The sequence below is a fragment of the Bidens hawaiensis genome, unplaced genomic scaffold, assembly GCF_021521415.1.
Source record: "Bidens hawaiensis isolate Kalapana, Puna unplaced genomic scaffold, B.hawaiensis_p1.1 tig00058659_1, whole genome shotgun sequence".
NCBI lineage: Eukaryota > Viridiplantae > Streptophyta > Magnoliopsida > Asterales > Asteraceae > Bidens > Bidens hawaiensis.
In genome coordinates this window covers 3,538-75,626 of record NW_027500554.1, presented here as the reverse complement: position 1 = coordinate 75,626, position 72,089 = coordinate 3,538, and the positions used below count along the sequence as shown (strand labels likewise).

Here is a 72,089-nt window from a genome sequence, read left to right as displayed (position 1 = left end):
AGTCAAGCTGTTCGCGAGCTACTTGAGATCAGCCAGTGAAAAAAGCTTGATCTTAAACTAGTCTAAGCCTGAACTCGAGCTTAAATGTAAGCTCGTTAAATAAACAAGTCGGCTCGCGAGTCTAAACGAGCATACCATTTATATAATTTATATTATATATATATAAATAAAACGATAAATATGTAAAAACTAGTTAATAAATAGTAAACGAGCAGAGCATAGCCCGAGCAAAGCGGAGGCGAGCTCGAGCTCGAAAAACTATTCACGAGCCGAGCTCGAGCATTAGAATTTGAGATTGAAACTAAGTTAAACGAACCGATCTCAAGACTACTCGAGTTTGGGCTCAGCTCAACTCGACCTGGCCTGTTTGCACCCGCTATAATAATAAACATTTTTCTAGGTAAAATAGACCAAATAAACTATAAATGAATCTCCTATGCACTCGGAACATTTCTAGGTAAGATTCCAAAAACATGATCTAGTTTTTAATGCTCAATCAATAAATATGAATATGCCATTACACAATGGAAAGTTGTTTTAAAGTTTTCATCTTTATTTTGATCTTTATTTATAGTTTCTACCTTTTCTTCGCCGGCGCAAGTGATTAGAAGCTTTAAAAGTGAGAATAGTTTGAAGCTTTGCCCTAAAAACTTAATTTATGTAATAATGCTTTCTTTTCTTTTCTTTTTTTCCCTTGAAATTAATACCATGCCGTTTAAAAAATAAAAACTAAAAAATCTTAATAACATGATTTATTAGACTATATTTACTAATAAAAGATATATTAATAGTCTTGATTTATTAAGATAACTAGCTTTTTGAAAGTCCTTGGACCAGATCATAATACATGATCATACGTGTCGGAACGATATGAAAAGGATCATAAACTTTATGTTTACTATACGATGTTCAATGGCAGAAGCACTAAACAAAGGGATAAACACATGGAAACTCACATAAACATTCACCGATATTCATTAAATGTGTAAGTACAAGTGATTACAAAACTCTCCAAAAATCAGAAAATCTATCTCAAAGATAACATAATCACACATATTTATACACCATCCTATGGCCATATAAGTTTTAGCTGGCGTATAATACTTATACGCCGCGTATAAGTCTTATACGCTAGGTTAGACTTATACGCCCTTAACATTTTATCTAAAATGACAATTTCAGCCCTTGTACTATACAAATATGACATATTAAGCCCACAAGACCTAGAATTAGACATTAATCCTCTAACAAACCCCCATGGATATTGCTAGGTATTTTCAATCCATACCAAAAACTCTTTTCCGATATTCCATTTTCGCTTCTTTAAAGGGCGGCTTTGTTGATCGTTGTTGAGAAGTAGGACGAGAAACTCCAGTCGGCATGTATTGAAATCTGTTCCACGACGCCTGAGTAACTCGGTCCTGACGTTCAGCCTCCACTCTCTCCTGCTCTTCACTAACAACCCTCCAATTTGTCTCCCAAGCCCTTCCAGAATGAATCTTCTTATCAAAGCATAAATCCATAACTTTTTGGAACTGGTTGGCTTGCGACTTCACTTTCTTGTCATTACATTGTATCATGTTCGCATGTAATATCTCATTGTCTTTCAACGAACAGTTTACAAACCGCGTCGGATCATATACTCGAATAACATAGTATTGTTCTTTCCCACGATCCAAATATATGATCGCTTCACCAGTTAACGCTAGATAAGACCAACAAAAGAAGTAAGGATGAAAATCCTGTTCCATTGGGTACAACGGGATAACACGTAGCGAGTTTGGCCTTGAATATCTCAACGTTCTTATCAACTCACCTTCAGGATGCTTCCTTGATTTGTACTAAAGACTTTCGGAACCTAAGGCGCCCACTTCTTAAAACCACACTTTGCTTGGTTCACCAAAAACTCCCAAACATCTTTCACATGCCCTCTCTTCGGCTTGTGGAGCAAGTTATGATGCATGCAAATATCATAAACATCAAACCACGGCAACGAGTGTAACTCCATTAAACTATTGAAGTATTGTACTCCAAATAGTCTTCTAATTCCAATCTTCTGAATCTTACTCAAGTATGCGATACTTATGCACTTTCCCAAAGCAACATCTTGTTGAGTTTTCTGATAATATTTCACCGGGTTAAGATAAACTTGTTTTGGCTCATTCACACGATTTGGAAACCAATCCTTCTTGTCCACCATCCCATCTTTCTTTGGTTGTTCGAACGGACTCGGCTCCATCTCGATTTCTTCATCGAAAGCATCAAACTCTTTAGCTTCAGCAACATATTTAACAGATACAGGCTTATCTTCAAATTCCACATCTTATTAAGCCAATCTTCATTAATTTCAGGATCAGGCCCAATTACAAATTTTGTCCTTTAAAAAAAACCAAATTACGGTTCGTGTCCTTTCCTTGCAGGCGGTGTCCTTTAAACTTTTTTTTCCTACAAGTTTTGTCCTTTACGCTAACTGGGTTAGAAAAAGTCAGTTAAGTATGACATGTGCCAGACATGTGATGGGCATAATTGTAATTTTAGTGTATCTTTAAATTAAAAAAAAAAAAGAAAATGTTAAGTTTCCCCTCCTTTCTCTCTTCTTTCTCTCTAAGCCACCACCATCACCATGAACTCCGGCCACCATAAACTCCGGCCACCGCAAACGATCCCTATCACCCGAACCCGACCCATCCTTTTCCAAAACCCGTATCCCTATCACCTGAACCCGACCCATCCTTTTCCAAAACTCCGGCCACCATGAAGCCCAAACCCACAGCTACCGCCACACACCAACCTTTCTTAAATCGGCCACCGCCAGCCACCGTCACAAATTCCGGCCACCAGAAACAACCACACCACCATACCGCAACCACCACTACACAAAAGCCAACACCTGCAACTGCCACCATACCGCAACTCTCTCTCACTCTCTCTAGAGCAAACCTCCACCACCGTCCACTCCACCTGCCGCCACCATACCAGCACCATCCAACTATAACCACCTTCATTATCTGATTCTTATTCACCTTCATCAAATCCCCTTAATCCTATTCACCTTAATCAATTGCTTCATTTCAATTTCAACCTCTGTTACAAAAAAGGTGGGTTTGGGTTTCCCAACATATCCACAAATAGTTGATTCTTCTTCCTTGCCGGTCGGAAAAATGACCAACCCATTCATTTTCTTTCATCTAAAATCAACCAAACCTGTCAATCCTCTTATCCTGTCGTTTCTTCAGTCTCTCTAAACTCTGCTTCAATGGCATCATCTTCCACACTCTCTACGGTGACTCTACGCGCCTTCTCTTATCCTCCACGCGCCACCACCACCACTCAATGTCTTTCCCCCAAACAAACCCTAGAATTCGGCCCCAAACTCACCCACCGGTCCACATTCCTCCGTCCAGTCGCCGCCGTGGCAGAGGAGAAAGTCGTCCAGCTGGGCGATGACATCTCAAACCTAACCCTAGCTCAGGCACAGTCTCTGGTCGAGTACCTTCATGACAAGCTCGGAGTCACCGCCGCCTCATCGGCTTGTTTCCAGGAGATGGTGCCGGATGTGGTGGTGTTGGTGTGGAGAGAGAGAGAGAGAGAAGATGGGAAGAGAGAGAGAGAATCATTTTAATATATATTAGACAAATTACAGGCGAAAAGACAAAAATGCCCTCACATGCGCCTCACGTGAGGGTATTTAACTGACTTTTTCTAACCCAGTTAGCGTAAAGGACATAACTTGTAGGAAAAAAAAGTTTAAAGTACACCGCCTGCAAGGAAACTTAGAAAAGGACACGAACCGGTTTTTGGCTTTTTTTAAAGGACAAAATTTGTAATTCTGTCTTAATTTCAGGATCAGGAATATCCTTTTCAAAATCAGACGTTAAATCTTCAACCGAAACATCCAACATCTTTTCCAATTCCCACTTATCCACAGGAATCTCTCCCTCCTCCAAATCATCCACCATATTAGAAACTCGAAAGATAGAAGTAATTAAATCTTCTAATTCCTCCAAAGCCGTCTCGGCCGTTGCACTTTTAGATTCAGATTCATGTTGTGGTTTATCTTGTTTAACATCACCACCAACAGAATCAAACTTCTTCTCAGACTTTCGAGCAACCGCACCCGCACCTCCTTGATGTGTAACATCGTCATCTAAATCATCAGAATCGCCGAAATCTACCATTTCCTCATCTTCTTTCTATTCTTCCTCCTCTTCCTTAAGAAGTTGTTCAACAGTTTGTACTATCACAGGCTCAACCACAAAAGGTTCAATCACAGACTCAGTAACTTGTACATTAGCATGACTAGATCCCTCAGCTTGCATAGAAGCTTCAACAACATCATCAACAAAAATAGGACCTTCAATCTTAGACTTTCCCTTTTCAGCAGCCTTCCCACTATCATATTCGAATCGAAATAAACCTTCAGCAATACGAATATCACCTCCATATACTCTATCAAACAAAGTATCACTCGCTTCAGCTCGATCAACTTCAAAATTCAATCTTATTCCAAGCTTCTTCTCGATCATCACGAAATACTTCATATGCTCATACAACATATCATTAGCAAGCTTTCGTTTCACTCTCATTCAATCTCTTCTTGACATCCACATTATCAGCTCTAAGGCATTCATTCTATTCCACCAAGCTAATAATCTTTGCGTCTTGGCTTTCAACTTTATCTTTCAACATATCAAACTCAGCCCTCGTTGGTCCATCTAATTGTAATAGATGTCAGAAAAACTACCCAACGAAGGTTGTGATGCCTTAGGATCAACCATCTGAGAATCTTAACGCACAGGCTCATTAACAATAGGAGTTGTCTTCGAGAATTTCTGAGCCGTTGAATTTTCCATCAATTGATCAATAGCATCATCCAAATTCACCTCGAACATATGTGTCTTTAATGTTTCAGGACTCGTAGTAACCTCGGGAGTCTTCTCAACATTATCAACAAACTCATCTGGTTCATCAACCAATTGTAAACTCGATTTAGCCCTTTTCGCCATATGTTTCACCCTTTTCTTTTTGGGCTGGCTAGATACCAGAACATATGTCTCATCTTTATCGAATTTCTTCTTTGCCTCTTCTCCTTTTTCATATCCGTCAAAGCACGAGGATCAATCAGAATTTTCTTCAGAATCTCTCTATTAGATTCAGTTTCTTCATCATCAGCAACTTTATCAACAACAATAGAAGGTTCAACAACAACAGGTTGTTGTACAGGTGGTGTAACTTGTTCCACCTTAACAGCCCACTTTCGTTTCTTCTTGGCCTTTTGTGAACCTTCTACCTCTTCATTCTCAGCTTTCACAAACCATTTTCCACCAAGAGAAACATAACGTTGCATCCGAACATTCTTGTTCTATCTATCCGAATCACTATCCTCCTTCCTCCACTGATTGTTAGATGGTGCAACATAATCAGAATTAAGTAGATGACCAAATAAGGCTCAGAACTTAGGAATTTGATCCACAGTTTTATTCATGTAAGACTTAAGCTTAGCTCAACCGTTTTAGACTTGAGCTCGGACTCGATTAAGCTCGGCTCGATCGAGCTTTTTAACAAGCCGATCTCGAGTAACTCGACTCGTTTGCACCCCTACTTGTGAGTTGTAATGGTCACCAACCACTTGGTTATTCGGACATCATTTCAGGCCTATATGAATCGTATAGGCTCATCCTCTTGTCAATTTGTATCAGGCACGTGTCAGCTTGTTTTTATGTGTTTCGTATAGCCATATGCGACCGTATAGGTTTGTACAAATACTATGATTGTGTTTTGTGTATATAGCCTCCTTTTTTTAATTAGGGGATATTCTTTGGTAAAAAAACAAAAATGAGCTTTTAAGATTAAATATATAATATTAAATATATAATAGTATAAAGATATTTAAAATTAATTTTAAAGTAAAAAAAATCATAAGAATCGTATAAACAAAAAAAAAATTAAACATAACATATACAATAAGATGGTTGAATAATAGTTGTCGATAAGTCTTTTGACTCAATGACATTAGTGAATGTCTCTTTACCAAATGGTGAGAGGCAATCGGGTTTTTTCCGTATATATAACTTAAAAAGAAAATTTAAGTGAATCTTACTAGTAAGTCCGCCATTGCACACAAAGATAATATGATTACAACCAAATAGGCACCAAAGAAAAAACATCAAGGACAAGGTGGGGTTGATTATCAATGGGATGTGCATATTCCAACATACGATTTTAATCCACTAAATTAGTGGCCCATATCCTTTGATTACTACTAAACCAAAGTTGATAGTACCTTTTGCAACTTTTTTTCATTAATCAAGGTTTTTCATCATTTTCTTTGATATTTTATATCAGAACAATTATTATAATTTGTAAAAGAACCCATTGATTTGCAAAACATGAGTGTTTCTTGCTAAAGGTGTACCTAATCATGTTAACCAATAAGATAAAATAGATTAGTTATATATGTGGGACAAAACGGTTTAATTTGATTTGTACAAACCAAAAAAAGATGGGGTGTTAGGCATGAAGCTTAATATTATGTCATGATTAAGTGGGACCTGTGTTCCTTTGACTCTAAAACAACTGAAGCAATGATTGTTGAAAGTTAAATTTGAAACGAGTTAAAAGAAAGTTGAATGAGTTAAAGTGACGAGTTCAATTTAATTAATTGGGATTTAATTAATAGTCTGAAAGCTTAGATTAATCTTATTAGTTTTTGATTTTTTTTGCAAGTTTATCTAATCCCATGTTCATGTTCTTACTAAAGTAGACATTCAAGAATTTTAATAAACAAAAAATAGTCGATTTTGAAACATTTTTGTCAAAGTCATGATAAAATTGTCATAGTTTCAATTTCAAAGTCAATTTATTTTATCTTAAAAAAGAGAGAAAGAAATCCCATCTCACAATGTGTGTATTGCAACATGACACTAGAAACAATATATATGCCAGATCCAAGAAACCCAAATGGTTAACTAGCAAGAATGCTTGTGAAAAATAATTAATTTATAAGCGTATGCAGTATAAAAGATGGTGATAGATTTACGTTGGGGCGGACATAGTGTATTGGCATACTGGCATAGGGGTCAGTCGTCACAGTATAAGAAAAATAGTATTGTATATGCGTTAAAATCCCGATCGACGCCTTGAAAGTTTGGCACATATCCCATGAATTTATTTTCTGACTCTTGAGTTCATCACTTGCTTTACGTATATGTTTGTTTTAACATTGTATGCCAACTTGTGATTGTAGGATCTTGTCAACAAGCATATTTCGACCGGTTTGCCTTGCCACCAATTGATATCTGTTGGAAATATGATTTATTATTCCTTTTATTATTCTTTCAATTTGTATCCAAAATTTTGTGCTTATATTTTTATGGGCCGTTATGAGAGCTAATGGTGGATGTGGGCTTAAAATCTCTAAATGGGCTAAAGTTGTTGAGGCGTTATATGTTTGTATCTAATCGTTGTGAGTGGATTCATTCGGTTATAATCTCTCAATGACTCTCGATCACATCTAAGGGCTGCATTGATGAGACGGATCAAGGTGTTAATGTAGAGCAATCGCACGGTTTGTCTTTATCTTCTCCGCTGCGTGTAATTCCGTTAAACGTTCGTCTCAATCTAGACTTATTCTTCATATTCCAGGTTTAAGTTGTAATGTTTTTGAATTTCTGTTCTTAAAGAGTTGTAATTCGAAGATTTAGTTTGGTATTAATAATAGATTCACCAATGAATCTATAAGTTGCTCAAGATTCTTGTGTGATATTTATTCAATACGTGTTTTCTGACAATATCTTTGTAGCTATAAGCCTATAACTAGTGTACCGGGCCTGCTTTTACTGTTTTGGGCTTTTAGTGTTATGAGCTTTCGGTATTTTGGGCTTTTAGTGCTTACGAATATGCCATGCAAAATAATAACTTTTACGTGGAGCGTATTATTATTTCAAGATTTAACTTCATAACTGGGAACTGAATCTCAGACTCTCCGTCAAGAGACATAAGCCTTTATCACTGGACCAACTGACTTAGTGGCATCGGTTCTTCTCTCATGATCGCATATTCGCATGCACTACCTGATTTACATTTATTGTTTGGTGTTAGAAATTGTAACAAAATAATTAAAGGAATATTGCAAGGGATCAGTTTCCATCATTTCTCCATTTAAAAGATCTTAACATATTTAAAAGATCCAAACACACAAAAGAACAATGCTTCAAGCTAGTTGGATTCCCCGAGTGGTGGAACGACAGCCACAAAACAGGGGATAAAGAAAAGGGAAAGGCGGCGGCCTCCGTGGGCAACCCAGAGGCTACCGGCACCGGCGACGACCAACACATTAAGGGGGACAGAAGCTGGAATGGCAAAGGCTAGAGAAGAAAACATCGATCAGACTGATTACAACACGGTAAAGGGTTTGAGAATTTAATCTCAAACCCTTGTATTTGTGATTATAGTTTTGTTAACCCCACTGTTAGAAAATTGTTAGATTACGTCCATGAAAAAACCATTAATTCCAATAAAAAACATCAAAATTTTGTTATACTTATTAAACCTTTTGAAGAATTAAAGAGTTTTAATAATGACGTAAAAGAATCTGTTACAATTAACAACAATCTTAAAGAAATAATGAGTTAAACGAATCTCATTTTTGTGATATGGGTCAAAATTTTACTGATTTTACCTCTAAAGACCCTCAAGATTTTGGTATTTACAAAAATAACCAAGATAAGAATATGGGAGAAGTTAATATGGCTGGAAAATATGAAAAATTAAATAAATCATGGATTTTTGACTGTGGTGCAACCGACACCATGACATTTGAGCTATCTGATATTATTTCAAATTCTAAACCTAAAGTTGACCACATAAAAACCGCTAATGGGGGAATAGTTCCCGTAAAGGGAGCGGGAACTATTGAAATATCGCCCACATTGAAACTGTCAAATTGTCTTTACATTTCTTCTTTGTCACATAAATTGTTGTCCATTAGTCATGTGACAAAAGAATTAAACTGCACAGTTTTAATGCACCCGACCTTCTGTATCTTACAGGATATCAGGACGGGGGCGATTATTGGGCGTGGCACTGAACGACAAGGATTATACTATGTGGAAGAAGCGACTCAACATGGTACTGTGTGTTTGGCTCATGGAACTATAGATAGAGAGGCCTGATTATGGCACAGGAGATTAGGACATCCGTCCAATAATTATTTGCATATTTTATTTCCGAAACTTTTTCCTATTAATGGAACACTAAATTGTGAAACTTGTGTCTTGACCAAAAGTCATAGACATACTTTTAAACCAAATAACACAAAAGTGAGTTTACCTTTTTCACTTATCCATTCGGATGTATGGGGTCCGGCAAAAGTTGTTGGAGGACAAAACTTTCGTTATTTTGTTCTCTTTGTCGATGATTGCACTCGTATGACATGGATTTACTTTCTAAAAAATAAATCTGAAGTTTTTGATAAATTTATTATATTTTATGCCATGATACAAACACAATATAAAACCGATATTCAAGTTCTTCGGTCTGATAATGGTGTGGAATATGTAAACGATTCAATGAAACTTTTTTGCCAAAGAAAAGGAATAATTCATCAAACGTCGTGCTCTCATACGGCAGAACAAAACGGCACTGTCGAACGGAAAAACCGTATCCTCTTAGAAATAACTCGGGCTCTCCTGATCGAATCCCAAGTTCCTAAATCTTTCTGGCCCGAAGCTCTCGCTACTGCCACATATCTTATCAATCGGCTACCAACAAAAGCCCTTGACCTCAAAACACCTCTTAAAGTCCTTTCAGATTTTACCAAACTTCCACCTACCCTAACATTAAAACCACAAATATTTGGATGTTCTGTCTTTGTCCACATACCAAAAAACAGTCGAACCAAACTCGATCCATGTGTTGAAAAATGTGTTTTCGTAGGCTATGGTGTCAATCAAAAAGGATATCGGTGCTATAATCCAACAACACGTCATATGTACACCACTATGAATTGCGACTTTCTTGAAACTGAATTTTTTTATACACCCCAACTCAGTGGTGAGGGGGAGAAAGAACATGACACACTGAGTTGGCTAAAATGGGTTCCAAAATGGGCCACATCCTCAGAAGAAGTCAATCACAGTACCCAAGATGAGTCACCAACCCCACACCAATCTGGAGTGCCAAGTGCTACAATCCCAACCTCTCCCGACCTAACGGCTGAAGTAAGTGATTCCCAAAACTCTGAAAATATACAATATCAAAATTCTGAAAATATAACAGATGCTAGTTCTCATGAAAATATCACTAACAACCATGAAATAGAATTAGAACAAACAGTGCAGGTAGAACAAGAAGAACCGATACAAGAAGAAACCATCGAGAGATATGTTCTTCCACCAAGAGTTAACAGAGGAATTCCGGCAAGACATTACTCACCAGAAAAAAAATCTAAATCTTCGAGGTATCCAATGGCAAACATAGCTGAAGGGAATCTATCTAAAGAAGCCAAAGCCTTCAATGTTTCTTTATACACTGAAGAAATTCCAAACTCTGTGGAACAAGCCTTAGGATCAAAGAACTGGAAGGAGGCTATGGAAACAGAAATGAGAGCTCTTATTCAAAATAATACTTGGGAAGTATGTGACCGCCCCATAGAAAAGAAACCCGTAGGTTGTCGATGGGTCTTCACGATCAAACATAAACCCGACGGAACCATTGAAAGATACAAAGCACGGTTGGTGGCTAAAGGCTATACTCAAACGTATGGGATTGACTACCAAGAAACATTCTCTCCGGTAGCCAAGATTGACACAATTAGGGTCCTTTTCTCGTTAGCTGCAAATGAAGGATGGCCTCTTCATCAATTTGATGTTAAGAATGCCTTTCTTCATGGAGAATTAAAACAAGAAGTATATATGGAAGCTCCACCCGGGTTCACAAAAAACTTCAAAGAAAAAAAAGTTTGCCGTTTAAAAAAAAGTATTTATGGGCTGAAACAATCTCCTAGAGCCTGGTTCGGCAGATTCACCCTAGCAATGAAGGGATATGGATTTCGACAAAGCAATTCTGACCATACGCTCTTCCTTAAAAACAGAGGTAACCTTGTAACTTGTTTAATAATATATGTTGATGACATGATTATTACAGGGAACGATGATGAAGAAATGAAGAAGTTGAAGGCAAACTTGTTTAAAGAATTTGAAATGAAAGACCTAGGAAGGCTTAAATACTTTCTTGGAATTGAAGTACTAAGATCTAAAAGGGGTATTTTTATATGTCAAAAAAAATATATTCTTGACCTTTTAGCAGAGATAGGTATGATAGATTGCAAACCGGCTGATACGCCAATGGTGGTTAATCATAACCTCCACATAGAAGAAGGAGGGAAACTAGCAGACAAAGAAAGATACCAACGTTTGGTAGGAAAATTAATATACCTTTCGCATACTCGTCCAGACATCGCATACGCAGTGGGGGTAGTTAGCAAGTTTATGCATCAACCTCAAGACACTCACATGGAAGCAGTATGGCGAATTATCAAATATCTCAAAGGGACAACAGGCCATGGGGTTCTCTTCCAACCAAATAAACACCTAAAAATTCAATTATATACCGATGCAGACTGGGCAGGAGACAAAGATGATGCAAGATCAACATCGGGTTATTTCACTCTGGTTGGTGGAAATTTAGTTACATGGAGAAGCAAAAAACAGAAGGTCGTAGCATTATCTAGTGCCGAAGCGGAATTCCGAGGAATTGCACGGGGTGTGGCAGAGGTTCTATGGATACGTAAACTTATGACAGAAATCGGGTTTCTTCAAACCGAAGCTATTAGAATAATGTGTGACAACAAAGCCGCAATACAAATTTCAAAAAATCTTGTTCAACACGATCGTACAAAGCATGTAGAGGTCGATAGAAACATCATCAAAGAAAAACTTGAAGCGGGGATTATAGCACTTCCATTTGTCCGATCAGAAGACCAACTTGCAGACATTTTAACCAAAGCCGTCAATGGAAGAATATTCAGCAATTGTCTTGGCAAGTTGAGCATTGGAGATCCGACTACTCAACTTGAGGGGGACTGTTAGAAATTGTAACAAAATAATTAAAGGAATATTGCAAGGGATCAGTTTCCATCATTTCCCCATTTAGAAGATCTCAACATATATTGACCTATATTGACAGCTTGCTTTCAACCGTTGCTGGGCTACAATCAAGAAATAGCATATTCCTTTTATTTTGTATTTCCTTTGTTAAGGGTCAAACCTTCAATTGTATTTAAATATCATTCTTTTGAACTTTTGGTAGTATGTAACCAAAATATAGAATACATCAGTCAATAATAATAATCAAATTCTCTGTACCACTGAGAAACATTTGGTACGTAGCATATACAAGAGTATGTCATTTTTATATCTTCTTATCAAAAATCTTCATTTCAACTAGCTTATCTTGCCTACCGAATGTATTTTCTCATGACATGTCAAAACACACGATCAACAAGTGTTAAAGATTCAAAAGGTCTTTCCTATATATGTAGGTGTTGTGGTCCGATGCGTATACTTTTATTATAAGCATTTTTGCTAAAACCTTGGAAAAGAACACCATTAGGCGTTTGATGTCTTGTGTGTGTTAGGGGTGTTAACGGTTCCGTTCAAACCGTGAAACAGCCCAAACCGGTCATCGATTTCACAGTCGGTTTTTCATACTAACTTTTGGTCGGTCAATTTCAATATTTTCAAATAGTAGTAAACGGTTTGGTTTATGGTTTATACCATAAACCAACCGTATAAAACTGGACCGAACCGTCAGAAGTTATTATATTAAAGTTTTGAAATATTTCATATATAAATATATATTAGACATAATTAAGGCTTAATTTTTAACTCTATTTAAGTTAAATAAGTTTATATATCTTCGGTATGCTTTCTAATTTGCAAGTTTCCAACACAATAAATCTCATGTGCTCAAGTTATAAAATCCTTAAGTGTTTATGCTCATATATTTTGTTTCATGTGACTAATGTTGATATCATATATGTTCCTTTTGAATTCTCTTATGTATCTGGGTTCTGTGGATTTTTCGACCAAAATCGTTTATTTTGGACATCTTGTATAAAATCCCAAAGTGTCCAAACCGTTAAAACCGAACCGAAACTATACCGTTACTAACGGTCTGGTTTGGTTTTAAGATTTCAACGGTTTGGTTTTGGTTACAAAAATAAAAACCGTTAGTAACGGTTTGGTTTACGGTTTAACTTAAAAACCGTGAAAACAGGATCGTGAACACCCCTAGTTTGTGTTCCACCATATTGATACCTTTCATCAAAGATTCTGATTATTAATGCGTATAATTTCATTTGAATAAAAGTAAAAAGCATATAATTTGATTTGAATATATTCATATTGTGACTATAGTGTTTGCTTTTGATAAAGGATAAAGTGAAAGGAGAAAGAACCTTGAAACCATTATGAACAAGTTCAATTTAGCATATAGAGTAAATAACTAAGGGACCCATGTAATTATAAAACACAAAAAGAGTAAATTACGTATTTGATTCATGTGATTTGGCATGTTTAACCCTTTCAATCTGAAAAGAAATCTTTTGATATATCATCGTTTATGGGTTTTAAATTTTACAACCCTTTCATTAATCTATGCTAATCTCATTGATTTATTTTGTTAAACAAAGGAAAATTCAGTCGTTTTATTTCTAATAACTATTTATGTAACTTATTAGGACTTTTAAATATATATATAGTTGAGATATTATTGCTACTAGCTAGTGTGATTATTATTTTTTACTATTGTTATTATTATATTATTACTATAACTATTATTATGAATATGCTATCAATAATAATAAACAATTATAACTTTAATTATGCACATATAACTAGGGACCAAATTTTTAATATAAACATACCACAAGAAACACCATCATTTTAAGTTTTTTAACTAACTAATCTTTATTTCTTTTTAAGGGTGGGACCGATCTATAACTTTCATTATTATTATTATTATTATTATTATTATTATTATAAACAATAGACTACTTTTGTTAATTTTTAAGGGCTTAAATGAAAAGTTAGCTTTCATCATCTAAGAACATCTCTAGCGCTTGTACGTCGTACCGCCACATCAGCAACCCCCCCCCCCCCCCCCCTCTCTATCCTATCTTTTTCCTCGCAAACTTATATGAAGCTCGTCCATGTCTTGCCATCTAATCTAGACAGCCTCCATGGAGATGCGTTGAAGGTGCTCTAAGTATCATCTATATCAATTTTTGGGTAAAAGGTATATACTAACAATATATTTTTAAAAATTTAAAGACTAAACATGCAATACGAGCAACAAACATAAGGATTATTCATTTTTTTTAGCAACAAAATATGTTAAGCTATTTGGTTAGAAAAACTAACCAAATAACATAAGGTTACATCAAATTAAGTTAGGGGTTGTTTGGTAATCTTTTAATGGGCCATAATCTTTTAATGGTTAAAAGGTAGTCTTAAGTCTGAATTGTTAAGAGGTAATCATTAAGAGGTAACCTCTTAACCATTCAGACTTAAGGCTACCTCTTAATCATTAAGAGGTTATGATCCATTAAGAAGTAGCCCCTTAATGACTGTTAAGAGGCTACCAAGCAGCCCCTTAGTTTTAAGCCACTTAGTCTAATTCACTTTTAATTTCCCGTCTCTACTAACTAACCACACAAAGGGAAAATGAGTAATCGAATCTAAAATAAAATCTGATTTGAAATCATTAGCCTTGAAGATCGCTTCATTTCGAGTCTTCCAAATCACCCGACTAAACAATACCCTCCGTGACTTGTTTTTTTAGAATTGGTCATCCAGGTTACTGTGTCTTTCGGTTTCAAAGATATAGGGCCCGCAATGTTCAGCCAAGACTTGATCAGTCTCCGAAGTCGAAAAGCAAGCTGGCAAGATCCAAAACTCCAAACACATATTTCATAGTTTCCTTCTCATTTACGCAAAATTTACACATGATAAAAGGAATAGCGAAGACTTTATTGCAAAGATTCACCCGAGTCAACAACTTATCAAGTAAAGTTTCACATGACAAGGATTATCCATGTAATAAACTAAAATAAATGTCATTTCTAATAGAGATCCAGGTTCAAACCCCACTAATAACACTTTGGAATGGGTATGAGTGACTCATTGAAGGAAGACTGAGATCTTTGTGATATCCAGTTTGATTTTTAAGGCGTCCGGGTTTTACAACCAGTGGCCATTCGGGCGTGTGGATTTTCCCCATAACTGGAGATAAATTGGAGGCGCTTAGGACTCCGTACGGCTGTGTTGGACCAACTGATGGTGACATTTTGTCATTGGATACGAAGTACCTATGCAATTCTCTTGGTAGTAAAAAATAAAAAAAAAACTATAATGAATGTTTGTCACTCTTTTTATGGACAAGTCTAACCACCACAATTTGTATGCAAGATGGATTTGTTACTTTGAATAGCCATCATGTTTTTATATTATTATCCCACCTTAGTTATTACTCCAATACATATGATCACTTCCCCTTGAATTCCTTTTAGCAACTCCATAATGATCAAAGGTCGGTCTCTCTCTCTCTCTAGTATTCTCTCTCTAGTTTTCTCTCTCTCTCTAACTAACATCAATAAAGTTTTATATATGCAGGTAATTACCAGAGGCTAGTGGTAGCACACATCCTAGTTGCAACCACCATGGGGTTTATATGGGCTGTTGTCACACACAGGCGCCGTAAAAAGATAATATTAGCAAAGCCTGAAAGTGTTGTCCCACGTTTGGATCTTACTGGATCCGGACATGTTGGCAGGCTTGAACGGTTCCCTAGTTATGTTGGTAAGCTTTTTCCAACCATATATCCATATATAATTACACTATAAATTACTAAAAAACTTTTTCTCTTATTTAATTAATAATACTTTTTTCTATATATTTATCATTATAGTTTAATACTCTCAAATTTAACTTTCTGGGGGTGTTTGGGATTCTTTATTTTAGCATGTTCAATTAAATAAGTTACAACTTTGTAAGGTGTTTGTGAATGTTAGGTTTTGTGAATGTAAAATGTATAAGTTACAACTTTGTAACTTATACATATGTCTTATTTAATGTATAAGGTGGTAAAATAAGGAATTCCAAACACCCCCGAAACTATTCAATTCCCAACCATGTACTGCATGTTCAATTAAATAACATTTTTTATATATTTATCATTATTTTTTCTTTCTCCTACACCCACACTTAATTACAGAAAATATTAAAATATTATATGGTATAAACATTGAAACCCTAAATCTATCATTTTCATATAACACTTTCTTTCTCATCCACTTACAACCACTCATACCATATAACCACTTATAATCATACCATATAATTTACAAATTTTCTCTTGCATGTTTTTAAGAACCGACGCACTACTTGCGATGCACGCATATAATGTATATATGTGTGAACCCTTGGGTGGGCTAAACTGAAATTGCACTAACTTTGACGTCATTTTACTAATCTCGTGAAAATAACATTAAAAGTGGCGGAAGGTTAATCAGGCTTCATGTGGTAGCTTTGATAGCCGAAAGACAAGGGAACATGCACCAATCGGCCGATGTCCCGATGGTTGAGTGTTATGTGCCTTATGTCCAAGGTTTGATGCAAAGCTACTATCGAGCTAGGGGGTCTCACCGGAAGCAACATCTCTATTCTTATGAGGTAGAGGTAAAATTGTCTACATCTTATCCTCCTCACCCTACTATAGCTTTGCTATTTATAGGATTTATTGAGAACGATGATAATGATATCATGATAATGTTTTTAAGATCCGATTGAGAATGGTCTTACAAAGTTACAGACTTATAGTTACACCATTAATCTACTATTAAAAGTCAAAACAAACTAAATGCTTGTATTTAGTTTGTAGAGTTAATGTCTCTTCTTGTTTGGTGTGCGCCTACATTAAAGACCACATATATAAAAAAGTTATTTTTTTTAAAAGGTAGTCATAAAATGATGGGTGTTAATTGTCTCAGGTTAGTTGAAATGTGTAATTCAAGCCTGACTCATATTATTACTAGTGTCAAAGATGTCAGTCCTGACCTGCACATACAAATTCGGGCTGACCCGAATATCAATAGTTTAACCCTTTTAAATACAAAAAATAAAGTAGATTTAATTTAGAGTTGTTAAAGCAAATGAGTATAACATATGGTAACTCGAAAATTTTATATTTGATAAAGCTTTCTTTTTCTTATAAAATTTGTATGTAGAATAAAACACATCATGATGTGATATTCTTTATAACAACACATCACATACATATATATATAACACATTATATTACTGTCCTACACCAAGTCACCAACCCAAAAGTTGTCCTACACCAAGTCACCAACCCAAAAGTTGTTTCACAAGGAGGAACCCCCCCCTTCTCAGTGACGAGCTCACGGTATCTGTTTTGCAGGTTCCCTGAAGTACAACTTACTCTGCTGGACCTAACCTTCGAGGGAAACATTACTTAGCCCCCAGATTACCCATAATCTGCCCGGGGTCACTTAGTGTTTCTTCATTGGCGCCATCCGTGCATAAAGCTAGAACTACATCTTTCTCCAGTTTTTCAAAACTTCCAAGATGACTAGAGAAATTCCGGTAACCACAACCCCAGCCACTGGGGTAAACACCGGCAACACAATGTTTACAAACACTACCCCAGCCACCCAAGCTGGGGCAAGTGAAGTACATTTTACGAACACTACCCCAGTCACTCATGTAGGGGCAAGTGGAGTAAATATTCCACTGGGATTCACTGATGCCCAACTGGAAAAACGAACTCGAGCCCCTCGCCAAACACTTGATCAAGTGAAGGCATGGGCCGAGGCACGTCAAAGAGAATTTCAGGCTGAGTTGGACGAACGCTTGCGTTCAGTCCAACAAGCTGAGGAATTCGGTAGTACTCGCCAGCACCTCAACATGAGTAGTGAGTACGAGTACTCAGACGAGGAGCGGGAAGACTCCGACACCGACGCGAACCCTCGCCATAGGGCGAAAGGGAAGCGTAAGGAAACGGATCCCCAGCCAAAAAGGAATTTTGGGGAAGCATTCCAACCAGTCACGGAAAAAAGCCCGCGTGACTTCTCCAAGGCCTTTAGACCTACTGCCACAAACGCAGGAAGGTCAAAATTTGCAAGGGACATTGCAGAAGCAATCGCCCCGAGGAGTGCCAAACAAATGTCCAACATTGGCACATACGATGGTCTATCCGACCCAGATGACCATCTGAACAGGTTCATTGCGGGGGCAACCGTCAGTAACTGGACGGAACCCACGTGGTGCTACATGTTCCAGATGACTCTGGTAGGAGCAGCCAGAGCATGGTTCGACCGTTTACCGGTCCACCACATTTATGACTGGGCAGACTTCCAGAACAAGTTCAGTCAACAGTTTAGTCAACAGAGGAAGCACACTGAGGAGCAGTGGACGATCCTCAACTGTGTGAGAGAAGAGGATGAATCCTTACTGGACTTCATCACCCGCTTCAACTCCAAGAAGCTGAGTCTGGGCAACATCAGCGAAGACCTCGTTCGCGCCGCTTTCATTCAGGGCGCTGAGTACCCAGAACTTATCCGCACTCTGACAGGTAAAGACGGCATGCCATCCACATGGGATGCCATAATGACGGCAGCCAAACGCTTTGCCGAAACGGAGAAACAGCTGGGAAGAGATCTCCCCCAGAATACAAACCTCTACACACAGAGGACAAGGGAGAACAATGTGAGAACCGCCCGGCTAAACAAAAAGAGGCGGCAAGGTATTTGGCAGTCAAGGATAAACTTTGACACCCCCTCAAGCTCTCGCCCTCTGGTTGGCGGAAGGGACAACACGCACCCTTCGAACCGGAAAAACCTTTGGACGCCACTCACCAAGAGCGTCACAGAGATATTTGCCACGGAAAAACTGCCATGGCCAAAAGCCCCAGCGATCCGACAGAAACCCAATGCGGATCAAAGCAAGTCTTGTGACTTCCATGGGACAAAGGGCCATAGCACTGAGGAGTGCACATCCTTGAGGGACATCGTCGAGACATTCGTCAAGGATGGGAGGCTCGCACACCTCGTGGCATCTATCAAGAAGGGAGGAAGGAACGACAACAGGTACAGGGGTAACGGACGAAAGCCCGTCGACATCAGCATCAACATGGTCCATGGTAAGGTCAGAGGAAGAAAGAGACCAATGACCGAACCATGCGCATGGAAGGAAGCAGAAGTGCGCTTCCCGCGAGTGCCGGGAGGCCCAAACAAAGAAGGCCCCATTGTCATTAAAAGCCAGCTGGGGCACTACATCACCTCCCGCACCCTCGTTGACAATGGCGCATCGTCGACAGTGATGTACAGGCAGTTCTTCGACAAGCTAGACGATGAAGACAAGGAACGCCTGGAGACGGTCTACGCTTCAATGGAAGGGTTTGACGGCAGCATGAACACTCCCTTGGGCACCCTATCTTTCCCCGTCACTCTCACCGATGGGAATTTTTCACGCACGGAGGATGTGGATTTTTTTGTAATGAAAAAACCACATCATACGTATGACATCCTATTCGGGAGAGACGGGATGGCAAGATTCAACGCCGTGGTATCCTCAGTCCACGGCATGATGGGATGGCCAACAACTGAAGGCGTAGCGATGATCACGGGCATTCCCCAGGTATGCATCGCATCCGTCTCCTCTAAACCCAAACCGAAGATGGCCAAACAAACCATCACTGAACCTGAAAAGTGGGCATTCAATGGGAAATATCCCGATCAGGCCGTTACCATTGGCCCGACAATTGTTGATCCAACACGCACCTTACTCAAGCGCTTACTGCAGCGAAACGCAGACATCTTTGCGTGGACACCAGCCGACATGACTGGTGTACCCCGGAGTAAGGCAGAGCATAAGCTCAAATGCGATCCGGCCGTTACGCCGATCGTACAAAAGCGCAGAGTAATGGGGCCCGAGCAAACCAACGCGTGCAGAACCCAAGTCAAGGAACTCCTTGACGCGGGCATCGTGCGCGTTAGCAAATATCAAACATGGGTTGCAAATCCCGTAATGGTACCGAAGAATAACAAACAATGGCGCATGTGCATAGATTTCAAAGATTTGAATAAAGCATGCCCCAAAGATTGTTATCCGTTGCCAGAAATTGATCTCAAGGTGGATTCGGTGGCACCATTTCGCCTTAAATGCTTCTTGGATGCGTATAAGGGGTACCATCAAATCCACATGGCTGTAGATGACCAGGACAAAACCGCCTTTCGGACGCCCGATGGCACATTTTGTTATAAAATGATGCCATTCGGACTTAAGAACGCGGGGTCCACGTACCAACGACTAATGGACAAAGAGTTTCACGCCCAAATTGGGAGAAACTTGGAAGTCTATATGGATGATTTGGTCATCAAAAGCCCCGAGCCAGAGGCGATGTTGAAAGACATTGACGAAACTTTCAACACGCTCAGAAAGATAAACATGAAGCTCAACCCGAGCAAATGTTCATTTGGGGTGGAAGAAGGGAAGTTCTTGGGAGTCATTATTACTAAAGATGGCTTCAGAGCGAACCCTGAAAAGGTCGAAGCCATTGTCAAAATGGAATCACCTACCACCATAAAACAGGCTCAAACACTGAATGGACGACTAGTCGCGCTTAACCGCTTTTTGGCAAACCATGCGGATAGGTCGTTCCCTTTTGTGTCAACGCTAAGAAATTGTTTAAAGAAAACGCACTTCCGCTGGACACCAGAAGCGGAAGCAGCTTTTCAGGAGATTCGATCACGCCTGATCGAACTCCCAACACTCACAGCACCACAAGCGGGGGAGGAGTTAATCCTATACCTCTCCGCAACAGATAGAGCAACCGGGGCAGTCCTGCTTGTAGAACGAAAAGGCATCCAGATGCCAATCTATTATGTTAGCCGCGTGCTGGCAGACGCGGAAACCCGGTACTCTACCCTGGAAAAACTAGTCTTGGCACTTATACACGCTTCACGCAGGTTGAGACGATATTTCCAGGGTCACCCAATCACTATTCTCACCAACTTCAAACTCTCAAATGTTCTAGGCAAACCCGAGTTATCGGGACGTCTAGCCAAATGGGCAATTGAATTGGGAGAATATGCGATTCAATACAAGCCGAGACCAGCCATTAAAGGCCAGGTCCTGGCCGATTTTATTGCAGAAGTCCCCGCTTCACGGGAGAAAGAGTGCCAGGAGGAGGTTCAACCCTCCCCAGCACACGAAATCAATGAGGTCTGGCGACTCTACACTGATGGAGCAGCTAGTAACGAGGGTTCAGGCGCAGGGTTAAAATTAACAAATCCAGCAGGCCAGGAATATACTTATGCTATTCGGCTGGATTTTCCAAGTACGAATAACGAAGCTGAATATGAAGCATTCCTGGCCGGATTGAGGATTGCGCGTAAAATGGGTGTAAAAAATTTGGAAGCCCATGTAGATTCCATGCTAGTGGCAAACCAAATAAACGGGACGTACACAGCTGTGAACGACACAATGGCCCTGTACCTTGCCCAGGCCAACGCCATCATGCGCGATTTTAATGATTGTAAAGTGATACACGTCAAGCGCAGCGAAAACAAATCTGCGGATGCGTTAAGCAAGCTTGCATCACTGGCCTTCACCCACTTGGGAAAGGACATCCGCGTTGAACTCCTCGAAACACCATCAGTCCCGCACAAGGAAATTTGTGTCATCCAAACCGGTACAGAAACATGGATGACCCCAATAATAAAATACCTTGAAGCAGGAACGTTACCAGAGTCAAAGTCACAGGCAAGAAAACTACGCTGTAAAGCACTGAATTATCAGCTGGTCAATGACACCCTTTACAGACGTAACTTTCTTGGCCCATTGTTAAGATGCGTGGACAACCAAGATGCTGACTACCTCCTAAGGGAGGTTCACGAAGGCATCTGTGGAGTACACGCAGGCCCCCGCGCTGTGGTAGCCAAGCTAAACAACGCGGGATACTTCTGGCCGGGGATGCATATGGACGCGTTGGCATACATCAGAAAATGCAGATCTTGCCAGCTTTACGCACCCAACACGCATCGCCCGAAAAATGAACTTGTTCCTGTCACTTCCTCGTGGCCATTTCAGAAGTGGGCCATTGACGTGACAGGCCCATTTCCTACAGCAGCTGGGAATGTTCAGTTCCTAGTGGTAGCCATTGACTACTTCACCAAATGGATAGAAGCGAAACCTTTAGCCCAAACAACCGCAAAGCATATCAAAAAATTCATTTGGGAATTTATTATTTGTCGTTTTGGACTTCCACAGAATTTGGTAAGCGATAATGGCACCAACTTTGCTGACAAGAAGCTACAGCAGTGGCTGAAAGAACTTCAAATCACCCACACCTTTACCTCAGTGGCACACCCGCAAGGTAACGGTGAGGTGGAAAGAGCAAATAAGAGCATCGTCGAAGGCATAAAGAGAAGACTCTTGGAACATAGATCCGGTTGGGTGGACGAGCTTCCACACGTCCTTTGGGCAAACAGAACGCTGAAGAAGACCAGTACGGGAGAAACCCCGTTCAGTCTCACTTATGGCACTGAAGCCATGATCCCAGTCGAAATCGGTTTACCCTCACCAAGGGTCTTAATCCAACCAGAAGACAATGATGCGGAAAGACGGTTAGACCTCATGCTAACCGAAGAGCGCAGAGACTTAGCCGCCGTGCGTGAAGAAAACTACAAACGACAAATGCAAAAATACTACAACACGCGGGTAAAACTCTGCAATTTCAATGAAGGAGACTACATACTGCGTAACAACGAGGCTTCGAACCAACAACGCCCAGGAAAGTTGGCCCCGATTTGGGAAGGGCCATACGTTATCAAAGAAGTTCTGGGAAAGGGCGCATACCGGCTCGAAAGGCTCGATGGCACTCCCATCCCTAGAACATGGAATGGAGCTCAATTACGCAAATGTTATATGTAGATCAATTCCAACTTGTAAAGAAAAGGCCTAGAGCCACTTCTAATGGAAATGATTCTCCTTTCATGATGTATTGATAGCTTGTAACCTATGAACTTCCCTTACGGGAAGAAGTAGTTGCGTGTGGAAGGCGGCAATACCCGCATAAACACAACGCCAAAATGTTAAAAAAGTTCTAAGGAAAACCTACACGCAGGTCAGATGTAGGTAAAGTTTAGCCATCCTTGTAAGTGCAAGTGACGGTCTTACCCGCACAATCACAAACAAGGAAGCCAAACTTAACTTACCATCTACCACGTTAAAAGGTTAACTTATGAACACTTAAAAAAGGATAAGAAAAACCTACACGCGGTCAGATGAAGGCAAAAGTTCAGCCATCCTACCAAGTGCAAGTGACGGTTATACCCGCACAATCACGAAGGAGGAAGCAAAACTCTAACCCATCATCAACCACGTTCACAGGTTAACTTATTCTAAACACTTGGAAAATTGCTAATTTAAACTAAGTATGCAAGTCATAAGTTTATAAAGCAAAGAATCCAATGAAAGGAATAACAATCGTATATTTCAATGATATATTACAACAGTGGCCGGGTAACTACCCGCCTAAAAGAAATCTATACAAAGCTAAGTCTATCCTAGCAGTGGGAAGGGATCTTCAGGATCAGGCTTCAGGACCACCTCCGCTTGGACCAGCACCGTCAGAGCGCGGCTGTCCAAGAAAAGTCTTAAGGATGTTTAGCCCATCATCAGCAGCAGCAGCTTCATTCACCTTCTCCACCACCGGATGCGGGAAGGCAGCGTACTGGTTCACTGCTTGGTCATAAGCAGCTGCAGTGTTAACATTGAATAAAGGGAAGTTGGAGGGCGGAAAGCCTCTCTCAGCAAACCCTAGACCAAGCAGGAAGCCAGTCTTCTCCCCATCCTCATGAGAAGCGTTGAGGGCTGCGCTCATTGCATCGTCGTAAGAGGTCTCTGAAAGGACCCGACGCACAACCTACAAAAGAAAATTACAAGTTAGAACATTTTCTAATTACAAGAAGAAAGAGAAGAGGATACCTGAGGCAACGCTTCTCGAAGTAGCCATTGGAGGGTAGCTTGCACTTCGTCACGGGCGCGTTCGGCTTCGCTTTGGTTCAGATTGGCAAGTAATACTTCCTTTGCGGCAGCCTCTTCGACGCCCTTAAGCTTCCGCTCGGTTTGGTCAAGCACCCCCCTCTGGTCAAGAATCTCTTGCAGCTTCTTGGCATCTTCCATTGCCAAGGCGTCATGAGCATGCTGAAGAGCCTTTAATTTGCATTTAAGCTGCTCATTCTCTTCGCGAAGTGGCTCAGCAACAGCTTCAGCCTTGGCAGCCCTCTCAGTTGAGTTTCGCGCAGTCTCCTTGGCCAGCCGAAGCTGTTCATTCACAGCTTGGGCAGCCTTGGAGCGGGCCTCGAGTCGCGCCTGGACTTCAACCTCGAGGGCCTTGAATGCCTTCTCCTTCTCGGCTGCGGCAGCGGCCAACTGCCGGTTCTCCTCCCGAAGAGCCCGCGCTTCAGATACATCTTTGGCGCGCGCTGCTTTTAACTTGTCGTTTTCACGACAAAGCAGCTCGACGCGGGGCTGCGTCCGGGCCTGGAGAACCCGAAGCTCATTGGTTAGCCTACCCTCTTGGTAGCTAGCCATGGCTTCCCCCAACGCACCATGAGGAGCAGCGTGGCGAGCCCAGTCCACGCACTCCACAGGGGTGCGAAGGGTTGTTCCTCGGCGTATGTTCCATCTTGGAACATACACTTCATTGGAATCCGACACTGCAAAAGAAACAAAGGCAGTTAGGAAAAGATGATAAAAATATACAAAGGAAAAAGAACCCTACGTACCTGTAGGGTCAATAACAGGCCGATAGCCGCCAAACCCATCACCTGAACCTAAAGGAAATCCGTCCAACAGGTCAGGCAGACGGGAAGGTGGCATAGATCGGCGGGAAGCCCGGCGCGTACCTGATGGTCCGGCCGTCGGTGCCGGTGGCGCAGGTATGGTGGCAGCCGCTGTGGTAGCCATTGTTGGCGTTGCCTCCTCAGCAACAGTAACCGCCGGCTCCGTGAAAGATGCTGTAAAAATTGCACTCACGGCCGGCGGAGACACCTTCTCAGCTGGAACAGCCTCAGGAAGGCTGGAACCAACGGAAGCAGGCGCAGACGCCTGGGTCGACGCCTCGGGAAGGCTGACCGAGCCTTCCCTCATCGGCAGGGGAATACTTGCTCCAACTCCACCCTGGAATGCGTCAACATCCACACCTGCACAAGCAAAAGTGTTAGAAAAATTTATTTGAAACAACAAATCTAGACAAGAATTATGGGGGTACTTACGGGGTTTCTTGAGCTTGAACGTACGGACGAGCGGGGGCGAACCCGATGGAGCCGGCCTCTTGACACCGGTAACCGTCGTCGTCGCTGCCTCCCCGGAGGTAACAGCTACAGCCTCCGGAGCGGTGGTCTCCTCACCACCGGGCTTCCCCGCCACCTCTGCACTATCTGACTCCGAGTCAGATAGGACTACCGGGTCGGCCGTAGAGGCCACCTTCTCCTTGCCTTTCCCGACGGCAGCCTTTTTCTTCCGCACCAGTGGAGGACCTTCTGCGGATTCCTCAGAAGAAGAAATGTCAACTCCAGCAGCAGGCACAGCATTGAGAGGTTCAGGGTAGAAGATAGGCTTACCTGGCCGTCGGTGGCTCAGGATCTCTTGGCCTAGCGGGTAAACCTCCACGAACCGACCCGCGGTCTGCTCTAAGATGGGCAACTCGTTCTCGTCCAGAGCACGAGTACCCATCCGCGCGGGACCATCTTCCTCCCGCGGGTTCAGGAGCGACTGAAGATCGTTCCCCTCTGAAATCAACAAGAAAGTTAGAAAAAATCGAAGTCAGCAAAATGAAACAAGACGTACCATAAGGGACAGAGTTCGAACCATATTCAAGGACGATCGGAACCTTATCCGCATTCGCCGCCTTCCACACCCGGCTCATCCCCAGCATCACCATCGCCGACTCCGGAAAACGGAAAACCGGGGACTGGACCCGGGATATCTTCGAGAACCATTCCGCCTCCTCGTAGTTGAGGGCGGGAAGGTTCGGAAGCGCCTGGCCATTCTTGAACTTCATGGCGATGGGGATGGCGCGAGCGGATATGAAGAAGAACTCTCTTCTCCACGAGCGAAGACTCCGCTCGGTGGTACAAATCTTTAAACCCTTGATACGGGTTGTAAGAGTGTACCACCCCTGGATGCACCTCCAAGTGTAGAAGGTCATCAGACGGTCAACGAGGGGCTCAAGGCCCAGTATCCGGCACACCCACTCAAAGTGCCGGACCTTGGCAATGGCCATGGGGTGCACCTCTGTCAGGTGCACACCGTGCCTCTCCAGGACACGGTACACAAACTTTGTCAACGGAAACCTAAGGTTTCCGTAGACAAAGAATGCAGCATAAACCCCGATCTTGCCACTAGGGGCATCGTACACAGTATGGTGGGGCTCAGGAAACTCAGGCTCGAGAGACTCGAGCATGAACTTCCTGACGATATACTGGTACAGCTCGACAGGAAGAGAACACTGGCATTCGCCAGCAGTCTTCTGATCATCAGCATCGTGAGAAGACATGGTGGAAGAAAGAAGAAATTTCAGAGTAATGCTTTACCGAAAAAGAGAAATTCGCCGGAAATTACTGGAGAAGAAGAGATGAAAGTGGAAAGTGTGAATTGCAAATAACCCTCTCCCCCTTTATATAGTAATCGCAATTAATGCGATGAATTTAATACGGAAGAGAGAGAAATCAAAGGTGCAATGAAACTATGACGCGTGGCAAAGGCAAGCTGGCAACAGCTGTCAAAAGGACGTGTGCCAGAGATTTCGCGGCTACGCGCCCGAAATCCCGTGCCCACGCGCCTGAAAAAGCAACTGGAATGACCACATAATGTCATGTCGCCATAACTTCTGGCACGTCCTGACACAGTCAGAAGAAACCGTCGCACGGCGTTTGAGGTATTGGGTTGTTATCCATCCACCAACTCTTCAAATTTCAAAATTTAAAAATTTGAAGACTAAGGTTCAAAAAAGTAAGCGGGAAAATACCCCTTACCTTGGCAAACAAGTAACCATAAGCCGGGTGTGGGTACAGTGTAAAGGCAAAACCCTTCACATACCTAACACCCGCAGGGAATTGAAGCCAAAATATTTGGCAACCAACCATAAGACGGGTGCGGGTACAGTGTAAAGGCAAAACCCTTCACATACCTAGCACCCGCAGGGAATGGACGCCAGGAATACCTTGGAAGTAAAGTAACCGTAAGACGGATGCAGGTACAGTGTAAAGGCAAAACCCTTCACATACCTAGCACCCGCTGAGAATTGAAACCAGGAAGGATCTTCTGGGCAATGCTTGTGAAAACGGAAATAATATCCCCGCATAGCGGGAACATCGAGTACTACGTTGTTTGAGGCTCCAAGATGGAATTGGTGGTTTAAACATAATTGATCACTATGTTCAAAAACTACCAGAACCACAGGGAGAATCCGCACAACTAAGACCCAATGCTCCTGACTTGCGAGGAGGTTACAGACCTACCCGCATCATACCCAAAGACCAAGCAGGAAACTCGGGAATTTCTGCAAGTGACAAGGACTTCCGCGGGAAGAACCCCCATGGAAAACCTTACAAAAACCCCTTTTCAAAACCCTTTGCTTAAGTCCAAAAGTTCACCTCACTTTATTAGACATTCGTGAGAAGAACATTGGACTGGGGGGACTTGAAGAGGTAGGTCCCAGCAGGGCTCAGTTGGTCCCGCATGACTCACCTTGAACAGGGATGTCTGCGCAAAGACCATCTACTCCCGCAGGACCCACCATGCTCAGAGAAGCCTACGTGCAGTATGCAAGCTGCATACGCAGGGAAAAGCCTCCCAATGGTAAAGTAACCCGCCTGTTCCCGCAGTTGCGGATACAAGCCATCAGGGAAGGCTACCCGCACAGCATAGCTACACGCATAAGGCTTAACACTTACAAATATTCAGTGTCACCTGAAAGAATGAGCAAAGGCGGGAGGGGGAAAACTCCCGCCAAAATGGGCCAGTCCGTATGGAGGATCTTTTGCGTGATACCTGACGAGGTAAAGACAAAAGATCTGACCAAGAATGCGACAGCTCACTGACAGCAGCGTGGCAGACAGCACGCCACAGCACTGTGACCAATAGCCGCCGCCTGCCCACCAACTCCTGCCAGACCACGTGCCTAGCCTGCAGTTGGTAGAAGACGAAGAGTGCACGGCACGCCTGCTCTGTGTCAGCCGCTACCTATCCACCACTCACAGGTAGGGCACGTGCATAGGTTACAGTTGGTAGCGTGTTGGGCCGGCTAAACCCCTTGGAAACCCACCTTCGGCTATAAAAGACAGCAAATGGTATTATAATTTCATCATCTACTATCTCGTATAACTTACTTGATAATTGCTCTAATAGTATTCATATACTTTTATATTTAAAGAGCAATATAGACTGATTCTCACGCCGGAGGGTGGTCACAAGGAGGAACCCCCCCCCCTTCTCAGTGACGAGCTCACGGTATCTGTTTTGCAGGTTCCCTGAAGTACAACTTACTCTGCTGGACCTAACCTTCGAGGGAAACATTACTTAGCCCCCAGATTACCCATAATCTGCCCGGGGTCACTTAGTGTTTCTTCAATATATATATAACACATTATATTACTGTCCTACACCAAGTCACCAACCCAAAAGTTGTTTCATATAAATTCACACATTAAAATATCTAAAATTCCTCAACTAAAGTTGAAGTAACCGGTCACTTTGAACAAAAGTCAGAAAAAGAAATCACAACTCACAAGCCTTGAAGAGATAGGTCCCAGCAGAGGTGGTTAGGACCCGCAAGACTCCCTTAAAAGGAGACATCTGCGCAGTTGAACACGCAAGACTCCTTAAACGGACGTCTGCGCAGTTGAACCCGCAGACTTCACCATAGGGACGTCTGCGCCGCGACCTACCAAACCCGCAGGACCCACCACGCTCAGAGTTGTGACGACCTCACATGCGGTACGCAAGCTGGTCCCGCAGGAAATGCCTCCCTATGGTTTCCAAATATCCGCCTGTTCCCGCAGGTGCGGATACCCGCCATTAGGGACTGGCCACCCGCGCAGCATGGCTACACGCATAAGGCTCAGACTCATAATAATTCAGTAGTCACCTGAAGAAGGAATGAGCAAAGCCGGGAACATTCCCGCATAAAGGCGGGAGGGGGAAAACTCCCGCCTAAATGAGCCAGTCCGTATAATAATGGAGGATCTTTTGTGTGATACCTGACGAGGTATGGACAAAAGATCTGACCAACGATACGACAGCTCACTGACAGCAGCATGGCAGACAACACGCCACAGCACTGTGACCAATAGCCGCCGCCTGCTCACCAACTCCTGCCATACCACGTGCCTAGCCTGTAGTTGGTGGAAAAGGAAAAGTGAACAGCACGCCTGGTCACTGTCAGCCGCTGCCTATCCACCAATTACCAGCAGAGCACGTGCGTAGGCCACAGTTGGCGGAGTAGTAGGCCGGCTAAACCTCCTTGGAAACCCACCTTCGGCTATAAAAGACATCAAATGGTAATATCATTTCATCATCTAATATCTTGTATAATTTACCTGATAACTGCTCTAATATTAATAATATACTTTTATATTCAAAGAGTAATATAGACTGATTCTCACGCCGGAGGGTGGTCACAAGGAGGAACCCCCCCTTTCTTAGTGACGAGCTCACGGTGTCTGTTTTGCAGGTTATCGGAAGAACCATCTTGCCGGAATTAACCCCTCGTGGGAAACGTCTATCTAACCCTCAGGTTACTCGTAATCTGTCGGGGTTCGACTGGTGTTTCTTCATTGGCGCCATCCGTGCATAAAGCTAGAACTTTATTTTTCTCCAGTTTTTTCAAAATTTCTGGAAAGATGGTTAAAGATACTCCGGTCCCAAAACCGAGTAACCAAGAGACTCCGGTAATTATGACCCCAGCTATAAGGGGGAATACCGAGTACACAAACTTTACGAACACTACCCCAGCTACCCAAGCCGGGGCAAGTGAAGTAAATAATCAGACACTGGGATTCACCGATACCCAGTTAGAAAATCAACAGACGAGGCTCCCCTGCCAAACACTCGATGATGTTAAAGCGTGGGCCGAAGCACGTCAAAAAGAGTTCCAAGCTGAGTTGGATAAACGTTTACGTTCACTCCAACAAGTGGAAGAATTCGAATACGACGATGATTCGGAGGAATCCGAGGAAGACGCGAACCCTCGTCATAGGGCGAAAGGGAAGCGTAAAGAAACGGATTCCCAACCGAGAAGGCGTTTTGGAGAAGCATTCAGTCCAATAAACGTGGGCAACAGCCCACGGGACTTCTCCAAAACATTCACGCCAACTGCGGCAAGGGCGGGAACGTCCAAATTCGCAAGGGACATCGCGGAAGCAATCGCCCCAAGAAGTGCCAAACAAATGTCCAACATAGGCACGTACGATGGTATTTCTGACCTTGACGATCACTTGAACAGATTCATCGCGGGGGCGACCGTCAGTAACTGGACGGAACCCACGTGGTGTTATATGTTCCAAATGACGCTGGTCGGGGCAGCTAGAGCGTTGTTTCGACCCGTCTGCCGGTCCACCACATCTACGATTGGGCAGACTTCCAACAGAAGTTCAGTCAACACTTTAGTCAGCAAAGAAAGTACACTGAGGAGCAGTGGACAATCCTCAAGTGCGTCTGAGAGGAGGAAGAATCTTTGCCTGACTTCATCACTCGCTTCAACTCGAAGAAGCTAAGCCTGGGCAACGTTAGCGAAGATCTCGTTCGCGCCGCTTTCATCCAGGGCGCAAACGACCCGGAACTCATCCGCACCCTGACGGGCAAAGATGGCATGCCATCCACATGGGATGCCATCATGACCGCAGCTAAACGCTTTGCGGAAACCGAGAGGCAACTGGGTAGAGATCTTCCACAGAGCACGAACCTCTACACCCAGAAGACGAGGGAAAACAACGTCCTTACCGCCCGATTAAACAAAAAGCGGAAGCTGGGCATTTGGCAGTCAAGGGTAAACTTTGACACCCCGTCCGGTTTCCAACATCGGTTGGGCGGAAGAGATAACGTGAAACCGGAGAAGAACTCCAGGTGGACGCCACTCACAAAGAGTGTGTCCGAGATATTCGCCACGGAGGAGCTCCCGTGGCCAAAGGCTCCGTTTATCCGCATCGCCGCAACGCTGATCAGAGAAAGTATTGTGATTTTCACAAAACCAAAGGCCACAACACTGAAGAATGCTTAGACGTAAAGGACTTGGTCGAAGCATTTGTCAAGGATGGGACACTCGCGCACCTTGTGGCGAAGTGAGCGTCGAGCAGGCTGATGCGTGAACCCAGCTGGGGAAACGCATGAATAAAAATCGCAGCTTCAACGGAGACTACATACTGCGTAAACAACGAGATCCCGAACAAGATACATGTCGGCTCGATGGTGCTCCCATCCAAGCCACGCCTATGGGAGCTCAATTACACAGTTTGTATGTAGATCAATTCCAAATTTGTAAAGGCCTAGAGCCACTTCTAATGGAAACGATTCTCCTTCAAATTGAAGCTGATGATTTTACATTTATATTTTATGAACTTTGCACATGGAGATGCCGGTATCCGCCGCATCAAGTGAAGAATCGTTGCGCAGGGAAGGCAGCAAAACCCGCACAAACCCAAAAGCATCAAACCTTCTCGCAGGTCAGTTAAAAGGGAAAGGTTCAGCCATCCCACTATGTGAAAGTGCCGGTATATCCGCATGAATCCTGGTAGAGGAAGCTGAACACTAACCTATTAACAACCACGCGTTGAACGGTCGATTCGAACACTAATGCCGGTAGTCATCGCATCAAGAAGAGTCATTGCGTGGGGAAGGCGGCAAAACCCGCATAAACCCAAAAAACGACAGAACCTTCACGCAGGTCAGTTAAAGGGGAAAGGTTCAGCCATCCCACTATGAGAAAGTGCCGGTATATCCGCATGAATCCTGGTAGAGGAAGTTGAACACTAACCTATTAACAACCACGCGTTGAACGGTCGATTCGAACACTAATGCCGGTATTCACCGCATCAAGTGAAGAATCGTTGCGTGGGGAAGGCGGCAAAACCCGCATAAACCCAGAAAATGACAAGACCTTCATGCAGGACAGTTAAAGGGGAAGAGTTTAGCCATCCCACTATGTGAAAGTGCCGGTATACCCGCATGAATCCTGGTAGCGGAAGCTGAACACTAACTCATTAACAACCGCGCGTCGAACGGTTAAAAGTCATTCTGAAAGGATAAGGAAAAACCTACGCGCAGGTCAGACATAGGTAAAGTTTAGCCATCCTACCAAGTGCAAGTGCCGGTCCTATCCGCACACTCACAAAGGGGGAAGCAAAACTTCAACCTACTGTCAACCACATTCAAGGTTAACTTATTCTAAACACTTGGGAAATCGCTAATTTAAACTAAGTATGCAAGTCATATAAGGTTTATAAAGCAATGAACCCAAAGGAAATAACAGTCTTATCCACAAAAAGATTTGTATTTCACAAAAGATATATTACAAGAATGGCCGGGTAACTACCCGCCTACAAAACAAAATCTAGTCTATCCTAGCAGCGGGAAGGGATCTTCAGAATCAAGCTTCAGAATCAAGCTTCAGGACCACTTCCACTTGGACCCGCCCCATCAGTAGAGCGTGGCGGTTCAAGGAAAGCCTTGAGGATAGCAAGTCCATCATCAGCAGCAGCGACTTCCTTCACCTTCTCCACCACCGGATGCGGGAAGGCGGCATATTGGTTCACCGCTTGGTCATATGCAGCTTCGGTGTCCACATCGAACAAAGGGAAGTTGGAAGGCGGGAAGCCTTTCTCAACGAACCCTAGACCAAGCAGGAAGCCGGCCTTTTCCCCATCCTCATGAGAAGCGTTGAGGGCTGCGCTCATGGCATCATCGTAAGTAGTCTCTGAGAAGACCCGATGCACAACCTACAAAGAAAATACAAGTGTCAAACACCTTTTCTATGTACAAAGGAAAGCGTGAAGACGTAAAGCTAAACATACCTGAGACAACGCTTCTCAAAGAAGCCATTCCTTGGCAACCAGAGCTTCTTGAAGGGCGGCTTGAGCTTGGGTGCAGGCGCGTTCGGCTTCGCTTTTGTGAAGGTTGGCAAGTAGCACTTCCTTTGCGGCAGCCTCTTCGACGCCCTTAAGCTTCCGCTCGGTATGGTCAAGCATGCCCCTCTGGTCCAAGATCTCCTGGAGCTTCTTGGCATCTTCCATCGCCAAGGCATCATGAGCACGTTGGAGAGCCTCTAATTTGGCCTTGAGCTCCTCATTCTCCACGCGTAAAGGCTCAGCAACGGCTTCAGCCTTGGTGGCCCTCTCGGTTGTGTTCCTCGCAGTCTCCTTAGCCAGCCGAAGCTGTTCGTTAACAGCTTGAGCAGCCTTGGAGCGGGCCTCGAGTCGCGCTTGAACCTCAACCTCGAGGGCCTTGAAGGCCTTCTCCTTCTCCGCAGCAGCTGCGGCCAACTGTTGGTTCTCCTCCCGAAGAGCCCGCGCTTGAGATACTTCCTTGGCGCGAGCTGCTTTCAACTTGTCGTTTTCACGACAAAGCAGCTCGACGCGCGGCTGCATCCGGGCCTGGAGAACCCGAAGCTCATTGGTTAGCCTACCCTCCTGGTAGCTAGCCATGGCTTCCCCCAACGCACCATGGGGAGCAGCGTGGCGAGCCCATTCCACGCACTCCACAGGGGTACGAAGGGTTGTTCCTCGGCGGATGTTCCATCGCGGAACATACACTTCATTGGAATCCGACACTGCAAAAGAAACAAAGCAGTTAGGAAAAAGATGAGATATATAAGAAAGGCCAAAAGAGCCCTATGCACCTGTAGGGTCGATCACAGGCCGATAGCCACCAAACCCATCGCCTGAACCTAAGGGAAATCCATCCAAAAGGTCGGGCAGATGGGAAGGTGACAAAGATTGGCGAGAAGCCCCGCGCGTACCTGATGGGCCGGCCGTCGTTGCCGGTGGCGGAGGCATAGTAGCGGCCGCCGTGGTCGCCGCCGTGGTCGCCGCCGCGGAATCCGCAGCAATTGTAACCGCCGGTGGTGACGTCATCTCAGCTGAAACAGTCGGCTCAAAGGAGTGAGCAACTGATCCAGCGGAAGCAGGCGCAGGCGCCTGGGTCTTCGCCTCAGGTAGGCTGACCGAGCCTACCGTCATCGGCGGAGGGGTACTCCTCTGCGCTCCACCCTGGAATGCGTCAACATCCACGCCTGCACAAGAAGATAAGTGTTTCAATAAATTTATAAAGTGATAAATCTACAAAGATAAGAAGGATGTCTGTACTTACGGGTTTTCTTGAGCCTGAACGTACGGACGGGCGGGGACGAACCCGATGGAGCCGGTCTCTTGATGCCGGTCACCGTCGTCGTCATTGGTTCTCCGGAGGTAACAGTCGTAGCCTCCGGAGCAGTGGTCTTCTCACCACCGGGGTTCCCCGCCACCTCTTCATTATCTGACTCAGTGTCAGATAGGACCACTGGATCGGCTGTGGAGGCCGCCTTCTCCTTCCCTTTTCCGCCGGCAGCCTTCTTCTTCCGCACCAACGGAGGACCATCTGCGGATTCCTCAGAAGAAGACGGGATGTCAGGAATTCCAGCAGCAGGTACAGCATTGAGGGGGGGAGGATAGAATAACGCCTTACCTGGCCGCCGGTGGCTCAGGATCTCGTGGCCCAGCGGATAGACCTCCACAAACCGATCCGCCGTTTGTTCCAGGATGGGCAACTCGTTCTCTTCTAGAGCACGAGTACCCACCCGCACGGGACCGTCAGCTTCCCGCGGGTACAGGAGCGACTCCAAATCGTTCCCCTCTGAAAGAAAAGAAACAGTTAGAAGACAAACTCATATCAGCAAGAAAGACAAGACATACCATAAGGAATAGAGTTCAAACCGTATTCGAGAAGGATGGGAAACCGAGACGCCTCCTTCCATACCCGGCTCATCCCCAGCATCACCATCCCGGACTCCGGAAACCGGTAAACCGGAGACTGGACCCGAGATATCTTCGCGAACCATTCCGCCTCCTGGTAGTTGGAAGCGTGAAGGCTCGGAAGCGCTTGCCCCTTCTTAAACTTCATGGCAATGGGGATGGCGCGGGCAGAAATGTAGAAGAACTCCCGCTTCCACGATCGGAGACTGCGCTCGGTCGCGCAAATCTTCAAACCCTTGATCCGGGTTGTCAGGGTGTACCACCCCTGGATGCACCTCCAAGTATAGAAGGTCATCAGGCGGTCCACATAGGGCTCAATGCCCAGAATTCGGCACACCCACTCGAAGTGCCGAATCTTGGCAATCGCCATCGGATGCACCTCGGTCAGGTGCACACCGTGCCTCTCCAGGACACGGTACACAAACTTTGTCAATGGGAACCTAAGGTTCCCATAAACAAAGAATGCAGCATATACCCCGATCTTGCCGCTGGGGGCATCGTACACAGTCTGCTGGGATTCAGGAAACTCAGGCTCAAGAGACTCAATCATGAATTTCCTGACGACGTACTGGTACAGATCGACAGGTAGAGCACACTGGCACTCGCCAGCAGTACTCCTATCGTCGGCTACAGCTTCAGCATCATGGGAAGACATATTGCAGAGGAAGAAGAAACGATTTCGGAGGAATGCTCAACTAAATAAGGGAGTATTCACCAGAAATCGCCTTAGAGATGAAGAGAAGAAGTGAATGTGTGAATTACAAAGGACCCTCTTCCCCTTTATATAGTGATCGCAATTAATGCGATGAATTTAATGCGGAGGAGAGAGAAATTGGAGGTGCAATGAAACCGTGACATGTGGCACCAGGCAAGCTGGCAACAGCTGTTGAAAGGACGAGTGAATTTAATTTAGCGGCCACGCGCCCGAAAAATCGCGCCCACGCGCCGTAAAAAGCGTCTGGAATGACCATATAATGTCACGTCGCCATAACTTCCAGCACGTCCTGACACAGTCAGAAGAAACCGTCGCACGACGACTGTTCTTATCCTTTCACCAACTTTTCAAATTTCAAAAATTCAAAAAGATTCGAAAAGTAAGCGGGAAAAACCCCTTACCCTGGCTATCCAGTTGACCGTAAGACGGCTGCGGGTACAGTGTTAAGGCAAAACCCTTCACATACCTAGCACCCGCGGGGAACAGAGGCCAAGAATACCCAACTATGAAGTCGGGTGCGGGTACAGTGTTAAGGCAAAACCCTTCACATACCTAGCACCCGCAGGGCACGGAAACCGGAAAAACCCAATTATAAAGCCGGGTGCGGGTACAGTGTTAAGGCAAAACCCTTCACATACCTAGCACCCGCAGGGCACGGAAACCGGAAAAACCCAATTATGAAGCCGGGTGCGGGTACAGTGTTAAGGCAAAACCCTTCACATACCTAGCACCCGCAGGGCACGGAAACCGGAAAAACCCAATTATAAAGCCGGGTGCGGGTACAGTGTTAAGGCAAAACCCTTCACATACCTAGCACCCACAGGGAAGTGAAGCCGAGAAAATCTTGGCATTCCACCCAACTACAAAACGGGCACAGGTACAGTGTTAAGGCAAAACCCTCCACATACCTAACACCCGTAAAAAGTCATACCTCGGCACCCAATTGTAAGTCGGGCGCGGGTGCAGTGTTAAGGCAAAACCCTTCACATACCTAGCGCCCGCAGGGGATTAAACGCCAGGAACACCTCGGCAACCATAAGTCAGGTGCGGGTACAGTGTTAAGGCAAAACCCTTCACGCACCTAGCCCTGCAGGGATTTAACGCCAGGGATACCTTGGGAGTAAAGTAACTAATAAGACGAAGTGCGGGTACAGCGTCAAAGCAAAACCCTTCGCATACCGAGCACTCCATGGGAATTGAAACCAAGAAGGATCTTCTGGGCCATGCTTGCAGAAACGGGATTAACATCCCCGCATAGCGGGAACGTCAAGAACTAGATTGTTTGAAACTTCAGGATGGAATTGGTGGTTATAACATGATTGATCACTATGTTCAAAACCACCAAGACCTCATGGAGAATCTACACAAAAGGTTCTAAACGCTCCTGACTTGCGGGGAGGTTACAGACCTATCCGCATCATCCCAGAGATCAAGCAGAACATTGGGAAATTCTGCGTGACATTGGGAAACCCGTGGGTAAGACTTCCCGCGGAAAACCCATAAAACTAAACCCTTTTCAAAAACCCCTTGCTTAAGTCCAAAAGTTCACCTCACTTTATTAAACATTCATGAGAAGAACATTGGACTGGGGGGACTTGAAGAGGTAGGTCCCAGCAGAGGTGGTTAGGACCCGCAAGACTCCCTTAAAAGGAGACGTCTGTGCAGTTGAACACGCAAGACTCCTTAAACGGACGTCTGCGCAGTTGAACCCGCAGACTTCACCATAGGGACGTCTGCGCCGCGACCTACCAAACCCGCAGGACCCACCACGCTCAGAGTTGTGACGACCTCACATGCGGTACGCAAGCTGGTCCCGCAGGAAATGCCTCCCTATGGTTTCCAAGTATCCGCCTGTTCCCGCAGGTGCGGATACCCGCCATTAGGGACTGGCCACCCGCGCAGCATGGCTACACGCATAAGGCTCAGACTCATAATAATTCAGTAGTCACCTGAAGAAGGAATGAGCAAAGCCGGGAACATTCCCGCATAAAGGCGGGAGGGGGAAAACTCCCGCCTAAATGAGCCAGTCCGTATAATAATGGAGGATCTTTTGTGTGATACCTGACGAGGTATGGACAAAAGATCTGACCAACGATACGACAGCTCACTGACAGCAGCATGGCAGACAACACGCCACAGCACTGTGACTAATAGCCGCCGCCTGCTCACCAACTCCTGCCATACCACGTGCCTAGCCTGTAGTTGGTGGAAAAGGAAAAGTGAACAGCACGCCTGGTCACTGTCAGCCGCTGCCTATCCACCAATTACCAGCAGAGCACGTGCGTAGGCCACAGTTGGCAGAGTAGTAGGCCGGCTAAACCTCCTTGGAAACCCACCTTCGGCTATAAAAGACATCAAATGGTAATATCATTTCATCATCTAATATCTTGTATAATTTACCTGATAACTGCTCTAGTATTAATAATATACTTTTATATTCAAAGAGTAATATAGACTGATTCTCACGCCGGAGGGTGGTCACAAGGAGGAACCCCCCCCCCCCTTTCTTAGTGACGAGCTCACGGTGTCTGTTTTGCAGGTTATCGGAAGAACCATCTTGCCGGAATTAACCCCTCGTGAGAAACGTCTATCTAACCCTCAGGTTACTCGTAATCTGTCAGGGTTCGACTGGTGTTTCTTCAAGCCTCTAGGACACTCAATAGACATTGAATAGCAATGTACAATCCTGCCCCTTCAAAGACCTAAACCAAATCACTTTAATACAAAAAATATTATCACACATATGATTTTCATACTAGTTTAGCACGTTATACGACCCAGTAAGTTGTCACGTGTACCAGATCACTTTGTTAGAACTACGTCAATCACTTTTGTGTACGGCCTATATAAAAACATTAGTGCACAAACGTGCTCGATTAAAATTCTATATGATCCCATACGACTATTTTCTCCATGTCATGCATATATTTAATAAATGGAACACTTTGTTTATATGTATTTATGTACGTGCAGCAAGGCAAATAGGATTTAGGGATGCAAGCGAGTGTTACGTGTTATGCAAGCTGGCATCAGATTACGTGAGAAGCTCCAAATCGTTTGAAGATGACATGTATACGTATTTTTCAAACGAAGAGCAAGTCGAACAGCTTTCTATGAAGTTTGTTGAAGAACTTGAAAGATGCATTCTTGGCTATTTTGCATTTCATTGGAGCCATGCTTCTGTTATGATCAGACAGGTAAAGTTTAATTTTTATGTACATTAGTATATCTTATTATAAACACAAATTTATTATTTGTTTGAGTTACTAGGCAACATAAGATATTTATTATTTTATTTTTTGTGGTGGAAGGTGCTGAACGTTGGATCTGATGAGGGGAAGCTTAAAAACATGGTCTTGATAGCTACAAGGTGAGCTATCTTATCTTCTTTTTAACTTATGCATACTATACTAGTTAGAAGTTAAAAAGGATAAGGTTTATTAATGGACAATTCACAAGAAGTCCCTTTTATAGATAAAATAGATTTCCTTTATCCCCTCACAAATCAAGGGTCCGGAAATGTTTCCTTCAAGCACGTCGTTAGCGACGTTGAAGAGGTAGGTCCCAGCAGAGGTGGTTAGGACCCGCAAGACTCACCTTAAAAGGAGACGTCTGCGCAATTGAACACGCAAGACTCCTTAAACGGACGTCTGCGCAGTTGAACCCGCAGACTTCACCATAAGGACGTCTGCGCCGCGACCTACCAAACCCGCAGGACCCACTACGCTCAGAGTTGTGACGACCTCACATGCGGTACGCAAGCTGGTCCCGCAGGAAATGCCTCCCTATGGTTTCCAAGTACCCGCCTGTTCCCGCAGGTGCGGAGACCCGCCATCAGGGACTGGCCACCCGCGCAGCATGGCTACACGCATAGGGCTTAACACTCATAATAATTCAGTAGTCACCTGAAGAAGGAATGAGCAAAGTCGGGAACATTCCCGCATAAAGGCGGGAGGGGGAAAACTCCCGCCTAAATGAGCCAGTCCGTATAATAATGGAGGATCTTTTGTGTGATACCTGACGAGGTATGGACAAAAGATCTGACCAAGGATACGACAGCTCACTGACAGCAGCATGGCAGGCAGCACGCCACAGCACTGTGACCAATAGCCGCCGCCTGCTCACCAACTCCTGCCATACCACGTGCCTAGCCTGTAGTTGGTGGAAAAGGAAAAGTGAACAGCACGCCTGGTCACTATCAGCCGCTCCCTATCCACCAATTACCAGCAGAGCACGCGTGTAGGCCACAGTTGGCAGAGTAATAGGCCGGCTAAACCTCCTTGGAAACCCACCTTCGGCTATAAAAGACACCAAATGGTATTGTCATTTCATCATCTAATATCTTGTATAATTTACCTGATAACTGCTCTAGTATTCTTAATATACTTTTATATTCAAAGAGTAATATAGACTGATTCTCACGCCGGAGGGTGGTCACAAGGAGGAACCCCCCCCCCCTTTCTTAGTGACGAGCTCACGGTGTCTGTTTTGCAGGTTATCGGAAGAACCATCTTGCCGGAATTAACCCCTCGTGGGAAACGTCTATCTAACCCTCAGGTTACTCGTAATCTGTCGGGGTTCGACTGGTGTTTCTTCAGACGTCTTTTTAAAGTTAGGCGTCGTGTTTGTAGGACCAACAAGTAGGTGTCACGTGTTATCAATAACTTAAGGGACGATCTATTTGCTCAACAAAACTCTTTGGGACAATTGGTTTCTTTAACAAAGCCTTGGGACGATTTTTTTTGTTCAAAAAACGTGTTTGGACGACTTGTTTGTTCAACAAACTCGTTTGGACGACTTGTTTTGTTCAACAAGCTCTTTGGACAACCAGTTTGTTCACCAAACTCGTCTGGGACGACCTGTATGCGGCCAACTGGTGCTATTTGATTGAAGGAAAATGTGACGGGCGAGTATAAAAAGTGGTGGTGACGACGTGTTTGGATGAGACATTTGAAATCTCTTGATTTGTGAGGACATAAGCAAAACCTCTCTCTATAAAACATATCAATCAATCAATCAATCATGCCCAGTAAAATCCCACTGACAGCAAAGCTATAAGTAGGGTCTGGGGAGGGTGGGATGTATGCACACCGTACCTCTATCCAAAGGAATAGAGAGGTGGCTTCCAGAGAGACCCTCGACTCTAAGTACATGTGAATGAAGCAAAATAAAGGAAATCAAAGTTTAACAGTTATATAAAAACTACTACTAATTATAATAATATTAATAATAAGATCACAGTTTAACAGCTATATAAAAGCTAATAATAATTATAATAATAATAATATATGTAAGGGAAATACCATTATGGTATGTGACCTAAATAAGTTAAGTCTAAGCCCTAAGATATTCAATTCTCTCTAAAATCCTTAACTTTAATTCTACTTCTCCACGAATTCCTATCCTCAACCATGTCCTCGGAGAGGTTTAGGTCTATCAAATCATGCCTAATCCTCTCTATAAAACATATATTTTAGAATTTTTCCTTTATTATAGACTAAAAATTTACTTGTATAGAAAGTTGAATTTATGTACATAAAATGGCTATTAACTAATTTGCTCATGCACTCTTTTAAAATATTTAAACAATTATGTACACATGTGTTAAATAATATAACTTAAATATGACTTGCTTATATACATGTTCGGTAGGAAAACTTGAGTTTTAGTAGAGATTTAAGTTTGATTTCTACTTGTGTCATTTTGGGTGGATATTAACAATGAAGGGTTTGAGCAATGTCTTGCGAGGTTGTCAGTTCGGATCCGGAGTCCACCCGAATCTTTGTCCCACTCTGTGTTATGTTAGAGAATTCTGCTCTTGTGACGGCACAACGACTGTTAAGTGGCAGCTGGTGGTATGGTTTCCTGGGGGAACGCCCAAACCAAACTCTGAAGCCAGCGTGAGCCGGTTTAACTAGTCTGGCCATAGTGGGGGCAAAGGACTCTCCAAATTGGAGAGTGAGGTGGCTTAAACACAAAAAAGAAAATCGTCGTTCTAAAAAATGGTTAGTTTTGTTATTGAATAAAAATAAAAATAATATAATATGAAATAAAACTATGTTCTGCTTAGGTGTTGTTCAGCAATCATGTGCTAAACTATTAAGATATCTGACTGATTAAGAGGCTTTATAAGCCATTAAGATGTGTATTTTAAGTGAACCAAACACACTCTACCTTAGAATCAGTAGGAGAAAGTCTCTTTTATAGAATCATTAATGATTAGATTATTATGTGAGGTCGGTTGGGCTTGGGATGGAGATGTTGTGCCAGATAATTTATGAAGCATGGGCTAGGCTTATGAATTTAATTTTGTTAGGTGAAAATGGTTTAATTCATACAAAAAAGTTGATAAAGACTTTATTAGTAATTATAAAGAATTTAACCTTAAAACAACTAATTTTAAGAATAAACTCACTTAGTTTATCAGTACATGAATATACTATCAAGTGTCATGTATTGCAACAGGTTGCACCTTTACAAATGTTAGAAAGCTAAAGATGCTATGGCCCACTCATGATTTAATACATGTTATATAAAAATATTTTCTTTATGATATTAAAAAGATAGTGGGATTTGACTATTTAAGTGGGAATATTGTTCATGAATAAGTTTGGAATTGTAGCATTGGAATATGGATGACATTGCATAAACTAGATGGACAATTGGACATGTCATGTAACAATCGTAATTATACAATTTTCTACTCATGAATTATATGATTTCATAATGGAATGCAAAACACATAACTTTGTTTCAGTAAACTTTATAAAGAAGTTCAATTGAGGTCATGTGTTATTTTAGTTAATTTTAAGTTAACTTTTAATTATTTATGTTACTAATACTAATATGCAGAAAGCAAAGATTTGAGAAAGTTACAAAACATTTGAAAGTGACAAGGGCATTTTCAACAATGGTGGAGGAAATGAAAGCTATAGGTTATAAAACTCCTAAGAAAGGCGATGGTGATGACACATTTTCCGAGGCGAAGGGCCCGGTGGCTCAACGTGATAGACGTCCTGTAATCCTGTTCATGGGTGGTGGCATGGGTGCCGGCAAGAGCACCGTTCTTAAACAAATCCTTAAAGAGTATGTGAGTTGGGTGTTCACGGTCAAGTTCCTAGACCGAATAGCTAATTACGATTTTTGATTTTTTAGAATGACAAACCGAACCGGTTAGGTCTGGTAAGCCAGTCGTAGAATTATATATTTTTTTCTTTTACACATTAATATATAGAGAGAAATAAATATTATTTTTAACATACATGTAATACAATGATTATATATTACAATTTGAGCTCTAACTTAAGCGATCCAAGGAGCTAGCTAAACAAGACCAACAAGGCGAGTTTACCTTGGCTGGTTGAACCAACTTTCTTTTACTTTTTTAAAATCATTATTATACACATTGATATATATATATATATAGAGAGAGAGAGAGAGAGAGAGAAATAAATATTATTTTTTTAATACACATGTAATACAATAGTTATATATATGTTACAATTTGAGCTCTAACTTAAGCGATCCAACGAGCTAGCTAAACGAGACTAACAAGTCGAGTTTACCTTGGCGGGTTGAACCAATTTTCTTTTACTTTTTTAAAATCATTATTTTGTCTCAAAAATTTCGTTAAAACCAATCGACTTGCTTTGCTCTAAATGGCTCAATTAATATCAACAGTTTATGAACACGTTTAGGTATCACTATAATCATATTAATCAAGTGTTTTAAGAAACACTCTAAAGTATATATTTATGTTAGGACATTTTGGTCAAAAGCAGCGCAAAATGCGGTAGTGGTCGAAGCCGATGCTTTTAAGGAGACAGATGTGATTTACCGAGCTCTAAGTTCAAATGGTCATCACAATGAGATGCTTCAAACCGCAGAATTTGTACTCTCACTATGTCTATCAATCTATATAGTTTGTACAACACGGATCATGTTAAACGACATGTTTCAAGATTTTGACATGTACACAATTTTTTAAAAACTTTTAAGACGTCGATATATGATACATTTTTCATAGGTGCATCAAACATCTACGGATGCAGCTTCATCTTTATTAGTAACGGCTTTAAATGAAGGCTTAGACGTGATAATGGATGGGACATTGTCATGGGAACCCTTTGTGGAGCAAACAATTGCCATGGTGAGATCGGTTCATGAACATCGTTATCGCATGGGTGTCGGCTATAAGGTCTTACAAGACGGAACCATCATTGAAGATTACTGGGAAAGGGTTGAAGATTGGGAAAGGTGCGAAGACGACGAAGAAGTTAAAGAAAAACTACCTTATAGAATTGAGTTAGTTGGTGTTGTTTGTGATCCTTATCTTGCTGTTACAAGAGGAATTAGGTGTGATCTCAAACCTTTTGTTGCATTAGTAACTATGGTTCATGTTTTTATTATATATGTTTCAATAACTTTTTATATAATTATTAAATTTTTTTATTTTTAAATTATATAGGAGGGCTATAGCAGTAAAAAGAGCAGTGAGAGTAAATTTACAGCTGAAATCACACAAGAGATTTGCAAATGCATTCCCAAAGTATTGTAAGCTTGTGGACAATGCAAGGCTATATTGCACCAATGGCATTGGAGTCCCACCAACAGTAAGTTAATATTTTAATTAATTAATTAATTTATTCATTTCTTATAATAGTTTTCTAAGACCATGCGTACTCGGCCTTCGTTGTGGCTTTTTGTGCCCAAAACGCGCGGGCACCCCCCTGCATTTGGCTAGGCATTTTGGAACAAGCGTTTCCTACAAAACGATGGTGCGGCACTAGTTTTGAGGGTTTTGTGAGAGAGAGGTGTTTTGAGGTCTTTTTAGTTTTTCCCACTACACCCACATTTTGAAAAATGCTCAAAAGCTGACTAGACGTCACATGGTGTAAAATGCCCAGGTATGCCTAGTTTTGACTACGCATGGTCTAAGATAAATCACATTTGAATATGAGGAAAATACATTATTCTCATTAGAATAAGCACATTTGATGACAAAAAAAATGTCACTTATAGTTATTTTTTTGGTTAATATGAAGTTGATCGAGTGCAAAGAGGACAATAGCAATCAGTTAGATCAAATCAAATGTTTGGAAACGTTAAGGGAAATCAACGATGAAGCGGGTTCTATATACGAGCTTTATGGTGACCCATAATGTTAACAGAATCTGGCTCGGTGTGGAAAGAATTTGTACTGAAACCGGATAGAATCGATCTTCAACGTTATTTGAAAGTTGTGATTGAGAGAATTGAGAATTCAGTTTTGTAACATGCATTCTAAAAATCAAAGATCAAGTTTACTTACAGTTTTTTTTTCAGATGAGGATTTGTGCATGTTTCAATTGCTAAGTATTGAAATGTGAATTAGTTTTAATGTTTTTGAAAGGCCATAAATTGCACAAGTGACAAATCACAAAAAAAAAAAAATCAGGAAATGAAATAACTATTTTCATAACAAGAATACAAGATTATACAGGATGTTCTACTTTACACGTTTAAGTATTAAAAGTTAGCTTTCACTTTAACTCTATTTCGGTTTTACGGCATTCAATATCCAAATATGCATTTGTTATTAACCAAACACACATGACAATATCGATTCTAATAGGAACATACTAATATTACATATGAAACGCCTATATAAAGTCGGTCTCTCTATTCAAACATTTATGAAAAAGGTATAACATATATAATGTTGTGTAAATATGATATTTTATATGTCCATGAAGAAATACATAAGATTGAACCCTTTTTTTGTAAAAGAAAAGAAATATATAAAATAAAAAAATCTTAGTTTACCCATTTAAACTTGAAAACATGATTTATGCGAAAATATATTTCATAATTTAAAGTAGACGCGGACAAATCAGTTTCTAGGCCCAAATCGGTTCGGATTATAAACCGAATCCGTTTAGTCAACTTTGGTCAAAAGCCACTTTAACAATCAGTTCAATTTAGAAACTGTTTTTTAAAAAGGAAATACTTCAATCCATAGAAATCCTATAGAAACCAATTAGAGTCGGTTTGGGGCCGGTTAACTAGTTCAAAACCGGAATATATATATCGGTTAAATATCGGTTAATATTGATGATATTATTCCTACTGATATTCTGACCATTATTTTGAGCAATGTTTTACCAAGGGATTTATAACTGATTTGATTTGTTGATATTGATGAGGTTGTATGGTGTTGATAGGTTTCAGAGAGGGTTGAAGAGGAAGCCTATGGCCTTGATCAAGAAGCTTAGAAAAGCTGTACGTATTTTATTTTATCATTTTAGAGTTATTAAATTTATATTTGGTTTTATACTTGTTATGCTATTGATTACATGTTTAGCTTGGCTGTGTTGTTTCTAATTTGTTTTTAGGATATAAATGGGTTTATGATTAGTTTTATTGTTTACGTGATTTTCTTAGTAATGCTTATTATTAGGCAAATGTAAGTTTTAAAATTTACTTATTTCTGCTTGTTTTTGGTGAGGGACGTATAAAATCATGTTATGAATTATGCGTTTTATGTTATGTACATTTGCATACAATATGTTTATTACTTTGAACTTTTGTTTCATTTTATGATGATTAGGTTTGTTATGCTTCTGCCATAGAAATGATTTTATTTTATCAAGTTTAACTTTGAAAACTGATTTGTTTCTGTTTAATTTTTAAGAGGTTCCTTATTCTTTGTTTTGTTAGCAAATTTAAGTTTGAAAGTTGAAAGCTGATATGTTATTGCTCTTATGCTTATTGAGCTACTAGTTAAATGTTTGCTATATTGTTGTAACTAATTTACTGCATGTTATATTCATTTACGTTGATTTGTTTCTTCTTGTTTTTTGTTATTGTGCGTAAGGTCATGTTATGGTGCCAACTGTAGCGGCATTTGATTATATTTTGTTCACAGTTTTGTATTTTTATATGTTTTTTATTTATTGTTCAGCAAGAAATAATCCAATCTCTATCCTTATATTTAAATTAAAAACACATTTACTTTTTTAAGTTTTGGTTATTTTTTTAAAAACGTGACACTGAACTCTCTTTCTTTAACTTTATCTTACTCACAAATACCAATATAATAAGTTCTCCCCTTTTATACACTCACTCAACAAATTAATGGGTTGTATTAGAACTTTTAAATATAGAGTTGTACTTTAGTTTTTCTATGTATTTCTCTGTATATAGAGGTTTCAATGTGAATGCTCTTATTCAGCTCTTTAAGTTTGCTGCGTGTGTTTAAAAAAGGGGTTGACTTAATGTATGTGTTTGGAAGTAAGATGGTGATTGAGATGGATTCTTTGGTGGTCTCGGGTTTTTGAAAAATAAGCAAATATTAACCAAATGTGTTTTTAGTTAAATTATAGAGATGGGAGATTGAATTTATACTGTAAATTCGCTGGGCTAATTGTATAATATTGTTAAAAAGTTTTGAAATATTTTTTTTTGTTTTTTTGTTTAACTTAAGCATACCGTTGATTTTATGTTCTTTGTGTTTAAATACAGACCCTTGTTTATTTTTTATGGCTTTAAATATATGTTTTTGTAACTTTTAATTTTTTTGAGTGTTTAAATGTTAATATTATTTAAACAGAAACGTGAAGCACCAGCTGGTGAGAAGCCCGAGCTAGTGAAGACACATTGAGGAACATGATCATCGTGCCAGAAATGATCGGTAGCGTTGTTGGTGTTTACAACGGTAAGACATTCAACCAGATTGAAATCAAGCCGGAAATGATCGGTCACTACCTTGCTGAGTTTTCAATCTCATACAAGCCCGTCAAGCACGGTAGACCCGGTATTGGTGCTACCCACTCCTCCAGGTTTATTCCATTGAAGTGAGAATGTTGTTTGGATGATTCTGTCTTTATTAACCATGTTTGGTATGGAAGGCTGATTATTTTTGTTCTCCAAAACTCGTAGTTTGTTATTGTTTTACAAGAGTATGACATTATATGTTTTCAAGATCTTGATTTTTAAGTTGCTTGTGATGCTTTGGATATTTAAGTATTTGCATTGGTCTAGTGTATAATGTTTAAATCATCAAGAGGCTATACTATGTAATAATAACATAAGAAGAAACTTGCCCAAAAGGTAATAATATACAAATAACAATTATGTGTCTGCTATATGAACATCTGGCCCTTAAGCTATTTCACAAGAATGAATTTGTTGCATTGTCTGAGGTGAACCTTAACTTAAAATTGATAAGGGTTGTTTTTGCAGTGTTTTTGAGTCTTTGGAATGGTATCAACTATGGTATTACCTGTTGTTTTGTAGTGCAACATAATGAGAAACAATGTAAACTTTTAGAATATGTTAAGTTATATTAAACGTCTTTAATACTTAAACTGCTTAGCAGTAACCGAGCAACGACAACTGCGTTGTTGTTCTAGTGTTAGTTGCGATATCATTAGGTTAAACTTATCAACATCAATGAACATCTTAGTAGTAACCTGCAATACAGTAATGTCGGTGGGTGAAGTGCAAAGTGTGGCATCAAAACGTTACATTACACTCATTGCACACAACCGCAGTTATTGCACACGGCCTTAGTTATGTTGTTTGCACGCCGACGAGGGTGCTTCACTATTTTTAGGCTCACCAGTCACCACACTCTTTTGTTGATAAGCTAGTAATATTTAGCAAAGACTTTAGTTTTTATATCATTTTAAGGTTGTACACTTTTACCTGTCATATATGCTGTATAAGTTCCTTACTCAGTTTCCACATATTTAAATATTTTCAAATTTCAAACACACTACTTTGAACATTAATATATTTTTCAATTTAGCTTTACTTTAATCCTCTTAGTTTATTGTTCTTTGAACATTAATATATTTTTTTCGTTTTAGTTTTACTATAAAGCCAATTGTATATAACTATTTGTGACAAAGTTAATAAAACATAACCCTTTCATTATTTTCAAAACAAAATTGAAAGCAGCATCTCTATCAAGTAAGATTTCTCCTTCTCACTCTGTGCATACCCAATGTAAGTAAATAGGAATAATATTTAAAAAAAAATTCTCAAAACTATTCGTTTTATCAAACAAGGTCAAAAGATTGTATCTGATCAAAAAAATTCTCAAAATGTTCATCCTAACACGGTTGGACTCGCCATCTTTTTATCGTCATATGACGTTATTTTTAAGAAGTTATATCACACCATGTGAGATCCTGTCGTTTACCGTGAGGCAACATTATTACCTTGCAAGACCCAACTATATTTTTAAGAGCAACAAGTATTTTTGGTGAGATCCAACAGTAGTTATTGTGATGTCCGATGGTATTTAGTGAGATTCGACGAAAATGACTGGCTTAAAAAACCGTCGCATGCCATTAGGGCTGTGTAAACCAACTGAACTAGACGAGACCCTGTTTTTGTCTGTTCATTAAGTTGTTATCGGACAAATGGATGATTCATTCATGAACACTTTACCAAACGAAATCGTTTATGTGTTCGTTAATTAAGGAATTGAGCTTGAGCTTATACATGTCCGTCATTACTTTTGTAAACATACACAAACAAACATAAGCGAATATATTAATTTGAGAACACTAATCACTAAATCAACACAAAATTACCAAAAATCCAGAAGATACCACATAATATAAAAAAAATTAATTATATAAAACATAGTAATAGTAAAAATTAAAAAATAAAATAGTAAATAGTAAAATTCTAATAAACGAACATATATATGTTAACAAACGTAACCGGACGAGTGTAAACGAACACATTACTAAACATTCACGAAAACAATTGTATGAACACCAATTTTGTTTGTATTCGCCCGTTAAGCTAATCGAACGAAATTTCTTTGTTCATGTTTGTTCAATTATTAAAGTGATGAACACAAATGATAAATAATAATAATATTAATATTACTAGCTTTTGAACCCATGAATAAACAGAATTTGTCAGATTACAAAAATAAATAAGATCCGCTATTCGAAAAAAATAACAAAAATAAAAGTAGAAAAAAAAATGAAATATATAGTACAAAACATAAGTGATATATAACATCAAATTTACAAAATTGAAAAAAACTTGTTATATACAATATGTGTCAAAATTGTTTGGACCCATGACCCATAGATACCCATCAGGCTGTTTAAAAAGCTCGCGGCTCGCTGAAACTAGCTCAAAAAAAGCTCGGCTCGAAAATGCTCGATTCTAAATGAGCTCGGCTCGATTTCTAAACGAGCCGCGCTCGAACCAGGGTCAGCTTGGCTCGTGGCTCGGTCATGGCTCAACTCGTTAGCTCGGCTCGTTTAGATTAAATCCTAAATTTTCATATCTATACATAATGAAAGATTAGAAAATTTGAAGAGAAATTATAACCCGTTTGTTAAAATAATTTTGACCCGTAATCCATAAGAAGATAAATAGGAGGGAAATGTTGACAGAGAATGAATGTGAATCCTTTTCTTTTATTAGGGGGTGTTTGTTTTTTCTTCAAACATCTTCAAGGAGCTAATGTCTGCAGGCGCGCAGACATTACCCTTGAAGACTGTTTGTTTTTTTTCTTAAAACAGATCTGAAGTTATCTTCTTTCATCTTAAAAGAAAAGCAAGGAAATCTTGCTTAAAACATCTTCACAAAAAAACCCTACTCTTCTCCCTTTGCAGCCACCCTCTCATCCACTGCTCCTACCACCGTCCGCCAACACCACCACCCACCGTACGCCGCCACCACCACCCCCGTACCCCGCCGCCACCGTCCACCACCATCCACCGCCACCACCACCACCACCGTCCACCACCCACCATCCATCACCACCACCGTCCACCACCCACCATCCATCACCACCACCGTCCGCCACCACCACCACCATCCATCACCGCCACCACCACCATCCATCACCCACCACCACCACCATCCATCACCGCCACCACCACCACCATCCATCACCGCCACCACCACCGTCCACCACCCACCATCCATCACCACCACCGTCCACCACCCACCATCCATCACCACCACCGTCCGCCACCACCACCACCATCCATCACCACCACCGTCCACCACCCACCATCCATCACCACCACCATCCATCACCACCACCACCATCCATCACCGCCACCACCACCATCCATCACCCACCACCACCACCATCCATCACCACCACCGTCCACCACCAACCAAAACCATCCATCACCACCACCCATTGTCCACCACCACCATCCACCGCCACTACCCACCGTCCGCCGCCACTACCACCATCCACCACCACCACCTTCCACCACCCACCAAAACCAAATCGGCATGGCAAGCAAAGACTAAAAACTAGATGTAACTTGAATAAATGACTTCTATCTTGTGAGATAAGTTTGACAGTTATGCAGACAGTATCAGCTTATAAAAACAAACAGTCTTATATTTTCAGCTTGCAGATCTTCAGACCACATCTTCAGTTGCAGACATGAAAACAGATGAAATCAGCTTGCAGACAGTTTATGTCTGCAAAAACAAACAGCACCTTAGTATAATTAGATTAGATTAGATTAGATTAGATTAAACCATCTTCATCTTATTAAGGAATCTGAAACACCTCGAGCGTGTGACGATGCAATTCCGAGTGCGCACGGTAGCATTAGCATTACCATACAACACACCTTTTTTGTTTCTTTATAATAATAATAATAATAATTTGAATCTCATTACTCCTTAAATTACAGTTTACATTGCTCTGCTACATCTCACCACCAACGGCACCAATCTCAGGTTAGTTGGATAGGATATTATTATTATTATTATTATTATTATTATTATTATTATTATTATTATTTCTTATATTTCAGATCCATTTCTATTATTCTATATGAAAACTATTATCCGATTTGCTTTTGATTCTGTGTAGTTTATTATGAACGAAAATTTGAGAGGTTAGGGTTTATATTGATGTGAGTTGACCTGATACCGAGCTCGGCTCGGCTTATTTTGAGCTCTTTTTATAAGTTTGAGCTCGGCTCGTGATTCGTGAATCGTTTCTTCAAGCTCAGGCTCGGCTCGGCTTGCTTGTTATTTGTTAATTAGTTTAAATGCAATTTTAATTGTTTCGTTTTATTTTGAGATAAACCTTAAATGAGCCTAAGCTCGGCTGCAGGTCGTTTGCTGTACCGATGATTTATATAATTATATGTAATATTAATCGATCGATTTGGTTCAAATTACAACTCTCCGTCATGTTATTTTTCACGAATCTATCGTATTTCATGAAATTAAGCGTTACCAGTTGTTTGATTTTGTTTAGCTAGGTTTATGTTGTTCTATAGAAGTTTTTAAATTGTGAATTTAGGTTATTAAGAATGAGAAATTATGTAGAATTTGAACTTGAGAGGCTAGTGTTAGATTCGAATAATTTCATGTGAGATGTATAAATATTTGCTGAAAATTTAGCTGCTTATCATCAAGTATTTGGGGGAAATTTTAGCTAAATTAGGGTTTATATAATTATTATATATATATGGAGAATCATGTAAGAATTTGTTGTAAGAAAACCTATATTGAGGTAAAATTAGTACTGCATCTTGCCTATAAGGGGCTAATGGTGAGCCTTGGCCGTAGGCGCATGACACTTAAAAAGTGAAGGTTCGAAACTGAGGTGGTTAAGGGGGTGTAAGACTTGGAACGATAACCTAGAGGTCGTGAGTTCGAAACCGATCCTAAGCGCCAATCTCCTTGTCGCTGAATGAGGCTGATTTATCTCTCACGTGATGGGCCTGGGATGGTTTGGCGTGGGCCGGTTAGCGTGTCTGGAACAACACGTTTTAGAACAATAAAGAGCGAGGGCCCGAGATAAGCGAGGTGGAGGCGCATAGCATAACCATACGACTTTTTTTGTGGGTGTTAAGACACGTTTTAGGCTTGTTTAGGGATGTCCTTTAGGATGGTTGTATGCAATTTTTGGATGTTTAGACTAGTTTGCCTGGAATTTGTAGATTTTTGCCTGAATTAATTAGCATTTGGCGGAATCTCACCATAAGCCGACCAAAATTTGGCTGGAATCTCACTCGATAGTCGTTGGATCGCCTGGATGGCAGTATGGCGCTTTCCATACGCCCGAAGGGCTTTTGACAACATAGCCTATATCTAGCTATAATTAACTTATTTTAAGTTGCATAAATCACTTTCAGACTGCACATCCAAATTAGTTATTAGAAATTTAGAGTGTCTGAGACTGAGTAGCATTTAGAATGATTTCATTGTTTTTCATTTAGTTTTAGAGTACAAAACACCACCTAGAAAAATATTATTGGGAATCCTTTTTTGTTTTTGAATTACGAAAGCGAGTTTATTGAATCATTGGCAATTTGGACTTGATTTTGATGGACGATATGCATTTACACTTTTGACTGTAATAAATCTGTAGTAACAAACAAACTTACCATAATTTTCTATTAATGAGAGTTCACAAATATTAGGAGGAAGAACATGGCATGTTCACTAATTCGGTTTAAAGTCACTGGCTTGTACTTTAAATAATTAATGTTTACTGGTTTTTGGAGTTGTTAGGTTAAAATAAACATGGTATGTATGGTCTACTCACTACTGTTAGGTTATACATCAAGTATCATTTCGGGTTTTTTAATGAGATTAGTGATATCTTATACGCTAACGTTAATTATGGAAAATTTGACTAAAAAAGAGTGATCCTTGGAGCTACTGATCGTGTTCGTTTATGGCTTTATGCAGAGAGAAACAATGTTTCTAGAAGTGGAATGTGTCCATCAAGTAGTGATTCCAACGAAAGACATCGACTCAAACGGGACAGTCCCGACACGTTTAGTCGTAACCAACCTTTTGAAACGGTTAACAAAATACAAAGCGTTAGAGGGAGTTGGTTACATTCTCGGAGTCACCAAACTAAAAACCATTTGCAAGGAAAAGAGTCACGATTCCACAAAATGCATCCACTTCTCAGTAGCGTTCAACTGTCGCACCCTGTTACCCATGAAAGGTGAAGTCATGTTTGGCATTGTGCACATGGTGACCCGGACTGGGGTTTTCTTGAAATCCGGGCCCATGGAGCTTGTTTACCTATCGACTCAAAAGATGCCGAATTATTACTTGGTTGACGAGGGAAAACGCTTGTTTTTAAGTGATGATATGTCGAGGATTGAAGAGGGTGTGGTCATAAGGTTTGTGGTTATGGCAACTAGGTGGAGGCAGATGACTTGTGACATTTGTGTTTTGGCAAGTATTGATGGTGACTTGCTTGGGCCGGTTTCTACAGCCGGTTTAGATGGGTTCGATTTGTAGTTTGTTTATGATAGGTGTATAGATTTTGGTGAATGGAGTAAAGTAGGAAGTTGTGATCGTTTATACTCTCGTAAAGGTTACGTCGAAAGTCAAAGTGAAAGTTATATGCGTTTTGGGAAGTTAAGTTATAGTTACTTTACCTTAAGTTAGGGCTAGTAGATTAAATGTTAACATGTTTCTACTGTTACATGTATCCATTTTAATATGACTACTGACTACAAGAAGAATGGGAAAACATAATGATTTGTGGTATACATTTTATTTTGGTTTATAACTTTCAAATTCATTAATGTTATGGTACATAAACTTCTAAATTGTATAATGTGTGCATCAAATTGTTGGACCGTTGATATGGTGATTGAGCCGTTTGACCTGAGTTAGAGTGTGATAGTTGTGACCATGGTTGCAAAAGTCGTTAGGCGCTCCCAGGGCGGTCGACTAAGGAGTTGCGAGTACTCGGTTTAGGTGGGGTGTACTCGGGGAGTACTCAGATATGGTATTTTACAAAGAAATTCATTTTTCGGAGATTATATATATGTCAAATATGAAAGTTTACTAAATATTCTACAAAATACAAATGAAAAATACAAAAACAATCAATAACACGTACATATTAGTTCAAGAACATGTCCCAGCTAATGAATTATGTACCTCAATCGAACTTAAATAAGAGCTTTGTGAGTTGAGAACTTCGAATCGGATGATAACAATGGTGGTTGCGAGTTTAGAACAGAAATCAGGTTGCGTGTTAGCGTGAAAAGGAAAAAAACAGTGGTGGGCTCTTAGAAAACTTGATTTTTTTTAATAAAAGTCAAAATTTTGTTAATACCAAGTTGGACCGCCTAGGCCGAGTAGAGCCGCCTAGGTCCGAGTCGGACCGCCTAGGTCCGATTCCGAGTTTTTTGACCTTGGAGAAGAAAAGCGGTGCAGTGAAGTGCCGAGGAGCGCCTAGGCACCGAGTACTCGGCCGCCTAGGCCGAGTTTTACAACACTGGTTGTGACTGAGGCGATGCAAGCACTTGGTTTAACGACTTGACACTATGCTGATCAAATGAAGTTATTCACCATTCACTATGCTGACAAATGCAAGCGCTATGCTGATCAAATTAAGTTATCGACTTGACATGACTTGACAGTTTCGCTTGTTTTTAGTATTTTGTGACAAATTGTGTACCAAAATCTTGTATTCTTGGCTAGAGGCAAATGCGTCGGATTAGAGGTGCACACAGAACCTGGTTAACCGGTTTCTAAATGGTTCGTACTCGAAAATGTAACTGGTTACTAACCGGTCCAATCCTAACTTGTTACTAACTGATCCTAACCGTCGGTTAGTAACCAGTTTATATTATTGATTTCAAAACCAGTTAACTGAAGCGGTTAACTGATTTTTTATTAATATTTTATTAAATCGGGTTTTTTCCGGTTAACCGGTCCGGTCTAACCGGTCAAATAGGTTACTACCCGTCTTGAAAAACCGGTCTCCTCGTTTAGTTTGCGCCAAAAGAAAACCGGTTAGTAAAATTACCGGTTAATGGTTAACCGCTTTGTGCACCTTTATGTCGGATGATTATGTGATGGGCCAATAATCTTTGTTTTCACGAGTTGAAATAAGGTTCTACCAACGTCTCTTCTGATGAGAAAATCGGTCTTGTTGACCACATAGGCGCCACTTGTACGCCACGTCATTAAGTTTATATGTATACGACCTTACTATAAAAGAAAGTATTTTGTTCTCTAGTAACACATAATTCATTATTAAGTGTATATTTCCAAGTAAAAATTGGCACATGAAAGCTAAATCTAGTTAGAACCTATGATAATATACTCAATTTGACACTACAATGCACAAAGTGATAATTGAAATAGGGCAATCGAATTAGTGTATTACTATTTCATTGAATCAAATTACACCGAAGAATCATAACCGAAAGAGGATGTAAATCATATACGAAACAAGATTGGCAAAGAGGACAATCACCACCTATTAACAATATTCATCACCTTATTCTCATGAGCTCTCACCTTTTATCTAATCGTTTTATCTCACCGCGATGTCGTGCCTTTTGGCAAGTGTTCATGGACGTTGACCTTAAATGAGGGTTTTTTTGGGATAGAATGACAAGTGTATTCCAGTAGCCCATTTGAAGATTTCGTTGACTATTAAAAAATGGTTTGCAAATAAAATGAAATAATGAATTGTGTTTAATATTTTTAAAAATTAACATTTAATTTTGTGACATGTCATTTTCTCACGTACTCCTTGTAGTCATATATCATGTGACGTTAAATCCCATGTGTCAGCAAGTGTATTTGCAGAACCCAATTGATGAGTTGTGTAAGTGTAAGTTTTACACAAACAATGAAAGCTATGGTCCTGAAACACACTACTAATTCTTACTGTTCATATAGTATGATATGAATATACCACATTAATTCGTTATGTATGGATGATGAGATTTCATTGATACAGAACTAATTCCAATAGACTTATTGGAGGGTCCCATTGACGTGCATCCAGTAAGAATTGAAAAGGATATATTATTTTCTATAAATGTTTCAAGGAGTGGGTTTGGGTGTTTATTTAGGAAGATATAACTCTTGTGTCACATCTTTTTTTTTTTTTTAATTTCTTTCAATAATTGCATAATTTCTATAAATGTTATAAGGAGTGTACATGGGTGTTAAACATTAGAAGGATTACGTTGTTTTTGTATTTCAATATTCTTTTTCATTTCTCTCTTTTTTTTTTTCATCACGTCCGTACAAACCTAAACCTCTCTTGTGGAAGAGATGTTATTCGAATATCATGTTAAGTACCAAATTGGCAGAGCGAATAAGACATGTTACATGGTTTTCCTTCTGAAAAGCCACCGTGAACTAAAGAGACGGAAGAAAGAGCGAAGATGTACTAGAGAGTGACATATGACAAAAAAAATTTACTTTTTTTTTTTTATCTTGTAGTGTTATTTATAGATATAGATTTCACATTGCCAAATAATAACCATACTTGACTGACGAATTTGTTGAAATAAAGTCTTTTTACTAATATTTCATCGCAATAAATGAACACATTAAATTTAAAATATTCGATGTAAATAAAACCCTTCACTTAAATTTAAACATACGATATATCATAACCACAATCACTATTTGGGATGTTGCAATCGTGGGATGATGTTGGTCTAAGATTGTGTTTAGCACGAACCCACTTTTGAAAAATGATCGATCAGATATTAATTTTCACATTAATAGTATTGTATAACCCTGCCACCAAATGACTAGCCGAAATTTTACTAAATATTTGTAATCGAAAGGGTATTCATGGTTCTTGGAGAAGCACCCAAATCGCCCAATTTCATAGTACTTGAATCATATAAGACGATATTGCAGAAAACCCAAATCATCTTTCCACACTAAACAATAAAATTCACTTTTTTCACATTCGGACGCTACTACCCGATTTCTTAATCCAAATTAGTTTGCCAAATCATATGAACTAGTGTTCAAAAAGTACCCAAACTACATGATACCCTTCACCAGCTGTTTTCCAGATGCCTTAAGTACGTTGAGTTAAAAAAAACATGTCTAAACTAACCAACACCTGATCGACTGTCATAAAATCTAACACTTTACCAAGTCATATGAACTAGTTTTGTAACACATTTTGGTCAACTTTAAGTAATCAACTTAAAAGAAATAAAATTATACATTATACATATTTCATACATCATTATATCATTATCAATTACATGTATGTATAGACACATGTATACAACATAATCATACTACCCCATAATATTCCCACTCCTAAACCCCTCACATTGTCTAAAAGGCCTCGAAACCGGTCCACCTGCACTCGCCGGACACGCAGTTAGCCCCACCGCGGGCGGGACCATACAATTATAACTTAAACATAACGCCGCCCCACCCGGCAACACCATACTGCTCTCCACCGGACACCCAGTCAAATAATTATGCTGCAAATACAAAGTCCTCATCATTCCGGCAAACACATTGCTGACGTAAGTTTCAGGCACCTCACCGGAAAATGGTTATTATTCAAGAACAGCGTCTCAACCGTGTTTAAAAAACTCGGTATCTCGCCACTGAGAAAGTTGTGGCTTAGGTCTACGGTCATTCCAGGACCGTAGACCAATGAACTTGACCGTGAAAAAGAAGATGCTGTAAGCACACCAGAGAAATTATTCCGTTGGAGGAATAATGAGGTGACAGAAGATGTGAATAATATTTCCGGTATGGGCCCACTAAATTTGTTCATGCTTAAATCAAGATAAATTAAATTAGATGACATCATAAACTGTACCGGTCCCCACAGACCGTTACTAGATAACGACAAGTGTCACCGGAACGTTGCCAGGCAACGTTCCGGTGAGATTATTTCTGCTTATATCTAAATGTATAAGCTTCGACTCGTCAGAGAAGTTTGGTAGTTCTCCGACGAGTTTGTTGTAGGAGAGTACCAGTACTTTGAGATCTGGTAATGATGTCAGCTCTGGTGGGATGTTTCCTGTGAGCTTATTGTGGCTAAGATCCAGTGTGTGAAGAAATTGAAGCTCAGAGAAAGACGCTGGAATCGTCCCGGTGATCCGGTTGTCGGTTAAAGAAACAACTCTGAGGTTCTTTAACCGGCGACCAATTTCTAATGGGATGAATCCGGTGACGATTCCAGCGTACAAGATCAGTTGTGTCAGCTCGGTGAGCTGGTACACTGATTCCGGTAGAGTTCCGGCGAGTCCCGGTGAGCCGGAGAGTCCAGTTCCTAAATACAATGCGGTTACTCGTAATTGAGAACCGATGACGGAACAGGTGACTCCGGAGAAAGTCGAACAAACATTTTCTGGGGAGGTGAAGTTCCACGAGGCGAAAAACTTGCCGGAGTTGACGTCGGTGAGCGAGTATGTGATTTGTTGAAGTGCATTGAGATCAGTGTTGGCTAATTGTTGTTGGTGAGTTGGTGGAATTGAGAGAAAGAGTGTGAGGATGAGTGTGAGATATTGCTGGAAAATGTTGTTATGGTTCATCTTTGGATGGAGATGAAGAAACAGAGGGTGGTTTTGTTTTGTTTTGTTTTGTTTTGTTTTGTTTTGTATGTATAGAGATGTTGATGAAGGGGTTTTTGTCTGTTGGGTCAAAATTAGAAGTGAAGACGGTTAGACGGGTGGTCACAAAAATTTTATTTTGGAAATAAACTAAAATCCAGATCTCGAAATATATATATATATATCTATAATATATATAAACGAAGACATAAAAATCCTACGTGTCGCGATGTGGTCGCCCCCTTTTTTTGGAGTCACCAGATTTGCTTGATTTTTAAATAAAGGCTTCTCATGCATTTGACCCGAATTCATGGGTATGGGTCTTACCAAACCCAGATATTCCTTAAGGGTTATAACACCTCATTAAATTATAAATTATTCTCAACAAATTATTGATGTAAAAATCCTATAAAATAGGATATAATAAAAATTAATATCTTATTTATTTTAAAAAATATATATTATTTAAATTGAAAAACCAATTTGATAATAAAAAAATAAACGGTTCTTGGGTCTCATCAAACCATAAGTATATTATTAACTTTCATAAATATTATTTATAATTAAAAAACCAAAAACCAATTTTATAGCAAAAAAAATAAACGGGTTTAGGGTCTCATCAAAACCATATATCTTTTAAACCAGGTTAAAACATCTCATTTATTTGTGAAACAATTTATCATCAAACCATAAGTATATTATTAACTTTCAAACAATAAAAAAAATATAAATTCTAAAAATAAATAAATATTAGAACAAGTTATATAAAACAACCCCCGTAATACGGGGGATAAAAACTAGTATATATATATAATTTTATGTGAAAAATAATAATTTAATGAAGTATATATTTTATGTTTATGTTTGGGTGCAAATGGGCCTAGCTGTTTGTGAGTTACTGGAGTTCGGGTAGATAAAAAGTTCAAAACGAGCTGGTTTTTCGAGCTTGTGTCTCAGATAAAACTGGTATGGCTATTGAGTATGAGTTCGAGTTTTGTATGAAAAATTCATTTAGGCTTGACAGTCATTGTGGATTTTTAAATTTGAACTATTTTGGACTTGTATGTTTAATTTCACATTACACGGTTGAGCTTTTGTTTGTTTAAGGTTTTTCTCAAGGTATATAAAAATAATTTAAAACATATGAAAATTAGTTAATATAAGTAATAAAAAACGAGTCAGGCTTGAAAAAACAACTCATGAGCCAAACTCAAGATTTAGAAAAATAACTTTACATGAACAGAACTCAAGCATACGTTATTACAAGTCAAAATGAGCCAAGCTCAAATCTAGTTGAGATTGGGCTTGGCTCAGCCAGTTTACACCACCAACTCTATAAAATATAAAAAGAACATTAAGATATTCGTGAACCGATACCAGTATTAATGGTTTATTGGGATTTTGCTAGTGTTAAATGATGATGGATATACATGAAGGTTGGTTACTATTTTCAAATATTTTAGTTATTTTGAATAAACATGTGTGTTCATTTAAGAAGATTATTATATTTGGAGCTTTATTAAATGATGTACTATAACTTGACATCATCATTAATGGAGCGGTATGTATGTCATCGATACTTTTTTTTATTGTCTTTGTCTATGTATGTCATAAGATTTTAAATAGGTATACTAACGATGAGCATTTGAACTCGAGTATTGGTATTGGTGTTCATATAGATTCACAACGATATTCTATACTCACTTTAATTACTTAAAATTTGATACCGATATTACATCGAGATAAAACAAGTATTGATGTTGTGCTGATAGATTTTGTACAATATTTTGTACCCATTTTTCTTGGAAATTGGTACTGATATTTTCGGTACCAGTCTAATACCGATCTCATCCCTAGTCATGACTTCATTTTATAAGGAAATTTTTTGGGTGCATATAGTATGTATTAACCAGTTACAATTTTGAATAGTTGAATAACTACTATACATGTTGCTACATAAACCCATGATATAGTTATTCAGAATGATGCAACAATGAAAAATATGAGATCGTTCTTGATCAAATTAATCCCGGTGTTCGTTGAAAAACAACTCATTGGGTCCAAATTCCCACAAAAAGGCGTATTACAGTACATGTATGCTTTTAGCCAAAATTTTATTAAATATGAAAGCGTATATAACTAAGAAAAACCCGACTCAACTTAAAACGAAGGGAAATTTCCCAAAATAGCCCATTTATAGTTAGTGTTTCCAAGTGTGACATTCGTTAAATTCGGATTTCGATTTTCTTTCACGCTTTATTTTAATAAGTTATACTTCAAACCCATCATGTAGGCGTGTACAAATCGTTGTTCATTTAACATAAAAATTAGTTTATAAGTTGTAAGGGGTAATCTTTGCCATTTTTGAACCTATATTAACTTTTATTAAGTTTTATACCATTTTTGTAAAACAATTAGAACTTGAGAGACTAAAATGTAACATTTATATACCATATATATATTAAAAACCCTAACCCTATTTTTATTATAACCACCAGCCGCCACACCCCCCCCCCAACCGATTTCCGGCGAAGAAGCTGTCGGCCACCACCTCTCCACCGCACCACCACCTCACTCTCCCCTGTTCACCTCAGCCACCACCCTCCCCTTTCTCCCTTCGTTTTCCGGCGAGCCTCCCCTCATTCACTTTTCCGGCGACTGGAAAACCGGCCGCCGTGGTCACTCTGTCCCGCAACTCTCTCTCTCAGTCGCTCCCTCTCTCTTTCTCTACCTCTCTGTCTCTCTCGGCTTTCTCTCTCTCTATCTCTCTCGGCTTTCTCTCTATCTCTCTCGGCTCACTCTATCTCTCTCTCTCTCTCTCTCTCTCTCTCTCTCCGTGTTATCTCTCTCTCGCAACTCTCTCTCTCTCTCAGCCTTCGTTTTCCGGCGGTTGTTGTTGCTTCGTCTCCAGCGGGTTCGGTTCGTTTGCTTCCCGATATCGAACCACGACTCATGAACACGAAAAAGGTATATAATTTGGGGTTTGGTATTGTTAATCTTTCATATATCGATTTGTCAGAATTAGATTGTTAATAATTGGCTTGGTAGTATCGGTTATGTTTTTGGTCAAATACTTTGAAACGAATCGGGTTTGCGTTGTTGGTATGAATTGGGTAAAAGATGAATACCCGAGAAATGGATATAATAAGTTCTTGGGTTTAGTTATTTTGGTTCGGTTTGGTTGGTACGTTTGTTAAATTAGAGGTCTCGGGTTCGGGTCATCCTAGATCGGTTTTTGGTATTGTTTCTTGTTATACTTAATAAATTTATTATTACTATTAGTGTTAACTTAAATATGTAAAGATTATTATTATTATTAACTAGATATAGTATTATCATTATTATTATTATTAACAAGATTATTAATATTATTATTATTACTATTATCTTTTAACAAAACTATTATTATTATCAATATTAAAGTAATTAATATTATTAAAGATCATCTTATTATTATCTTCATATTATTATCATCAATTATTAGCAATAATATCATTATAGCTATTTTATGAATTCGTTTAGAAATCAAACCGACATCGAGTATAATATCATTATTTACTATCAATATTATTTATTATTATTATTATTATTATTATTTTTATCAACAACATTTTAACTAATACTAAGATCGTTATTCTTAAACTAATATTATTAGTATTATTAATAATAATTATTGTTATTATTATTATTATCATTTTTATTATCATTATTATCTTATATATCTATATATATATATATATATATTCATAACATGTTCTAAAACTATTATTATCATTACTATCATTATCATTAATAATATTATTATAAACTTGATTATCAATTCAGTTTTTTATAAAACCGAACCATTGATTAAAAACCTGTCTTGTCCTTTTTAATATTAGTTTAGCTAATTAAAAGCCTTAATAAAATAATATTATTTTTATTTTAATTATCAATTAAGTGTGAGTCCTTAATCGTTAACAAATCAACCGGTAACCCGATTAACAACCGAACCGTCTCATTCAATGTTTCCAATATAGTTTCATTATGACTTCAAGTTCATTAATATATATTACATTATTTATTTTAGCTAAGGTGTTTATCGTTTCAAGTCGGATCTATTCGTTTACCGTTCGAGCTTCATTTATTTATCTATTTATTTATCGGTTCATCAATCGAGGTGAGTACTTTCATACCCCTTTTTCCATCTTTCGTTTTGGGGTGACATTTCATACTTATCAAACTAAATGCTTTAATTACTTGCATCTTTAACCCACAAACGTGATTGTATACCTTACTTGAATAATTGCTCGATTTGGTGTTGTATGCTTATTTGACTATGTGTTTACAGCTTTCGGATGGTGAAACTATAAATCCTATACCATTTGGCAATGGCAAGGTGTCGTTAACGTATGCTATTAACGATAACTATAAATCATAGACTACTCGGCATCCCCTTGTAGTTAGGTGGTGCTAATGTAAGCTTATTAGCAACTGTCATAAAATCCTAGACTAATTGCCAATAGCTAGGTGTCGCTAACTTGTTTAGCGATAATTATTTATTCTAGTTTATAGCTCTTATTTATTGTTTTGTATACAAGTTTTGTGGATTTTCATACTATACACTTATATGCTCAAACTTATGAATTGCTCACCAACCTTTGTGTTGACAAACTTTATTTTATGAAATGTTACAGGTTTGACTTTTGTTGACTCGAGTGCTTGACGGAAAACGTTACCAAGACCTTTAGGATATTAGCAAAACGAACAATATAATTACTACTTGTATTCAGTTTGTTTGTGTAGACGAGAAGTGTTGTTTATCGATTTGTTGAAATAAAATGAGTTAAATGAATATTGTCACTTTAAATAGTGTCTTGTGTATTTGTCCAATCACGTTGTACCCCGACATGTTCCGCCTTTGGTCGGGGTGTGACACCAAGTTTGTCCCCCATAATCAAGTTTCCAACTTTATCTCTTTGGTATCTCATCGCCGACGACATGATAGCGAACACCGACGATGCATTACCGAAACAAATTGGATAACGACACATGGCACAAGTTGGCCGGAATAGGTCGCTAGGACCCTATGTTAGTGATAACATGACGCGGGGACCCTATGTTAGTGATAACATGACGCTGGGACTCTACGTTAGTGATAACGCTGAAACGACATGTTAGGTTATATAACATGACGTCGGGACTCTACGTTAGTGATAACGCATAGCAGCTACCCTACGTTAGCAACATAACGCATCGTCAACCCTATGTTATACCCAACAAGTCGCCGGCCATGAGATCCGGTAGGTCTTCGCGGGCGATGTGAGCACGGGTGTCAGGTATGGCATCCCGTCGTTGACCTAGTTAATAATAACACATCGTCTGGGCCGAAGAACACATCGCGACGACCTATTCCTGCCAGATTCCGGCCACGTGTCGTTATCTTATTTGTTTCGGTAACGCATCGCCGGTGTTCGCTATCATGTCGTCGGTGTTCGCTTAACAAAGGAATAAAATTAAAAACTTGAATTATGGGGGACAAATTTGGAAACACTAACTATAAATGGACTATTTTGAGAATTTTCCTTAAAACAAAATGCTAAAAGAAGGCGAATTTTAATTAACGACCTCCCGTAAAGAAAGTCATTGACAAAAACTAAAATTGTTATCATTACTCCGTTTGACTAAAAAAATAATAAACACACACTGACTCATGTCCGTGAGTCGGCGATAAAAACCCTACGGAAACGGCTACACGCTGCCACTAGCTCACCGTGAACCCTAATATCTCTCACTAAACTCTTTAGTAAGTATCATTTTCTCAATTCAATACTTTAATTTCCGATTTTTAGCTATATATATATATATATACTCGTCAAATTAGGGCAAAAATAAGTGTAATATGTGATCAATTCGTAATGTATTTCAACTCATTTGTTGTTATAATGTATATAAGATTCGATCGTAAATTAGTTGTTAGTAGAATAAGTACACTTCATTTTTTTTATAACATTGTTCAGCTTGACTAGTCGAGATCGGCTTGTAAAGGTAATGTGTAAACGAGCCGAGTATGAGCTTGACTAGGCTCAAGCTCAGCTCGTTTTGACTTACGAGAGCTTGAGCTCGGCTTGTTTGAACTAATTGTAAAGGTAATGTGCAATCGAGCCGAGCTTGAGCTTGACTAGGCTTAAGCTCGGCTCGTTTGAACTAATTGTAAAGGTAATGTGGAAACAAGCCGAGCTCGAGCTCTCGTTTTGACTTACGAGAGCTTGTGCCGAGCTCGAGCTCAGCTCGTGAGTCGTTTTTTAGCATGAGTTTGGCTCGGGTTCGGCTCAGTTGTTTTTTTTTATATATATAGGATCATGTGAGAACCATTTTGAAATCGAGAACTTTGAGAACCATTATAGACCACTAAAAAATTTCTTTTTAAGAAAATAAAAAAAAATTATAAAACAAAAAAGACGCGGAAAAAAGTAAAAAAACCAAAAAAATTTATTTTTCAACCCGGTCTCATAAAATATATATATATAATACATAGAAGTCCAAAAGGGTTAGAAACTTAATAAATAGTAAAATACACAAGGCTTGTTAAGGCTCCATGAGCGTAAACGATCTTCCCATATTAGGCTCAAGCTCGAGTTCGATAACCAAACGAGTTTTATTCGTGGCTCGATTGTTTTGAGCTTTTTATTGATTCAATCTCGAGTGACTCAAGCTTAAGAATCCCTAAAAGTCAAGGCATGCAATATAAGGTCTTTCTTTGTCGGTAGTGTGTATGAAAACACACTGCAACTTGCAGATGAATCAAGGAATCTAATCACATGAATAGAACCTTGAGCATTTAATATCAGCATCCATTGTTCATGTCTTTGTTAATGCTTCTCTTCCGGACTTATATTTTGATGTGTTCATATGCTATAAATTTGATTTTGTGCATGATTGTTTCTTTGTCTGGCGAGTGTAACGCTAACCAAACTGAATATCTAATGTGTCGTAAAACAAATTTTCTTTTATGTAGACTTGTCTTTTACCAAGGTGTTGATTAATATCCGTATATCCGTTATACGATATATAATTAAGGATTTATCTTTAATGCATACAACCTCCTTAATAGTTCTATTTACAAGTAACGCTTGGTTTTAAAAAGCAACAAGGTTTAAAACCGAGTCGCAAAAACCGAAAAAAATTGCTGTACAAACATCCAGATGTACAAATATATATGAGGCGCGCCTCAGACCATTTTCAGTGCGCCTTTTATGGGTAGACAGCGAGGACCTCCGCCTGAGGCGCACTTTTTAAAACGAAGAACTAGCGTAAAAGCATCTTTTGGAATTATAATAATACTGTAATTCATTATGCATTTTTTTGTTAAAAAGATGGACAAAAAATTATGCAGTCAACCCAACTGTTCCGATCTGTTTTGACCCGCACTTGAATTGACCCGTTAACCTACCCATCTTGCGCACTGGTATGTTGCTTGTTTTACAAGAAAGTAGGTTTGAAGCAACCACCTGCGAAGCATAATAACTATAACCATAATAACTTCTTTATAGGATTAAACCAACCACATTTTAGAAAAAAAACAGTTTATAAAAAAACATATGTAAAATTAATTGGTATCTATAACACAACCTTAATAACTAAATATGCATTGATTTTGATTTTGCCATACTTAGCTTCAACTCAGTATTCTTTTTTTCTGTTGTGACTTTTATTACCTCCATTGACTGTTGACCAACTGGCCCCCCTTTGTTGCCATAGATCTCATTGTACAGTACTATAGAAACAGCTCCCACCCAACACACGCACACGCTAGTCGAAACGAAGGACAATAATTGTCTTTCATCATTATGCAGTTAATAACCAAATAAGAGCTCAGGCTCAAGCTCGGCTCGTTTGAACATATTGTAAAGGTAATGTGTAAACGAGCCGAGCCTGAGCTTGACTAGGCTTGAGCTCGGCTCGTTTTGACTTATGAGAGCTTGGGCTCGGCTCGCCAGTCGTTTTTTAAGCTCGAGTTTGGCTTGGGATCTGCTGAATTATTTTTTTATTAATTTATATACTTTTTTAAATAGATTATATATTTCGAGAAAAGTAGAAAACCCTTAAACGAGCTTAAGTTTGGCTAGAGCTCGTTTTAGTACCTTAAACGGGCCAAAGCTCAGCTTGAGCTCGGCCACTCGGCAGAAGTCTAAACGAGCTAGAAACTTAAATATACACAAGGCTCGTTAAGGCTCCACGAGCCTAAACGATCTTCCCATACTAGGCTCAAGCTTGATAGCCAAACGAGCTTTATTTGAGGCTCGGGCTTGGATCGTTTTGAGCTCGTACAGAAACAGCCCCCACCCAACACACGCACACACACTTCGAACGAAGGACAATAATTATATTTCATCATTATGCAATTAATAATTTTAAACCGATTTCTTATCTTTTTTATGATAGGTGAGGTAAGATTGGCAAATGTTTCTCAAGGTGCAGTTAAACTGGAATGTGGTTATACCAGCCGAGAACCTCGACATCAAAGGATTGATGTTACAAAAGGCGATTCTGGTCCGTTTGTTAGATGACTTCTCCGCCAAAAAAGCAACCAAAGATCTCGGATACCTTTTAGCGGTGACCACATTGGACAAAATCGGAGAAGGGAAAGTAAGAGAACACTCGGGTGACGTTTTATTTCCAGTCAAGTTCACTTGCTTGACCTTCAAGGTATTCCGAGGTGAAGTCATCGAAGGAGTGGTTCACAAGATTCTCAAACATGGTGTGTTCATGAGGTGTGGACCAATCGAGAATCTTTATTTATCCAATCAAAAAATGACTGATTACCAATACCAGATTGCAGAAAACCCGTGTTTTTTGAACGTGAAAACGGGGTCCAGAATCGAGAAAGACGTGACCATGAGGTGTGTTGTGATTGGGGTCAAGTACATGGAGGCGCAGAAGGAGTTCCAGGCTGTCGTCGGCTTGGAGGGACATTACCTTGGCCCGGTTTAATATGGGTTTCTTTTGACTGATAATTATGCAGAGTTTGATGGTCTGTTAATGTAAAAAGATGGTGGAACCTGAAGTCTGTTTGGTAGGGCTGTCAGTTTGTGTTTAACGTGTTTAACAGGCTAGAGATGACGTGAATAACACAATAATCGAACATGAAAATGACTCGTTTAACAATTGTCTTTGGTGGTTTGAGCATGTCAGTTATACATTTTATGTACCAAGGAGAAATGATGTACTCTAGCGTCTTAATTTTAATTATTTTTAAAAAAGTATAAAATTATATAGCGCACTTCTTTGCTAAACAGGTCTTATCGTGACCAAGCAGGTGCCCATTATAAAGGCCCTATTGTTTGGTCAATGGGTCAATGCAAAGTGTGGTCATCTTATTCAGTTGTTTTGAAATATTTTGGGAATCTTATAATATCAAGTTGTTAGTTGTATTGAGTGGAAGACAACAAATTATGTTGTCTTTTATGGAGTTTGTTCATTTTGTAACTTTGCTTGCAAGGGTGTCTATCATGTTGGGACCGGTCGACCGGACATGAACTTGACATCAATTGCAAAATCAATAATGTGGAAGCTAAAAACCAAAACATTATAAATGGATTTTTAAAAATGTAAATCAGAAGGATGGAGTATTATTTAAAGCTTGAAACAGAAATATAATGATGAATCCAAGAGAACACATTGTGTAATGAATTCTACGGCCTCGGCTGATTTGTGTGTTAGTATCCATGAGGTTTCAAGTCCGAGGCTTCAAACGATTTTTGAGGTTGAAGCATGTATTAGGACCCGAGAAGAGGATCCGCCACCACAACGCCACGAAGATGGACCCGGACAGGTTGTCTTCTTATATCGTTACTCAAGTACTTACCACTGATGGTGCCGTATTTTGAAGCAACGTTAATAACTTGAAAGCTATAAACCAAAACAATATAAATCGATATGAAAAGTGTAAACCAGGGTTGTGCGTGGTGCGTTTTTGGGCTAAAAGTAAACCAAAAACCAAAACTTCGGTTTTTGGATTTTAAAACCGTTTGGTTTCGATTTTTCCGGTTTTCGTTTTGGTTTCGGTTCGGTTTCAGTTTTTATAATTTGAACTTGAAAATTTTACGTCGAAAAAAAGGTTGGCCAAAAATAATAAATTTAGGTATAATATAATTTGGTTAGTTAACTATTATACATTTGGCATAAAATATAAGAGTTACATATTTATTAAATTCTTATAAATAAAAAAAATAAATATCTAGAAATTCGGTTCGGTTTTTTTGGTTTTTATAGAAACATAAAACCAAACTGTTGGGTTTAGTTTCGGTTTGGTTTTTTTCATTTGAATTTTTCGGTTTCGAATCGGTTTATTCGGTTTGTTGCACATTCTCGTGTAAACCATAAACAAGACAGGCCCAACCCAAAAATTAGCTCAATTTCAGTACCGCCCGGTTAAAAGTCAACAACCAATGACAAGGTTGTTCAACACTTCTACAGTTCTACTCTTAAGCTTTCTCCTAATATATACTGCTACATGCATTATACATACATATCATATAATGATTTTACATGCCCGACTGATTTGAGGGCCGGAGTACCCACAAGGTTTCAAGCTCGTGGACCTCATAACGACATATTTTGTGGTTGAAGCAAGTAATGGAACCCGGGTAGAGGAAACCGACACCACAACGACACCAAGATGGATCTGAACAGAGTTGTCTTGTCCTCGCACTAGTATCTAATAACTTTGAAAGTAATAACTAAAATAGTAACATAAAACAATGTCGAAAACTGTATACCAGATACGATAAACAACGCGTGACCAGTTTGTTAGACTGGAAACAGGAACACAGATTGGTCAGGACAAAACATGTATCAGAAACCAGACTACAAAGATGAATAAAATGAACAATGATTATCAGTCAATCTATTATGTATACATTAATAACTAATACAATTAGCAATCATCAATGAACATTTACACTGTTTTAAACCTGCAAACCAAACCGATTCCGCTCTTCAACAATTCACTCAAACCTGCATATAACGAGCCAGATCTCGAGCTTCGGCTGGAGCTCGTCTACGCAGAGTGAAAACATAATGCTACACGAGGCTTGTTAACGCTCGACGAATCTAAACCATCTTCCCATACAAGGCTCAAGCTTTATTTGAGACTCAAACTCGATAAGGCTCGGCTTATTTCAAGCTTTTTATCAGCTCAGTTCGTTTACACCCCTATATTCGCAAGACAGAATACAAAGATAACCAAATTCAGATCAATATCCAGTAAACCGACAAATAAGCACCTTGCGAACCGCCATCCTCATCACCACCAGACAACAACGATCCATACGGCGACTCACGACCATCCGGCACCATCAATATCGCGTGCAATCTTACCACAAGAGCCGATATCAAAACCGACAAAAACACGTTCCACCAAACCCCATCCACTACTATTACAACCAGAAACCATTTCAAATTGAAAACTGTAGACCAGAAGCCATATTATTTTAAATTTGAAAAAGAAAAACAATGAAGTAATCAAGAAAAGATCAAAAGAAACTGGACCAGTTTGATAGACCGGAAACAGGAACACAAACAGGACAAAAGACGCATCACAAGCATGGATATAAAACAAGCCAGGCCCGAGCTTGATTTCGGGTAATGAGTCATTTTTCAAGCTTGTGCTTGGCTCAGGATCGGGCTTGAGTTCATGACTTCATGTACAGTATCTTAACAAGCCAAAGCTCAAGGTCGAGCTAGGCTATGCAGTTTGAAACTAATACATAGAAGTTCAAAAGAGTTAAAACCTAACGCTATACTACGCTTATTAAGGCTCAACGATCCTAAACAATCTACAAGGCTCAACCTTTACTTATAGGCTCGAGCTTAGCTAATTTCGAGTTTTTTATCAATCTGATCTCAAGGAGCTCATGAGCAGCTTAGCTCGTCTCAGGCGTAGCTAATTTTGAGCTTCTTGTCGATCTGATCTCAAGTAACTCATGAGCAACTTAGCTTGTCTCGGGCTTAGCTAATTTCGAGCTTTTTATTGATTTGATCTCAAATAGCTCGTAAGCAGCTTAGCTCGTTTGCACCCCTAATCACAAGCCATACCACAAAGACAATCAAATTCATATCAATATCAAGTAAATTTCATTCGAAAAACATGATTATCATCAATCAATCAATCAATCTCTTATGTATACATTAACTACTAATAACATCATCAATCATCACTCAACACTTGCATTCAAAACCTGCAAACCAAACACGCCTAAACGACCTACAAACGCTATACTACGCTCATTTAGGCTCAGGCTCGGGCTTAGCTAATTTCAAGCTTTTTATCGATCTGATCTCAAGTAGCTCACGAGCAACTCAGCTCGTTTGCACCCCTAAATACAATCAAGCTACAAAGACAATCAAATTCATATCAATATCAAGTAAATTTCATTGACAAATAATAACATGATCATCATTCATCAATGTATACATTAACAATAACTAATAACATCATCAATCTATCAATCTATTCCTGCAAACCAAACGCGCCCTTAGTTCGACAAATAATATCTTCACTCCTTCACCACCTCACTCAAACCGGCACATAACCACCTCGCGCACCTCCGTCCTCTTCCACACTCGACAACAACGATCCGTACGGCGACTCGCCACCATCCGGCGCCATCAATATCGCGTGCAAGCTTATCACAAGCGCCGATATCAAAACCGACACAAACAAATTCCACCAAACCCCAGCCACCGCTACCGCAACAACCGTAACAACCGATAACGCAATCACAACCATCCGATCACCAATCTCGATGTCTAACAACACCAATGGCTCGTCTCGTGCAACAATGAAGTAGAACCATAAGGTTATGATGATGATGAATATTATGGCCTTGATTGGATGAAAAATTAGGGTTAGGATAAAGATAACGAGTGAGATGATGACGTAATTGGCACGAAAAGTGTGGAGGTTGTTGTGGAA

The 72,089-nt window shown here is 40.2% G+C and overlaps 1 protein-coding gene and 5 pseudogenes across 3 annotated transcripts; 4 read left to right on the top strand and 2 right to left on the bottom strand.

Moving 5' to 3' along the window:
- The first annotated feature begins 15,658 nt into the window (after positions 1-15,658).
- Positions 15,659-45,203, top strand: LOC143602329 (calmodulin calcium-dependent NAD kinase-like; annotated as a pseudogene). Its single transcript, XR_013147818.1, has 9 exons — positions 15,659-15,860; positions 38,781-39,004; positions 39,119-39,177; positions 42,660-42,893; positions 43,569-43,698; positions 43,834-44,162; positions 44,275-44,419; positions 44,852-45,118; positions 45,181-45,203. The product of XR_013147818.1 is annotated as a calmodulin calcium-dependent NAD kinase-like (transcript).
- Positions 45,204-45,986: 783 nt separating this feature from the next.
- Positions 45,987-47,786, top strand: LOC143602328 (small ribosomal subunit protein uS19-like; annotated as a pseudogene). The gene is made up of 2 exons (XR_013147817.1): positions 45,987-46,067; positions 47,398-47,786. The product of XR_013147817.1 is annotated as a small ribosomal subunit protein uS19-like (transcript).
- Positions 47,787-51,386: 3,600 nt separating this feature from the next.
- Positions 51,387-54,306, top strand: LOC143602337 (DNA-directed RNA polymerase IV subunit 7 pseudogene; annotated as a pseudogene).
- Positions 54,307-57,766: 3,460 nt separating this feature from the next.
- Positions 57,767-59,123, bottom strand: LOC143602336 (uncharacterized; annotated as a pseudogene).
- A 5,703-nt stretch (positions 59,124-64,826) lies between these two features.
- On the top strand, positions 64,827-68,138 carry LOC143602335 (DNA-directed RNA polymerase V subunit 7-like). The gene is made up of 2 exons (XM_077079482.1): positions 64,827-64,916; positions 67,556-68,138. Exon 2 carries the CDS (start codon positions 67,574-67,576, stop codon positions 68,102-68,104), a length of 531 nt encoding a protein of 176 aa, XP_076935597.1. The 5' UTR covers positions 64,827-64,916; positions 67,556-67,573; the 3' UTR covers positions 68,105-68,138.
- Positions 68,139-71,515: 3,377 nt separating this feature from the next.
- Positions 71,516-72,089, bottom strand: part of LOC143602334 (PRA1 family protein D pseudogene) — a 705-nt pseudogene continuing 131 nt past the window's right edge.

Coding starts and splice junctions, on each gene's coding strand:
- LOC143602335 (XM_077079482.1), top strand. CDS start 67,574: ATGTTTCTCAAGGTGCAGTTAAACTGGAATGTGGTTATACCAGCCGAG.